This window comes from Gymnoscopelus braueri (genome assembly GCF_963280865.1).
Source record: "Gymnoscopelus braueri genome assembly, chromosome: 24".
NCBI lineage: Eukaryota > Metazoa > Chordata > Actinopteri > Myctophiformes > Myctophidae > Gymnoscopelus > Gymnoscopelus braueri.
The window spans coordinates 23582382-23654147 of NC_137626.1; the positions used below are offsets into that span (position 1 = coordinate 23582382).

Genomic DNA, 71766 nt, shown 5'->3' on the forward strand with positions numbered 1-71766 from the left:
GCTTGCCAGCAGCCATTGTGCTGAGGCAGCCTGTGCCAGGGATCACTGAGAAAAACACAGTGCTTATTTTTTAGGGAAGCAGCCCACTACACATCGCTGTCCTAGATTATGACCTTTGTTCCCTCAGCCCTTTTCCCTCAACCTTAACCCTAAACCTAGCCACAACCCTAACCACAACCCCGACACCTACCCTAACGCCAAACCCAACCCTAAACTGAGGAAACATAGGGCTGACCATTATGTCAAATTTCAGGCAAATAAAGTGATGCAATGTTTGGCATAGGCCTATTGTGCTCAACTCCAGTCATAAAACCAAAGAGTATCCTACTGATGGTTTTCGTTCTAGTCATCTTATCAAGTACATATTTATGACTAGAAAAAGAAAAAAAAACTTTGAATAAAATGTGTTGGAGGTGCATGTACATTGACATGTCCAGCAGAGGACAGTGTTGTACACAGTTTTTTTATTCTCCCAACAGAGCAACTGTGTGTGGATGTTGGCACCTAAATCCATGGTTGGTTGGTTTCAAGTCTTCAAGGCATGCACGCACATTACTCACTGTAACTAGAAGCCTTGTCATATTCCGTAATAATATGAGGTTTGTATATTACATAGAGATGTTATTCCTTCTACAAATAATTATACATGTGAAACCATTTGGCTCTGTAGCAAAGAATCTATGTGGGTTTTGGTGTAAAGGGGCCATGTAAAATGGCTCGATAGTTTTTTTCAGATGTGATATGAAATTAAATGATAGAGTGACAAATAAAACTTTGGGTTGCTCTGCTCTGCCAATGAGTGTAGTTGGTATTCCCTTCACCAGTTCCAAACCAAATTATCCAGTCCTCAGTGTGAGAAGGTAGGCTACCACTACTCAATCATTTGTTTTAGTAGCAACAATCCATCAATCTTTCAGTGGATACTGGATAGTCATGAGACTCTGAATAAAGCTGAGCTGAATATAGCAGCCTGGTTTGAGGCAGTTTGTGGGGGTAGGCAAAAACTGAAACACTTCTCCACAATGCTTAATTTATGCACTGTTGTACAGTACATCTGAGTCACTCAAACACTAGCCTACACTAGCCTACTTACATAAGCTTATGTATTATTAGGAGTTAAGATGGCATGTCATATTTGATATTTGGCACCACACACTGGTTCAGTCAGTGTCATTAAAGGCTAAATAGGTAGCGTTTCTGATCTGTGTGTACACACATACTCTCCCTTCCCCTCTCTGACAGGCTGTCTTTGATGCATTAATTCATTAGAGAGAGCACTAACGAGCACAGAGCGAGTTTGGCACTTTTATGGCCCAATCAATCAACTCGGTGCACAACCCCTTTGAACTTCAAAGGGATTAAATAAGAGCTCCGGCCGAGCCCCCCCCCCAGACAGAGGCAGGGATGCACGCCTCTGTCTGTGGGGGATGAATGTCACATAAACAGTGGAATGTCAACATAAACAGTGGAACAAAACCAAAATACAGCCAGAGGGATGTGTCTTTCTGCAGGAAAACACCCCAGCATAATTTTATAGTGGCTGATAGAGGGGAAAAAAACTATTTTATCATATATTTATATATATATATAAAAATATATAAATATATATTTAATTTAGGCTCAAAGTTACCTAGTTATCCTTTGAGTTCAAACAAATGTAATTTGTTCCATTACAGACAGAGAACAGAGATATCAGGACAAACTCTCTGTCCTGAGGATATCTGACAGCCCACGCTCATCCTTGTTCACTTAAAGTCATCATTGTTGTATCAAACCAGAGGGAGAGAAAGAAAGAAAGAAATGAAGTCCACGTGTATGGAGTGTGACTGCATTGCACATAAAGAGAGGTAATTAAATAATTGTAGGCTACTTGTACTTGGTATTCTCTGATGGAAATGACAGCATTGTCACCTGTTTTTAATTACTTTCAACCTGGTGTGTATTTGGGCTTTTGACGTCATTATTGTCTGTAAGTAGTAAGTAAATCTCTTCAAGAATGTTCTTTTTTTTTATTTTCAATTTTTTTCCAGAAATAGTGAGTACATGTGGTTCTTGTGCTTATCATAACTGGGTTGAATTTTTGGACATTTTCTTAGAATTTTTCTGCCAATTAAGCAGTTCTTACCCATTTACACACACTAGTCAGGTCAGTCATTCACAGGAGGAAAGCGTCTTATTAAAGATTTAGTTGCACATTCACATCTACTATTATACTTTGACTGGGGTCCCCCAGGGGTCTGTGCTTGGTGTACTCCTTTTTTCTTTTCTTTTTTTTTACATCTACACCAAACCTCTTCACCAAAACTAGCAGATGACATAAGCTTGTAGATCTGCTATTTTTTGCCAAATGTTCTATTATGACATGCCCAGAATAGGGACCCTAGAGGTCCAGGTGATTAAGTCAGAGTAGTCTGCATTCCATGCAGACATACATCTGCACTTAGAGTCTCTCAATCACATGAACCAGTAGATAGACTCGAAAGCACACAATTAGGCTTGGACACTCAGGGTTCTATTGTGCTAGAATATCTATATTAATAGAATATCTATATTAATTACGTTTTTTGTATCCATTTCGTGGGACAATATCATAATTTCACTACTAGGCTGTTATTCATCTTAGAAGCAATGAAACTTTAATCATTATATGTCTAAATAGGCAACAAGTACTGATACAAAGACATAAGGAGTATTGTTGGAGTCTATAGAAGTGAATTTTCAGACTGCAGAAATCAGAAGTGAGTCTGCAGTCCATAAGTGGGGGGGGGGGGGTCATTCCACAGCCTGGGAGCTGGTAGGGAGAAGAGTCTGGATGCTTCCAACAGGCAGACCAGCATGGAGGGCGTTGCAATAGTAAAGTCTGCAAAGACTGAGGTTTTGGATAAGGAACTGAATCAAGCATCAAGATTGTTTTATTTGTCACTCACTCATACAGGTACAACTAGCGAAATGTTGGTGAGGGATGTTCTAAAAAATATATAATAACACTGGGTTTCAAGAAACAAATAACAACAAAAACAAAACAAGCTAAAGATAGTACAGTACAGTACAGTACAGTACACTACAGTGAGGACCCACCCACACACAAAGGAACTCGAGCAGCAGATAACCTTGTCAGCAGTGGGCAATGAGCGGGGGAGTGGAAGGTGTAAAATCAAATCTAGGATTTGCGATAATATACAAACATGTCTGATCCATTGATGTGCAGAAAGGCCATATACAGTACGTATGTCGAAGGAGTAGGAATTTACATCTATAGAGAAGGCATACATCTTTACATTCACTCCAAAAACTCATACTATCTGTAGATGTGTTTGGTTGTTTGTCTACACTGGGAACTGGGCAGACTCCTTGGTGAGGAGATCAGTTTCCCCCAACTCCACCCCAATGAGCATGCAGTACATGTGAAACTTCGGCCCACATCAGCACCCACAGACGGCCTTCTCTCAGCTTATCCATAGTCATTCTGAGCATGTTAGGTGCATAGCAATCTGGGAACCCATACAGAGCTAGGCTACTACCTTTGTAGATAAATGGATATAAATAGTGTGTGTGTGTGTGTGTGTGTGTGTGTGTGTGTGTGTGTGTGTGTGTGTGTGTGTGTGTGTGTGTGTGTGTGTGTGTGTGTGTGTGTGTGTGTGTGTGTGTGTGTGTGTGTGTGTGTGTGTGTGTGTGTGTATGCACAGGTAAGCACAGCAATATTGATAACAGCTGACTGCTGTTTTTATATCCATAACAGGGCAAGATGGATGCTGTTAATCAGTTAATCATTGGTCATCCAGGAACTTGCGAGGCCATAGACCTGAGAGACTTAAGGCAAGGACATGACTCATTCTGCTGTGGAGGCCAGGAAATATTTTATCTTGGACTTTGTTACAGCTGCAACCAGAGCTGGTCCTGGATTAGTTACTGATTGTTCTCACTCAAGTTTCCCTCTAGTCTTAAGTATCCCAAATCTACTGCAAGTGGTTGCTTATTGCATCCGTTGAACATTGAAGAGTGGGTTCAGAGAGAGGACTGGGTTAGATTATAAGAATAACAAGGAGACAGATGGTCAATTATGTAACCATGCATGGGAATCTCCTTTATACAGTCTGTGGTGACAAATGCTCCCTTAAAATATAGTAACTGAAATCAATCAGTTAAGCTTAATTTATATTATTATTAATATTATTTGTATACTTACATTTATATAAAAAGTGGAAATAAAAGTGGGTCACGCCCTCTGGCAAGCTGTTCCACAAGTCGGGCCCATAGTTGCTAAAAGTGGCCTCGCCATTGGTCTTCAAACTTGTATTTCCAGCATCGAAAATATATTTTCAACCACACTTTTGTGCAAAGTTTATTTGTAAACCTGTATTATATTATGTCAATGTCATTGTTGTGGGTCACAACAAAACAGGCTACGAAAATACAGCAGCAATTACGTGACTGGTCCTGTCCAAATTTTCAGTACAGGATGTGTGTTAGTAGATAATAAAAGTCCTCATTTATTTGGCCCCACACCAAAAGCAGGAAGTGTAAGAAAGATAACGGTGACAGCATCATGGTTGTTGACACCTGAGGGCAGGATAAGAAGAACTTCTGTAGCAGATCAATAACAGAACCATGTTACTCACACACACTGCTAATAGTTCGCTGGGCCGGAAATTATCGTTATTATTAGTGGTTGATGGAGCCAAATTGTACATGGCCAAGTTTTGGCCATATACTGTAACACTTTTCCTCATGGGGGCCAGAAAAATATCCCCATTAGGTGACACACACACACACACACACACACACACACACACACACACACACACACACACACACACACACACACACACACACACACACACACACACACACACACACACACACACACACACACACACACACACACACACACACACACACACACACACACACACACACACACACACACACACACAGGGCTATTTCTTCCAGGCAGCCACACACCCATTCGCAAACACACGCACACATACAGACAATTATCTGGTTACAAGCTGTGTTCATCATATAAGTTCTATGAGCTCTTCAAACTGATTATCCACAGCTTTTGAGGGACCCTAACAGTGGTCTTAGCATGTTTAGTCCATTGACTATGACATTACTGACAAATAAAATAAAGGCATTAATGGGAAATAATAATTTAAAATATATTGCCTAAACCTGAATAGATATTGACATTGCCGGTATGGTCCTTTGATGATAACCTGGAGTGGAATTGACTTTAAACCGATACATTTCAGTTTCCCTTTTTCCCCCCTTTTTTTATTTATTTTTTAACATAGAATTAATCTATTTTTGGGAGTGCTTCCCCACAAAGGCACAAACAAAACTAGAAAAAGTGCTCCTCGGAGCACAAGCCTCCGCCAGGTCAGGTAGGTTATTGTGGGCCAATCAGGATGGAATAGGAACAATCAGATGGATCTGTCTTGATCACTTGAATATAGAGATAATGTGTACTGATCGATAATGTGTACCGATTTGCATGATGTTTGGACAACATTTGTAGGAGTAATATAAAAAAAATGTTTAGCAAAAATCTGCCTCCTGATGGCGCTATAAAAGGGCAATGTTAAAAGGGTGGCATTTGCCCCTCAACGTAGTGCGAATCTGCGTGCAAAGTTTTACCACAATTGGACGGCGCATTCATGATTTGCGGCATTTTGTTCAAAAGGGGCCACTCCTGCAAACTTTAGATGTCAATCTTAGCTAATCAGGATCGAATATGAACCGTTCGGTTTAATGACTATAGAGATACTGTGTACCTGCGTGATGTTTGGACAAAATCTGTAGGAGTAATATCAAAACATTTGTTTTGCAAAAATCGGCCTCCTGATGGCGCTATAACAGGCCCATGTGAAAGATTTGGGGCAGAGGTTCTGCTCTGGCATCCAGGGAGTGTGTGTGTGCAGTTTCACGTCGATCGGGCCAACGGTGCCGGAGATTAGCTGACCATGGACGGACGGACGGACGGACGGACGGACCGACAGACAGACAGACAGGGTGCAAAACATAGTCTCGGCCATGCCTTCAGCCTGCCAAGACAATAAAGGTTTCAAAGGTATGCAGTGTGGAACTGTTCTGCTATGTTAAACACTGGTTTAACACCGAAACAGCTGACATTATCAGGCCTTGAGGTAGTACCTCAACAGAGACATTTTATAGATCTCTTCAAAGCAGTATTGTTTAACAACCTCGCTTACAACCTCATGTCCTCCTTATTTTATGCATGTCATAATAGATAAGACACCGAAATCTTTTAAAAATAGCACTGCTACAAGCTCACAGAAAGGTCTCACACTGATGTGAAATTGTTATGTTTAATGCAGTTCACTGCATTTTGATATATATTATTTTATTTTTTGGTTTATTTTTGTCATGGACATTACAAAGGTATTGTTACACTTTAAAGCACTTCATAGAACTTTGGTAGAATGTTGTGTTGTGTAGCTACCTGGTCATGATAGAAGTCAAACTATTGTCGATCATCTTGATCTGTTGCATCTGCACTTTGTGAGTGAGGAACTGGAAGTCATATGGAGAAACAGGTCTAAAAATCACACCTTAAACATAAATATGTGTGCAAGTATGAAGTTACTGCTGCCACACAGAAACACATAAAATTAAACACACCCACAATTCATTTTATTACCTTCAGCTGTGTTTACCTGTCAATATGGCCTCTATGAAAAGGCTGTATTTGTCAGGAACAGAAGGTGTGGTAGCCAGGATCCAAGTGCAGGAACTTGTGCAGGAGATGAGGATCACAAACTTAACTTTACTAATAAAGACAGTAAGACACAGATGAACAATTATACAACTTACACTAACAATAACTGAACTCATAACATAACACATAACTTATGACCCAGCACTGAACACACAGAAAAACAGGAGCTTGTCACCCAACCAGGCTCAGCTGGTCCTCACAGGTGACAGCACTCAGGGTAATCAGAATCTTTGGTTGGCAGTGGCTCAGGGGTAGAGTGGCCGGGGAGTTCGATCCCGGGTTGGGGGGCTCCCCCAGAGTTAGTATTGAAGTGTCCTTTGAGCAAGATGCTGAACCCCTAATTGCTCCCGATGAGCTGGTTGGTGCCTTGCATGGTTTCCTCCGCCATCGGTGTATGAATGTGTGTGTGAATGTAATGCACATTCTATGAAAAGGAAGTGCTTTGGATGAAAGCGCTATATAAATGCACCATTTACCATTTTTGGTCTCAAGCAGTGTGATCTAATATGAGAGTGATGACACTAGCGTTGACTCCCATTGTAAGAATAGAATGCGGAAATGCTCGTTCTATCTCAATGAGATAGTTCCAATGTTTGGAACTACAGCCCATAGCGGCCTGCTTTCCGGCGAGATCAGAGCGTGTCGTAACTCTCTCTCTCTATGGGTCTGGTCTCAAGTAGAAGGGAGAGTAGGAGATTGGCTGAGGGGAAATAGTAGCAGGGCAAGGGAGGGGCAGAGGCACACTCAGTGGTTAAATAGTCACATCAGGGACACAGCAGAGGCCGTGATCATGTTGGTGGGTAGGAAGGCCCCAGGGGGACTTTGTCACTGCACTCCTACAGGTTAAATTCCTTGGGTTCTGTTTGTGTTATAGTTTCAGTCGTTCTTTTCAATTGTCTACCTTCGATTGAAAAAGATTACCAAAAGTTGTTCTACTGCGTGCGTAGTGTCAGTGAACAGCAAATGATTAAGTCATTAATAATGATTATTACTGGGACTGGGTTTATTTACATATTTAAAGATCCACTTTATACAGGAGAAATTGATCAAACTGTTAAAGCTGATTAAGTTATACTTTAGTACAATTATGCTTTAACACCATTTAACTGAATTACTATATATTATTTTCACGTATTTGTGCTGTTTATCTTGATTTGTTTCAATCTCAAAGAAAGAGACAATTATAAACCACGTTAAGCACAGAATTAAAATCTCACAGTCATTAGTGAGTGTAGGATTCCGAGCTATACTGTACATGTCTGTACATGGCTGCCTTGCTCTTCAGATAAGACCCCCCAACCACACACACACACACACACACACACACACACACACACACACACACACGCACGCACACGCACACGCACACGCACACACACACACACATACATACATTGAGTATGCAGGCTCAATCATGAAGCATGTGGCCCAAGCGTTTGTCTATTTTTAGTGTAGTCTGACAGAGAGACTGTTCTGTGCACAAATATAATGATAGCAAGCAGAGCATTGTATTTATATTGGTTCCAGTGTATGATTAACTTGACGTGGGGAGCCCATTTAGTTGAATGAACATGAAAGCTAGTTATTAGACTAACAATATGCTGTGTGCACATGGTTTGATGGCTTTTTTATAACTTACAGCGGATTCAGCAATGAATCCTCTTGCTATTTCTTTGATATAATGTTGATCTGAACATCTATACACGCACACGCACACGCACACACACACACACACACACACACACACACACACACACACACACACACACACACACACACACACACACACACACACACACACACACACACACACATACCTACAAAGGGTAGGTGTGTTAGGATCAGCACACCCCTTAGCTAACAAGAAAATACATCTCAAAACCTGAATACTGGCCTAGAAGACCAGAAAGGCAAATACCAGTGCATAATCAGGTGGCAAACCCCGGCTTCCTCTGTGAAACATCTGGCAATTGAAGTGGATTAAGTTCAAAGTGGGATTAAAAGTGGAAAAATGGAGCACCAAATCCCTGGACCCAAACACCCCCCCCCCTGCTGATTTGAATGGTCTTTGAAGCAATCATGTGCGATATGGCTGGGCGAGTACTATCAAAGGGCTACGACAAGAACTGTTACATGACTGTAAAGATGTCTGTTTGCACTACTAGGCTTTGAACGGGGCTCAGACAGGGCAAGAGAGAGGGGGGGGGGGTCAACTACAGCCAGCAGTATTCCATAGTTCGACAATAATAATGTAGGTTCTTGATGTGTTTAGTAATGTATAATTTCAATCCCCCCCATGGAACTTCACATACTAGTGTGGGTGGGAATCAGCAAGTAAAGAAGTGTGTGCAGGCTGCAGCAATAATGTTTTTTTCCGTATTATTTCAATGAACAAACCTATTTTTCCCCACTTTTTTCCTACAATTGCTTGACTCTTTCACAGAGGACATTTAGACTGGCAGACATTAAGAACGCCTAAATGAAACAGACCCACAGTTAATATTGTTACCTTCAACTGCATTTACCATGAGTCTACAGTACACCAGTCAACTCCATCTAATGATGGTGAGTAGACTACCATGTGCATCCTTTGAGACACATGGAGTGTCCATTTCCTCCTGACAGCTAAGAGTTTCAGTGGGTGAGTGTAACATATGCGTTGTCTGGCTAAGACCCTTTCCCAGATGAACAGGCGCCCGATCAACCAGCCGGTATGTGCAATGGTGGGTAGAACTGTACATCATTATGTTTATGTTTTAAAAGGCTTAAAGGCTGAGATATTTTCATCCCATGTGTGTGTGTGTGTGTGTGTGTGTGTGTGTGTGTGTGTGTGTGTGTGTGTGTGTGTGTGTGTGTGTGTGTGTGTGTGTGTGTGTGTGTGTGTGTGTGTGTGTGTGTGTGTGTGTGTGTGTGTGTGTGTGTGTGCAGCTAATCTCACAAACCATCAAAATCCCATCAAAATCCCATGAATCTAATTTCACCTTTCTTAGACTAATATCCTTTGAACACCAAGTGTTCAAAGGATATTACTACGTAGTAGAAAGGGTAAATTCCAGCCCCTTTGAAGAACGCCTATATGAATAATGAATTATACAAAGATAAGGAGCACTCTCACGAAACAGGTCCCCAGTTCACAGATCATACATAATACATTGCATGCTGAGCATAGACAAGCCATCAAGCATCAAAAGTCTTGTAGCTAGGAATGCAGCACGCATCCTTGAATACAGGATTATGCAAGACAATTGAGACAAGAGGAGATCTTTCACAGATTAAATATTATATTTTCAACATGAATTACAGTTTTTGTTGCTGAAAATTGTGGAAATGATCTAAAAGACAAAAAAATTAAATAAATAGGCAAATTATTGTATTAAACTTAGTACTTTCACATCTCAGTCTCACGGCTTATTCATTCATTAATTACTTAATTCCAGCGACAGAAGATAACACATCCTCATCAATACAAGAATGCTCGGCCCAAAACACGCTCACCCCGGGTCAAATCCGGAGACCTCGGAACGGTCGCCACCAGGTATTCCTAAACGTAACCTCAGTAAAACTATGCCTAAACCTAACCTTATTCCTAAATGTAACCTCAGTAAAACTATGCCTAAACCTAACCTTATTCCTAATCTTAACCTCAGTAAAACTATGCCTTAACCTTAACCTCAGTAAAACAAATACAAGAACCGCTGGGGGGCGAGCGGTCTGCAAAAAAATGGGGGCGACGGGCGCCTGCTGGCCTAGCGGTCCAGGCACATAGCGACATACTAAAGCCTATACATAGTGACATACTAAAGCCTATACCACTTGTGCTATAACCATATCCCCCTTCTGTGGCCAACGCGGAAGTGCCTCTGCCTACAACTACTGCAGGTTATTTTTTTAGCCCGTATAGTTTTGGACGGCGACGGAGGCGCACCGTCTTGACCCGGGTCAAACCAAGCGAACTTCGCAAAGTTCGGCACGGCAACTCGCTCGCTTTAGCTCGCTCGGTGGTGCCTCACGTGGCTCAAGTTCGCTTGGGCCGAGTCAGCGCCGTTCGAGTTATGTACCGATAGAGACAGAATAGTAAATCATGTTTTGGTGAGAGCGTTTGCCCCAACTGCCACTCAAAGTGGCTACTGGCCAATCACAGCGCGTCCTTGCACAAGTGGTATAGGTTTTGGGATGACGCAGGCGCATACCACATATGCTGGTAGTCCAGCTTGACAGCGTGTCGTGGGTTCGACTCCCGATCCCGACGACCTTTGCTGTGTGTCACCCCCCCATCTTTCTCCCCATTTCCTGTCAGCCAACTACCCTATCAATAAAGGCAGAAAAAGGCCCAAAAAATACCCTTTAAAAAAATGGGGGCGAGTGTGTTTTGGAGCAAGCCTTCCGGTTACCATCCAAACCTGTGAATGCCCTCTTACATCATGTGTAGAGTAGACACAGAGGTAACTGGAAGACTCGCCCTAAAACATGCTCGCCCCCATTTTTTTGGCAGACGGCTCGCCCCCAGCGGTTCTTGGATTCTTGTATTTGTTTTACTGAGGATAAGGTTAGAAATAAGTTTAAGGTTAGGCATAGTTTTACTGAGGTTAAATTTAGGAATAAGGTTAGGTTTTGGCACCGTTTTTCTGAGGTTACGTTTAGGAATACCTGGTGGCAACCGTTCCGAGATCACCAGATTTGCCCCGGGGCGACTGTGTTTTGGGCGAGCGTTTTGGTATTCGACACAGAGCCTGGGACACCAATAGACTACTAGAACTCCCACAACGTCTGAAATAGACGCCTCAGGCATGTGCTGTGATGAAGGAATGCAGACTATAGACTCAACATTGAACAAAGGCCAATGATGCCAATAAAAACATTGAAAACAGGTCAACAGTCAAAACTGACAAGAAGGCATGTGTGACACATGATGTGTGCATGATCCGTGTTTGGTCTAAGGAGGTTCATGATCAATTCATAATGTCCATCACACTTTTTTTTTGGGTCATATAGGCAGTCCTGGCTATATCTACCTCCCCGGACGGTACTTATCTATCTGGCTACTATACTGCCAGACTAAACTTCGTTTAATGTATTATTACTATTCACTACACATTAATTCATAGTCTGTAATGTAGCCTACATCATACACTTTGTAACTGAAATGGGAGACTCTTGCTAAGCTGAGTAGGTAAACTGAGTAAATTCATTGTGTGTTGTTTACCTTGCCCGAACAACACCCCTAAACATTTGGCGCCGTTTCATAAATAATGGAAGCACATTTTGTTTTCAATTTTCAAACAAAAGTGAAAACAAACTGTACCTTGTCCCTTTAAGAGAGCTCTCCAGAGACATGAATGAAACGGGGCAGCCATTCATAAAAAAACATCAGGGGGGGCTTAAGGGCATTCTTGATGGGGATTGGCTATACGCTTGAATGGCAATGCGTACTAGCCAATGGGTGCGAACTACAGGGAGCTGTTTGTGCAGTAAGGGACCGCAGACAGACAGACCATCATTCCATTGAGAAAATCCACAGTCAAGTTGCGTGAAAAGGAGGAGCAGGGAATGTAGAGAGAGAAAAGGTTGCTGCCTGCGAGAATATTTGTTTTGATTTTTTTTTTACTACTACTGCCAAGAAAACTCCACATTGCCAGAGTGAGTTGTGCACTATTATTATTATATTGCTGTGATGAAGCGTGAATGTGTTTTACTGGGACTGGAGACCGTGGTTTGTTGTAATTGCTGTAAAAGCACACGCTGGTGTTATGTGTGGAGTGCTCGCGAGGAGAGAGAGAGGGACTGAACGCCATTTTATGGGAATGAAATGTTACAGAAGAGGCTGTTTGTGCGTCCATTTCCCCCCCATTTCCGATGTATGTGTTTTGTTTGCAGTAGTTCTTCTGTTGCGTGTGTTGATCTGTGTCCGCTTGGAAATTTTATGAATGGCGAGCGCGTCGCGCAATCCCCCCTCCCCCCTTGGTGCGCACACGTAGGGATCAAATTTCACTTCATTGAGAAAAACAAAGTCCTAGGAGGAGGAGGAGGAGGAGGCCCCATGGGTGAGACTAGAGGGTGATTGTACAGTTTGGTAACTTCACAAAGCGATCATCACCCCCCCCCCCCACCTCCTCTCATAGACGGCAACACTGCATTTATTTTAAAACTTTTTCTTAGCTGTGTATAGTTGACCATTGATCTGAATTCATTTCAATGTTTTTTTTTAAATCTTTTTTTCCTTCTTGCAAATCTCTTGCCTGCTCTCAGAGATTGGTTCAAATATACAGTGCGTTACAAATAAAATGTATTATAGCGTTTAATTTTTGTATTAGCCTATTATTCTTAAATGTAACATGAGACCCTAAACCTTAAAGGACTTGCTGTGTTCAATGAGTGATTACATAATTATTTCAAGTTATGCATCTGATCCGTTACATCGCCGTTCGTGTCTTTTTGCAAACGGTCGGATCCCATTCCCCTAGTTAGGTTATGCAACCATATGACACACATTAACTGCGTCTGAATGGAGTTTAAGGTGCGTTGCCAGGTTTTGGGAGGGAAATGAGCAACCAGCTCTAGGAAAACAAGCCCAAAAGAAGCGACTACAGGCCACTGAGCACTCTAACCCTATACATTGGCTATTTTTTTTAAATATTTTTTAAAATATTGGAAGACATTTTCAAAAGATGTGGAATATATTTTTGAAACATTTTAACAACACAAATCTCACAAATACATATTAATTTGGGGGTTCTTGACATGAATATATTTGAGAAACACTGGTTTAAACAACATTTATGAAGCAAGCCCAAATAAGTAACTACACTTTAGAAACAAGCCCAACAACATTTTACAAGCAACTTTACAGAAAAACAAGCCCAAAGTTGCTTATAATGAGCAGACATGGCAACACTCTTTAAGCCTCAGGGAAGTTGATCAACACACTTTCAGCCAAGCTTGTCAACAGCTTGTTGGATGTTTTTGTTGGAACACATTATGCAACGTACCACTGTAGCCTACACATGCACGAGGTAGGCGGTAGGCCTACATACTGTGGTGGGAAAAGTTCTCGCATGTTTTACTTACTTAAGTAAAAGTATCAATACTGTAGAAATACTCTGTTACAAGTAATCTGGAATTCAAAATGTACTTGAGTACAAAAGTATTGGTATCAAAATGTACTTAAAGTACCAAAAGTAGAAAGTACTCATTATGCAGAATGTCCCCATTTCACAAGTTTTTAAATGTATACAAATCTTTTGAAGATGGCAGATCTACAAGCTCGAGCTTGTAGTTTTTCTTTGTAAAAAAAAAAAAAGACATGGGTTTCCGAGGCTAGTTAAGTTGTAGTAACTAAAGTTTGCAAATAATTGTAGTGGAGTGAAAGAAAATATTTGCCTCTGAGTTGTAGTGGCTGTGGAGTAGAAGTACTGAACATTGGAAATACTCCAGTAAAAATACATCAAAATTGTACTTAAGTACAGTACTTGAGTAAATGTACTTAGTTACTTTACACCACTGCTACTACCTATTTGTCATCGCCTGACCATACGGAATGCAATTTTTTTTTCATAAAGGCTACTCAATCTTGATTTTGTGTTTTGTTATTTAAAGCAACAATCAGTAAGTTTTCAATTAGGCCTAATTGTGGGGAAATCTATCGTTGAGTCTAGAGGGAATCCCTGTTTGGCCATGGGAGAGATTGGGTTTATTATGAGCTTTGGGCAGGCCTCTTGCCAGTCAACCGATATCTGTCCTACCTGACAAATAACATTTTTCAATGGAAGAGTAGGAAGGAAGACCAACCCCTGTCAGTCCTATAGTTATATTGTACTAAATACTTTACCATACAAATGGGTTACGGTTAGTAAGTAGAAAGGGTAGTGATAATGTAGCTGGAGCTACAGACCATAAATAAATGGGCACGGTAGCCCTACTTCCAGTGGTGGAATAAGTACTCGAATGTTGTACTTACTTACCTATATGGCAATGCAAAATGTACTTGACTAAAAGTACAAAAGTACTGAAAGTAAAAGTATTCATTATGCAGTGAATAATAAAAACTGAACTGAACGCATCGCTTTTTTGCAACGCGTTGTGAGCTTTTAGATCTGCTATTCTCAAATAGTCAAAGTATTATATAGGGCTGAAGTGGTTAATGCATGTCTTGTAATAATAATCAAAATCTACAAAGTAACTAGTAACTAAAGTTTCAAATACTTGTAGTGGAGTAAAAGTACAATATTTGCCTCTGCGATGTAGTGGAGTAGGAGAAAAAGTACCTCAAAATTGTATTTATGTACAGTACTTGAGTAAATGTACTTAGTTACTTTACACCACTGGGTTGAGGTTAATCAGAATGAACTGTCAGCTCAAAATGGCAAGAGAGCACATGTCACAGCAAAACAAATATATTATAATCTCTGTATGTGAGAAAGAGACTGTTTTAGTATGGTGTGCTTTCAAAAGTCATAAACTGCATTTTGAAAGAGACTCTCATATCGCTACCTACTCACCTAGGAGAGTGGTGACTGCATTTTTATCAACTCATGTGGCCTGGTTTCTTCACTGGTCCATCCCAGCTGACATACGTGATGGTCTTAGGGAAGACTAGCTCCAATATTCAGAACCTCTCCCTCCGCTGTATATCGCTCTGAGATGAGGTTCCACAGCGTAGGGTGCCGGCAGATTGCGACCCTGGCGAAAATTGGCCAATAATGTTGTTTTTTTCACACATTGTATCCAAAAAGTAAAGGTATTCCCCCCTGCTCTCAGATGTTTTACATTTTAGCGGTCAACTAATGTAACCGATGGGTTGAAACAAGCGCTTAAATTAGTCAGCCTGTGGTTAGTCAACCTCCGTCCGCATGCGCAGTTCTGCTCCCGTTAAGGTTGCATTGGGAAAACATGGCACAGGCTGACTAAAAAAAGCGATTTAAACGCTTGTTTCAACCCGTTGCTTAGATTTTCTTGACCGCTAAAATGTAAAACATCTGAGAGCAGGGGGGACGACCTTTACTTTTTGGATACGATGTGCGGAAAAAGGTAAGAATCACCAATATTGTCCGGTGTCGCAATCTGCCGGCACCCTATGCTGTGGAACCGCATCTCGGAGCTATACAGCTGGGGGGAAAGTTCCAAATGGGGCTAACGTAAGACCTGCACTCCCGGCGCTTTGCCGACAAGGTTTTACGAGCTCCACTGGTTGTTAAACAAACACAAACCAAACGCACTGATAAAGGGGAGCGATTGTGTCTAATAATAGATGGGCAGTGAGTGTGAGATGGCTGTCGTTGATGCCAGGTAACGGGTGATTATATTTTGTCGCCTCTCCCACAGCAGCTCGGTGTCGGTGAGGGATCTCCCGTTGGACGGCCGTTGGTTCCCCGCAGAGACGCTGCAACATGGACGGCTTTTACGACCAGCAAGTCCCTTACATGGTACCACAGAGTGTGAGTGTTTATTTATCAAATTGTTAAATTAATAAATAATGTACTTAATTGTCAATTTAGCTTAATTCCCTGAATAAAATGGCATAATGAATGTTATGCATTAGGCTATGTTTGGGACCCCCCTCTCACTGCCCCCATTGTCATTCCAGAAATCTCAGGTAGAGGAGCAGTTGAACAGACCACTCAATGACAGGAAGAGGAAGTTTGTGGACACAGAGCTGGCTCTGGACACAGAAGGTAGGCTACAATCATTATGGGTGGAACACTCTTCAGATATGAGATGGCATGGCTTGATATCAAAGTCATAGTGGAACATTGGACTTTTGCTCCTTTACAAGAGTATAGTGCCCCTCTGTCCCCAGGGTCACTCAACTGTTGGTGCTTAAGTGAAAAGGGGTGCAGCAGCATTCCTTGGCACCAGCATAGTCTATAGTTAACAACCTGTAAACACAATTTTATTAACTGCACTAGTGTCAACATAAACAAAAAGTAGTGTCAGCATATTGTGAATTTATGGATAATATGATTTCTTCCTCCTTTGCAGAGCTCTTTCAAGATCTGAGCCAACTCCAGGAAATATGGATTGCAGAAGGTGAGAAGGATTAAATGAATGAGAATAATCATTTTGAACATTTGGCAGTTTCATTAGAATGTCCCCTTGTAAAAAATAAATCTCCCAAATCCCCTTCTACAGCCCAGGTTCCCGACGACGAGCAGTTTGTCCCAGATTTCCAGTCCGACAACTGTAAGTACAGACACCACTCCTGTAATATTTATGATGGGGCGGAAAGAAAAGAGTGCTGCGACAAGGAGTCACATTATGCATAATTACATGCATTGTTTATTTATACGTCCATTTCCCAAGGACTACAATGTTACTGAGCACGAAAGAATGGAAACGAAAAGATCATTCTGTGTCTCCAAAATAAGTGACCATCTTTCTTGACTTGACTGTCAGGATTAAGTCAACGCCTGTGTTTTGAGTTTTTCGGGTTGGTTTACCCATGCATAGTGCAGAATGAGCGGGTGTTGTGCTTGTGGGTCTGTCCAATTGGCTGTTAGGCCTCCACCAATATATCCAGTTGCTTCCAGAACTGAATCTGATTTGGAGCGGTAATTTAAGCCAGCCACGTCCCTAACCACCACTGATGGACCACTGGAGAAGGTCTTGTTGTTGAGTCCCAAGCAGTTGGCAGCCGGAGCGTAGCTGCTGGGCAGAGCTCCAAACCCAACCATGCTGTGTTGGCTTTGTTATACTTCTCTCTATTTGCAACTCCTCCACAGCCACTGCTTTTGCCTGGGAACTATGGACCTCTGCATTAGCAACTTAGAGGCTAGTTTAGACTCCGTCGTATGCCTGTGTCACATCTCTTACTGTTGTTGAAAATCTGTTATTTTGGGCTCTTTGGTGAAGGACTTTCACAGTTACAGCAGGAGGTTGGTTGTGCTGGTAATGCCACTACGCACAGTGACAAAAGCACAATCTAGTGTTGCAGTTGGCTGCTGTGGTTCGTGCACTTTAACACTGGGAAGCTTTTACTCCTCCTGAATAGAGCATGTGCATGCGAGAGTGTAGTATTGGCGTGGTGCCAGCCATTATTACAGGCAGTTGCTTCATTTACGAACCTCAGGAGAGCAGTATGGCTGTGTAGAGGAGCATTTAAGTGACAGGCTGACTGAGTCACTCAGTGTTTTTCTACCACTGGTGACTGAAGATGTCAACTGTTGAGAAATAAAAAATGTATTAGCTGAAACGTAATGCATCACTTTTTATACAAGCTAATTTCCTAAACCAACATTCACATGACGTTGCATTAATGATTACAAACGGAATAGTAATTTATCATGGTCCTCAGGTGGTCTCAGTAATGGGCCCTCAGCTGGCTTTGTGACTTTCTGACGCAAACGCCTCAGTGACGCAGGGAGGCTTTGTGCGTCAGTCATGGTCTTAAAATGGCAATTTTGCTTTTTTTTTTTGCTTTTGGGTGTGTAGTGTACAAGTACCTTACATTAACAGCGGCTCAGTTGCAACAAGTTCCTGCAAACTTTATCTTTCGTGTTGTGATTTGGGATGTGGTCTGGATGCAGTAGGCGTGTGACCAGAAGGTCACTAGTTGAGTAATTCAAATCTGAGTGATGGAAATGAATGACTAATGCCCTCTGTTCTGCAAGACCGGAGTACAACATGGGTATTCCCCAGTTGCCAATGTATGAATGAGTAACCCCCACCACAGCCTATGCCTGATGCCTGAGGCATTATTGTAAATAAGAATGTTGTTGTTATCTTGCCCTGTTGACTATGGGTTAAAAAAAGAAAGAAGCTAGCCGTGGCATAGTACCATCTGAATGATGGCAGTTAATATGGCACAGGAAACAGCGGGGGCTGTTAGAGCAGGCAAGGACCCAACCTCCGACTTCCTACCGTACCCCGCTGTGCCCTTACAATACTCATGTCATAGATAAGGGAGGAAGTGGGGAAATATTTGCATGTTTGGCCTTCTATTCAAGCAGCACACAAAGATGTCTCTGTGTGTGCATGTCTGTGTATCGCTGCTTAATAGCTGCCTCAATGAAATGACTCTGTGTGGAAAAATCAAGCTGTTTACACATCTGTGGTCGACCATACTGCCATTGTGTACACAGTTATTCCCAACAGGACAGACATATTGAAGGAAATTATGCTTTTGTTTCTAAATTGCCACAAAGTCCATTTTTCTGAACATGGAATTCCTTTTTTCATTTGAAATTGGCTCATGCTTTTTCTTTTTACACAATTGGCTCTTTTGCTTAATGAGCCATATGAAGAAACAAAAAGAATAAATAAAAATCTAATTGCCATTTATAATAAAAAAAAACGTTGCATCTCTCCATTTGTTAAAAGGGTTAGGGTTAAGTATTATTTACCATTGTTTGTACATTATTTGATAGGTTACTCTGCATGGGGTGGGCCAACACTCTCTTTTAAACTAATATCTCACTCCTATGCAAAGTGCTTTTAATTGTTATATGCATATTAAATTCTTAATGTCGTTTCTTTTACACCAGAATATAATTTGTCATATATTTCAATAGTAAACATAAGTGTGTGTGTTGCAGTGATGTTCCATGGACCACCGGTCAGTAAAGTGAAACGGGAATCCAGCCCATCCAAAGAGCTGTCACCCTGCAGCCAGGAGCAGAGACTCACACCGTACACTGACAAGTGCCTTTACAGCTACAGGTATGTGTACAGTACACACCACTACACAACCCAGACAAATATATCTTATTCATTTATCTCTCTCAAATTCCACCCTTTTCCATGACACACACAAGTGGTCTCTATTCTCAAAATAAGACATCTTCTTGTTTCTCTCCTCGTAACCTGGTCTCCATCCCTTCTGCTTCCCCAGTGCCTATGACGGCAAGCAAGTCGGGGTCAAACCGATGACTCCGCCTGCTGCACCTGCCCTGCTGTGCAGCTCTGCCCACCCGGCAGGGACACCCCCCTTACAGAGGCAGGTCCCTGGCCCACAGCTAGGTCACGGCTGTCCTCCTAACCATGCCCTCTCCTCACGCCAACACCACAACCAACAACATGGCCATCACCCCCCGCAGGCCTGCCAAAGTCAGCGTTTTGCGTTGCCACGGCCCCCTGTCAGTCGGCCAGACGGCTCGTATAGCTCCGAGCACCGGTGAGTTGGGGTGGACACACCCTCTTGGGTTTGGGCTGTACCAAAAGTGGACTGTATATATAAAGATGGGTGACAGTATGCACCCTAAAACCTTTGTGACTAGTACGTCATTAGGAACTTGACATGCACACTTAGTTTCAACTAAAGACCTGACAAATGTGTGTGATTTTAAAGGGCTGAGTTGTGAGCAGTGATCATGTGCATCAATGAGACCTCAGAGACTCTTGCATAACAAATGTGCCAAGTTGTCTTGAGTGAATCACATACTGTCTGAAGTAATCCACTGACTTGTTGGCGTCACGCCTGTGCATGATATGTTAGCCTGAAATAATCTATAATTATAACGCTCCCCCCCCCCCCCCCCCCCAGGTTCCATCGGCAGATGTCAGAGCCCTGCTTACCACTCCCCCCTCCAAAGAATGCAGCCAGGCCGGCCTACCCTTCTCAGTCCCACCACCACCAGCCACCCACCCAGGACGGCCGTCCCATGTACCAGCGCCACCTCTCGGAGCCTGTTGTCCCCCTGTCCCCGCATGGGTTCAAACAGGAGATGGTGGACCCACGCTACCCAGAGCAAGGGGCCCCTGGTATGGGTCCTCTGCCCCCTCGTACGGCCCCCTTCCACCCCGTCAACATCAAACAAGAGCCCAGAGACTATGGCTTTGACTCAGGTGTGTGTGTTAGACGTAGAGATTGAGCTCTTGTAGTTTAGAGATCCCCCGGAATTTCGGTGCCAAAACACTGCTTGCTTTTTTGCATTTTACAGCAAGTTCGCACTATAATTCAGTGTTTGTAAAATGAGGGTAAGAAAGGCTGAAACTTTATAGCTATAACGTAACCAAATCATACTGATATGACAATTATTATAAAAATAAGTTGCAGTTAACACAAACAAAATAATTTGAATTAATCTCGTTTTTCCTTTAGGCGGCTATTAATTATTATTTATTTATTGGAGGATAATGTATATCGGCCGGTGATCGCAACTTCCATTCATTCCAATATATTGTTGGTTCTTCCCAAAAAGAAGTTGCGTTTAGTTTCCTTTTACAGTGCAGAATTCTTATGTCTAGTATCCATGAGATTACCAAGTGACAGTTGAACTCTGTGATCTGTGTTCTTCTGTGAACCACTTTCTATAAGCCAGCCAGGGTCAATCCTATTAACATCTTTTAACTAGCTGCTAGCTAAATGACGTTAATGGTGTGTGGTGCAAAATTATTCATTTTAATCTTAAAAGGACCATACATTGCCTAGAACTCACATTATTGTGAGTTGTAGTAGGCATTATTGCCTAATGCCTACAACATTATTGGCAATCGTCTTCCAAAGCATACCATGGTTAGTTTGATTTTCAAGGAAGCCATTGGATTCCATTTGTTTCTGTACAGTATGAAACTTGCTGGGATTTGAAACCTGCTTGAGATATGTACATTACTGTAGGTAATCCAACTAGTGGTTGTTTGCTTTTTGTGAAAATATAATTTATCATAGTGCTTCAAGGCATTTTAATAGCGGACTCATTAAACCCAAAATGATGTTTAGCCAATATTGACTCAATTATTCGGATAAGTTCTGTAACGTTTTAATGACTTTGGAGAAAATGTACACACATACTGTACTAAATCCAATTTAGCTAATTAACGCCATCAACAGGAAAACGTTCTATTTTTACAATATATGGCTGAAGCTGTGAATAGACATGTATTGTTGTATGTATAACCGAATGATCTTAGTAAGCTCCGTCTTGCAAGACTGCTTAACTGCTATAAATGAGTAGATGTCTTGTAATTTCCTTCAGCTCAATCCAGACAAAACAAAAATCCTTGTCATAGGTCCTGAGAGCATCTATGAAATAATTCAGCACTATATTGGTCCCTTAGCAGTTAATGTGAAACAGGCCTCCAAAAACCTAGGAGTCTTTGACCATCACCTTCACATGCGAAGAAAGTGGTTCGGTCTTGTTTCTTAGAATTATGAAATAAATCGAATGCATATAAAGAAATAAAAACGCATACTAAATGTTCAAGATCTCACACTTTTCATCCTGTTTCGATTATTGCAATGCACTGTTTACAACCCGGTGCCTCTGTTCCAGTTAGTACAAAATGTGTCCGCCAGACTATTAACTAATTGGTAGACGTAAGTCACCTATTACACCAGTGTTTGGCTGCTCTTCAATGGTTGCCCATTGAATGCAGAATTGATTTAAAAATCCTTTTACTCAATCTACAAAGCACCACAGGGGCTGGCCCCAGTTTCCATCTCTAAAATACTGCATCCGCTTTAAAGTGTGATATCTCTCAGATCTTCTGACCATGGCCTTCTGGCTGTCTCAAAGATTAGACTCAAAAGAAAGGGTGACTGAACTGTTGCAATGGCTGGTAAAAACAATGGCTGGTAAAAACAAAAAAGTGTTTTAAGATGTTGTTGAGAACACAGTTGTTCCATAAGTTTTGGGATGTTTGTTTTTGCCTTTTTGTATAGAGGTATTTAGTATTTTTGTTTTGAAAGGCGCTTTTTAAAATGAAGTTAACTTACTTACTATTGACACCTATGATCCTTTTTATGTTGGTAAAAACCTTTTACCAGCTGGGGAATTACAATTGAGGAGGTGATGTTGTCTTGAGTGTGTCTGGTATAGGTGTGTGAACAGACATGTATTGACGGCAGTATGGTCCTTTAAAATCGCAACCCTCTAAGTGCTTGCCATTCTTGTGTCTTACAGAGGTACAAAACTGTCAGTCATCATTTGGCAAATCTTCAGCATTCTACCAGAATAACAATGATGGTGAGTTCCCAAAGTGAAATTTCATGTACTACTTATCTATCCATTGAAATAGATTTTTCATGTTTGTTAAGACTTTGATACATGTAGTGTCATTGCTATAAAAAAAACACTCGACTTGAACTGTCTTAATTTGTTAGGTTTCGTTTATGATGGTGAGCTGTACTACGATGACACATGTGTTGTACCAGAAAGACTGGAAGGTAAGTTACTGTTTTTTTGCTTTTGCCGCTCGGTTAAACTGGGCAGTTGTTGCCAAACTTAACTGTGTGAAAAAAAACATACATGTTTTTGTGGATGTTGAATGTCCTGTTCATTCATTGTAACCTCGCTACTTTGTCCAGGTAAAGTGAAGCAGGAGGGGCTGGTCTTCCGTGATGGCCCGCCTTACCAGCGCCGGGGCTCCCTGCAGCTCTGGCAGTTCCTGGTCACCCTGCTGGACAATCCAGCCAACAGCCACTTTATCGCCTGGACTGGACGCAACATGGAGTTCAAACTCATTGAGCCTGAGGAGGTAAGTTGGGCTTTGTTTTTGGACATATGAAGTGTGCAAAGATTTTCAGGGATTAACTGACACATAGTTCCATAACTCATTGATGTCTATCAGTATAGGACACCAACTCAGAACTGGAATTGTTTTTCAAATGTCTTACTGCTTTCAGGATTAAGTTTGTTCATTATCCAAAGACTACTTGTGAACAATATGAATAATTATTTAACACACAACCTTGATTTACCAATTATGTTTACATTATGTTTATGTTTACACTACAAAATATAGAACATGGTTGAATACCTGACCAATCAGAGTTGAGTATTCAACAAAGCCCCCCCCCCCCACTGTTTCACAGGTGGCCCGGCGATGGGGAATGCAGAAGAATCGTCCCGCCATGAACTACGACAAGCTGAGTCGCTCCCTGCGTTACTACTATGAGAAGGGCATCATGCAGAAGGTAAAGGCAGGTCACGTTCCAATCTTATTTTCATTTCATATCAACATCACACTTTTATAGTGCGTTAGTAGAATAGGAAAGGCATTTTCCGAGTGGGATTACATAGATCAGCGGTTCTTGAGGATCCCAAATTGATGCGTATTAAGCCGTAAAAGCCTCATTTGATAAGATTTCGTGCCAAGGAAGATCTTAATTGTTAGATTAAATTAATTACAGAATTCTACAACTGTGTCTCTATACTTTAGGTGGGGAGAAATCTATGATCTGAATAGTCATTCTTATACAGTTGGTTATACATTGGATTACCTTCTAGCCGGTGAAATTATAGTGAAATTAACAATTTTTCATCCTGGGGGTCCTGACCCACAGGTTGAGTATTTACATTATTAAAGTTTTTTTTTTAATGTCATTAATTCATTCCAGTCTTTCTTTGATTACATCTATCTGCCTGAGTTGTCCTTTAATCCTCTGGCTCTTTTTTGGCAGGTGGCCGGCGAGAGGTACGTGTACAAGTTTGTATGTGACCCTGAGGCGCTTTTCACCATGGCCTTCCCAGACAACCAGAGGCCCAGCTTGAAGGGGGATCCAGATGTGCTCATTCCTGCCAGCGCAGAGGACGGCCTCCCCATGCCTCTCTATGAGGATGGGGGCCCCTACCTGGCTGACGGAGGGGAGCAGTGTGTCACCGGTCTGGGCTTCCCTGACAGCTACCCATATTAATCTCTCCATGCCTCGGGGCTGGTTTTGAATATATAAATATATATAATTAGCCTTTTCCCTAACTTGGCCATTTGTCATGCTGGCAAGACACAGGACTCACTCGTTGAGACTGAGAAGGGTAAAGCTATTTCACGCGCTAGCAGGAACATTGAGCAGCCCCCTATATCGTGTACACCTGCGTTTACCCAACCTCTCACCAATGGCCACCTCTAAGCTGATTCGTCAATTTACCATGGACAGAATAAAACATTACTAACCTTTCAAACTGCATGCCACAGAGCGTGAACAAGTTCCCTCAGACAACCCTACTGCACTGTAGGCCGCCTCGAACCAGGTTTAACCGTTCCAACTTTCACTTGAAGTGGACAGGATTAGGATGCATGCCACGGTCACATAAAAAAGCCACGGGGCGTAGAGCCGTCCCCATGCCCAGTTTCCAGTATTTGCCAAGGGATCACATGGTCCGGTTTTACCTCGTTCGAACCGCAACAGCATGATGGCACCCGCTAAAAACCCAATGTTGGCGAACACATCGCATCAGACGACTACAGACTATTGGTTTGGATACCATATCTTCTGTTTGATAATTGTCTGTTTTATTTTATAGGAGCTGGATAAGAATGCCATCATTGTGTTGCATATTTGCAGGGCTTACTCAAAAAGCCCTTAACATAATTTGTAGAAGTCCTCGATATTGTTCTAATCTTTGTCTATGTGAAAACTGGATTTTGCGCCAAAAATTCTACATAACTTGCCACGACTTTTCACTTTTTACTGACATACTTCAAAAGTGATGTTTTGTTTTTGTAATGTTGTACCTCCTGAAAGAAGGGATATGCATCTGTACTTTCTGGACGATCCTGTGTTTCTATAAAGATGTAGGCTTCTGCACCCGTTTGACTTGCTCTTTCTGAAGCAGCCAGGTCAACCAAATTCAGGTGAGACACGGTAATGGCGCCTTCAGCGTTTTCATCAATGATGGGTCACTATTTTCTCTGCTCTCCAAAATAGTGTGATCGACTGCTCCGCTGGTTAATTTGTCTGCTCATAATGCATGTTTTCCCCCCCTCCTTTCCTAATCCAGGCAAGGCTTGAGTAGGGGTTATCACTAGTTCCTCAGTCAGATCAGCCACATACACGGTTTTAAGGGTGCCCTCACGGACTGCCAACGGCTTCCACTTCCACTTATCGACTAGCAAATCAGCTACTGTCTCATTATAGATCTCCATATAAGACACCCTGAGAAGGAACTCCTTCTTAGGATACTTTTTGATCTTCTGGAAGACATCCATGTCCAGGGGTATCGCTCCTTGAGTACCATCACTGCCCATCATGGTGAATGTCTTGCCAGACGGAAGTCTGCCCATACGCAAATATGGTTCCATTGTATCTTTCAACAGCAGATGCGACCAGTGGCTTTACTATGTCATTGTAGAGCTGAGCTGAGTTGTTTCCTTAATACGGAGCCCTGGAGTGGCCATTGAGGGGACTTTTTTTTAAATGCGTACCCTCAAATTACTAATCCATGGCTATGGACTAGTAATTTGAGGGCACGCATTAAAAAAAGATTCCCCTCAAAGGCCACTCTGTACCTTGACACTAAACGCACGATAAAAATTAAAACACTTGGTCGCATTCCCATCATCAATACATTGCTGAACGGATTTCTCGTCAGTCTTCCAATACAGCACCGGCTTAGCACCTTCTTTAGCTGTTTCATCTACCCTTTCGATGAGTGGATGGACACGGATGTAATGTTGTACCTCCTGAAAGAAGGGATATGCATCTGTACTTTCTGGAGGCTCCTGTCTTTCTATAAAGATGTATATGGAAATATGTTTTTATGTATGCTTTTTTCCTTCTTTAAAGCTAATATTTTTGGCACTATATGGACTTTTCTTTTTCTATGACCGGTTTATGACAAAGGTACTGCCACTATCTTTCTCTAATGCTATAATACTGCCAATTAAGCTAACAGTTTGACTTGACACCATGTTGCATGGATGTTCTTACAATTGACTGTACCAATCTATTGTACTTTCCTGCTTTTTTGTATAGTGTATTAGCTTCAGTGGCTGGAAAAGGTAAAATTATATATGAATATATTTTTGCAACAGGCTGCATTTGTTCAACATTGCATAAACTGCAAAGCTTAGCCCGTTACTATATTGTATGCTACCCTCTTTCCCTAAAGAATGGGATAGAGTCAGACACTCCCCTATTTTCTGACATAGGCCTACTGTTAATGGTGCATATATAAAATTTGTGTACTGCTATATTTTGCTATATGATGATCACAATGTGGTATGAATGTGGAATGGATGGGTGTCTATTTTGACAAAGATCACTGGTACTGATGTGACATCTGCCCCCAAATATGTGTGCCTTCTGTTGCTTTTGGTCGATCTTTTACTTGATATAATAAACAATCTGCTTTACTTTGTCTTGTATGAAATTTGTTTACAGTAGATAATCGTTGTACTGCAATAACTGCTGGTGCCCTGAAAGTTAAGGGAAGCCTGGAGAAGCAGGCTTGACCAGGCTGATTAGAATCTTCACAATTTTGACAACTCCCTCAACTACCATCATGCCCATAAACAAGGCATAAAGTGACATGTTTGCATCTTTTTCTCCAATTCTGTCAGCTAAGGAGGCAACCCATTTGGAGCCCTGACATGTATAGTTGGCTGCTAAAATGGAAACATCCGAAGGGGAATGCAAAGGCAGTCGGTAGCATTAAAACCGGTTTTGACATCTCAATGTAGATTCCTGCCAACAGTCATTCAGTCAAGTTCGCCTGGTTTTCCCCAATTTCAATCTAAAGAAACAGACGTGGGACAATGGCAGTCCTTTCATTGATACACTTACTAAACACTGGTCTAAACAAGGCCATTGAAGGACACCGATCGCTCAGTGGCTTGGATAAAACTACGTAACTAAAGACGAATTTGTCTCTGTGGCATAGATATGTCAGCAGTGGTGGCAAATGTTTTACTTAAGTAAAAGTATCAATACTGCAATGTAGAAATACTGTAACAAGTAAAAGTCTGGAATTCAAATGTACTTGAGTATAAGTACAAAAGTATTGGCATCAAAATGTACTTAAAGTACCAAAAGTAAAAGTACTCATTATGCAGAATGTCCAGTTTCAATTACCATTAAGTAATAATGTATACCATTTTTGAAAATGGCATATCTACAAGCTCACACACTGTTGTGAGCTTGTAGATCGGCTATTTTCAAATAGCCAAAGTTTAAATAGGGCTGAAGTGGTTAATGTATGTTTTGTAATAATCAAAACCTACAAAGTAACTAGTAACTTAATTAAATTAAATTACTGTAGTGGAGTAAAAAGTACAATATTTGTCTCTGAGATGTAGTGGAGTAGAAGTAAAAGCAAAGAAATTTGGAAATACTCCAGTAAAGTAAAAATACATAAATGTACTTAAGTACAGTACTTGAGTACATGTACTTACCTACTTTACACCACTGTCGATATAAATTATTATGTACAGTGTACGTTATTTCATTTTTTACAAAATATGCTTTTTTGCCCTGTGAAGCAGGCTGTGGACGTCACGTGACCATAGTGACACAGAGTGACGTCACGTCAAAACAGTCCTCAGCAGGGTTGCCATGTCAGTTTATTATAAGCGACTTTGGGCTTGTTTTTCTGTAAAGTTGCTTGTAAATATTGGTTAGTTGCGGGCTGCGGTTTTTTTGGGCTTGTTTCTAAAGTCTACTTGCTTATTTAGGCTTGCTTCCAAAATGTTTGATTATTATTTAAACCAGTGGTTCTCAAATATTTTCATGAAAGTGTTTTGTGCCACTGGGAGCATTTGTGTTCTTTAATGAATGTTTTTTTTTAAATATCAAATCTACAAGCTCACAACGCGTCCCGATGCGACGCGTTGTGAGATTGTAGATCAGCTATCAAATACACTCTAGGTTACTTTATAAAGTGCTCATGGCCTTGTTTTCATAGACCTGGTTGCTTATTTCTCTTTCAAAATCTGGCAACACTGGTCCTCTGACAGTGTTGTTAGCAGCAGGTTCAACAGTGTGGTGGTGAAGCTGTGGTTTGGATATTTGTGCCATCAAACTCTGGGACTTTATCTACATAGTGAGTGAATGTCTTTATTATCGGCTCACATTGAAATGAATTATCCCTGCGTAGCGCGTTAAAGTGAAATAGCCGATTAGCTAGCTGTACCAAGCAGTGTTGCCATGTCTGCTTATTATACGCAACTTTGGGCTCGTTTTTTGTAAAGTTGCTTGTAAAATTGGTGGTTGCGTTTTTTGGGGGCTTTTTTCTAAAGTGTAGTTGCTTATTTGGGCTTGTTTCTAAATGTTGTTTAAATCAGTGGTTATAAAACATTTTCATGTAGAGGACCCCCAAATTAATATGTACGTGTCCACAGACTGAAAACATTTTGAAGCAGAGACCCATACCAAATTTGTAAATGGTGTTGTTAAAATCTCTTTTGAAAATAGCCGATCTACAAGGTTTTAAGTGCTCATGTGGCCTAAGAAGATGCTTATTTTGGGCTTGTTCTCATAGAGCTGGTTGCTCGTTTCTCTCGCAAGATATGGCAACACTGGCACCAAGCTAACGTTAGCAGCTCGTCATCCGTGTTCGGGGTTTTAATGACGGTCACACCCATTGTTTACCTCTCGAGTTTCATTTAGTTGTCTTGCGTGTGTGTCTTGTCTGTCTGTTGTCTTCTCCCAGCCAAGCTGATCGATCCACCGACCGTATCATGAGGCCATGGAGGAGCGGAAGCTGAAGAGAAAGAGCCCCAGGCCCTCCTCCACCACCGCCCCGGCGGCGGGTGCGACGACCACCGGCTCTGGCCGCAAGAGCGGCACCTCCACCGGGGGCCGACATGTCGGCTACAGCCACAACACGGGGACCAACACGAGGACCAAGAGCAGGAGGTGTTTCACACAAAACACACTGCTCTGTTTATTATATTATACTTTAAAGGGAATCAAACTTAACACAAACTGGGGTAGACAATTAATGAACACATAAGGCTGTAGTTCTCAAACTTTTACATTTCAAGGACCCACCTTAACTCTGACAGTATACAAATGGAACCAAATGGACCCTAACGGTTCCATTTGTACACTGTCAGAGTTACAGACTTAAGGGTCAATTTAGACCCCCTCTAAAGGAGCCTAGAGAGTCCCTGGACCCCACTTTGAGAACCACTGACCCAAGGGTACACTTCGTAACAGGATGGGTGGCCACCAGGGACATCTGGGCACCTCGATGTAAAATTGTCTATTTTGTCCAAAATGTTTAAAAATAAAATATTTTGAAAATGTTTTAAAGTATACATGATTAGAACATTCTTAAACAATTCGACAATTAAGGTCTAATATTTCTACAATTGCTACAAATTGCTACAAAACCTGTATATCCAGTCATTTTGGGGCATAAACAAGAAGTTGAAGGATCAAATTAATTTAATTCTTATAATGATGTACTGTGCATTTTCACATCATGTGTACTTACTCATCATGTGTGCATTACTTTTGACCATTTTTCTAATATTAAATGTTTTAACATTTTGGACAAAATATCAAATTTTACATCGAGGTGCCCGGATGTCCCTAGTGCCCACCTATCCTGTATCCGTACACGTAGCACCTTCTCCTCCAGACAGCCAGGCTGCATATGACAGCTGAAACAGAGCAGTATTATTACACACACGCACACCACCCAACACCCTCCCTCCCTCACTCACTGATTGACCTGTATCATTTCTTCAGGGGAGTCCGAGATAAAGCCAGGTCCCAAGCGGGTTCTGGTCGTAGGGCGAACCAGAACCCGGCAGCACCCGCCCCCATCCAGCACTCCTTTCTGACGGACGTGTCCGATGTGCAGGAGATGGAGAATGGTCTGCTGGGTCTCCTCGAAGACTTCCACTCAGGGAAATTGCAGGCCTTTGGTGAGCTGTGCATTTATATGGGACCATGGATTACTTAACCACGAAGCAAAACGGCTTAATACTTATTTCATAAAGGATCAGTCAGTCATGCGAACAACAGCCATGATTGTTTGAATGCTATCAGTTTGCTCTTAGATGTGAAATTGTATGCTGGCTACTGACAGAACCCTTCATGTGTTACTTAAGCCCTGGTGGTCGTCCTGGTTTTTTATCCAATCAATCAATCTATCAATCTTATTTGGTGCCAAATCACAACAAGTCACTACTCCAGTCTACAGAGACCCAACAGTTCCCCCATGAGAAAGCGATTGTTGACGGTATCAAGGAGAACAGGAAGAAACCTTGAGCAAATCTCTTGCAAAACCTGCAAAATCTCTTGCAAAACCCTTCAACAAGGCCTGCAGTATCCACTGGAAAAATATGTGTGTGACATAACTATTTCAACAAACAAATGTTTATCTCAAGAAAGGGGGAGAAAAAGCATCTAATAGCAATCAACAACGCCGTTAGCCATTTTATCACTGACTGGGCAGGAGTGTCCGTGTACCGCAGACTCCGTAAGTAAGACTACAAATAGTAACAATTAATAAATAGACAAATAAATTAATAAACACTTTAACGAGCAGTACGTAGCTCCATGATTCTGTTGTGTTGAACTTGAAACCAACCGCAAGACTCCTTTTGGAAGTCACTGTCTCCATCACAAATACACATCTGCTATCAAAAATATAAACGGCTTAAACTGCACATGTGCGTACATGATCGGCATGATTATTTGAATAATCGATAGAATAATTGATTAGAAAATAATTGATAGTTGCAGCCCTAGTGGGAAGCCAGGAAGTGAGTGGGTGGGACACAAGCACAGCAACAATATCCATAATAGTCCGCAGCCATACTTCATGTAAACCCTCGATCCGTAGTCGAATCCTTGGAAGCCTGCGAGATGGAATGCACACAGATGGAGAGGAGAAGAGAGACCAGGTTAACTACATTTCATCTTGTGTCATAGTCTAGCCTAATAACTTTCCTTCCTTTCAATAGGTAACGAGTGCTCCATTGACCAGATGGAGCAGGTCAGAGAGATGCAGGAGAAACTGGCACGTTTGCACTTTGACATGTACGGTGAGGTGGACGAACTGCCCGAGGATCAGAGGAAACCAGCCTGTGACACCAACATGGACAAACTGTTGTCTAACGTAAGACTCCCTGCAGGGGCCTCCTGCCTATTGCGATGTCTCTTCTAGTAGTAGAGAATGATAATTTTATCCACGCACAAGGGGGGGTTCTCACTTCTCACATGCTATCAGTGTTAAATGCTGTTTCTTTAACGCTGTTAACACTTGTGGGAAACGGCAAATTTTCATTCATGTGGCGTCATACAGTATGTGAACTTGCGCCAATTCGCAATGCTGTTATATTTGGTACCGGCAAGAGGCCAGTACCAAACGTCACCCTACCTAGTCTAAATGCCTGCATTATTATCACGGCACGTTAAGTTTGAACGCAGACCGTCACTATTCCAGACAGTGTGTCATGACGGTCCTTACACTTGTTAATGTTTGCTTCAACCAGCCCCCCCCTGGCAATTTATGTCATTTCTTTAGCGGCAATATACTGGTATTGTAGAGTAAATTAACACAGCTTTTGTTGGCATCGTATATTATTGTTTAAGTGATTAAAAAATATATGTATTTTCTCTTCACAGCTGGAGGAGCTGAGTACTTCAATGTATCCTTTTATTAACATTTTGATTTGTGTTTAAACCATCGTATTGTGTGCTCACCATATAAGAATGAAATACATTACATTACATTACATTACAGTCATTTAGCAGACGCTTTTATCCAAAGCGACTTACAATAAGTGCATTCAACATAGGTAGGGAACGAAAACTACTAATCACCAGAAGTCTTTAGTGCATTTTCTGCAAAAACAAGCAACCAAGAGTATACCTAGCGCTAAGGTAAAAGTGCAATATATCAGCTACTGATTATTTCCTTAAACAGATGAGACAAAATAGCTAAATCCAATGAGCATGAGCTAAAACAAATATACGTTGTACGTATACACACACACACACACACACACACACACACACACACACACGTGTAACTACTCTGTCACCGATGATTCCTTGACTGTTGTTCCTTTATAGCCAGAAACTGAACTTAGCAGACAGCCAAGAGAGGACTGCCAGTGTGTGATTCCTTTTTTCTTTCTCTCTCTCTCTCTCTCACCTGTTTTCTCCTCCTTTCTTGGAGCATTTGTTTTCCCTACCTCGAGGGCTTTGTGGGGTTAGAACAATAATGACAACATTCTCCAGTATTGTACCACTTTCTCACTGCCAGCACCACTTAAAAGAAATTAGATATTACTGATCTGATGCACAAATTCTGACATTTAAAAGGATCTCTGGCTAATTTCCCAAATATGCCTTAATACATTATAATTGCCCTCTTTAACTAAAATGAAAAACACCTTTAATATTTTTTTTTATTTTAGAAATAGTTCATCTTTTATTGAAGGGGTTGATGATGATGTCATTTATCCATGTGTGGTCCAGCCCTATGGAATACATATGCTAATAAAACATATCTAAAATATTGTTTTGATGTTCATATTAACCGTAGGAAGTGTTACGTTGTTTTTATTAGGACATGCCAATAACATTCCATAGAACTGGACCACACGTGGACAAATGACATCATTGTGACGGGCGTTGTCCCCCTTGACTAAAAGTGTTTTTAATTTAACCTTTTAGTTATAGAGGGCAATTATGATGCATTAAGGCATATTTAGCTTATTAATCAGGGATCCTTTTAACTACATGGATTTGAACCTTACGTACATCTTGTGCCATGACAGAAATTAATCAGATAAATAGAGTTTTCTCCATTACAGAGACCATTCAGTGTAAACCAACAGAAAATCTATTTACTTTGTTTTGGTATCAACTTACAGTATTGTGGAAGTTCTCCGACACAGGAAACGTGTCAGCCTTGTAATGGCTGATTACCTGATACCAGTATTGATGCATCTCTGTTGTGTGGTTGGTTAATTGATTTGATAAATTTAAATACAATACACACACATTGCATATAGTACCTAATCTATCAGGATATCGCAATAAAGTCACATTACTTATTTCCATTGTGGTCCTGTAGACTTGGCTGGGAGGCAGTCAGAAATAGGGTGTAGCCTGTAAGCAAATCATAGCACATTATAAAATCAAAACATGTTCCATAGATTACACAAAAACTTTCTCAGATATTTTACTTGAGAGCCAATTTTTCAAATGTTTTTTAAGACCATTCAGAATGAACAGATTTAATTTAATTTGGGATTTTATTCCATTATTCCCCACCTGAGTGGGAAAGAAAGAAATGGTCACATTTTAACGTTTACATTTGAGACAGAAAAACACCAAAGGACAATCTCATCTCAGTTCTAGGTTTTGCCATATCAGACTAATTTCTTAAGCGCTTGGTTGTAAGTAAATTAACCACAAACTTACTCCGTGTATTATTTTCCGAAGATGTAAACTCATGGAGTTGCACTTTGTTTTGTCTAGATCACAACGTAATGAACGTATTAATCAAAAATGAAAATAACACCAACCTCTGTTTATATAGTGCAAAGTTAGAGTTATGGATCAAGTTATGTGCCTGGTCTCAAGTATAGCCTTATGTCGATGTAGAAACCGCATGTAAAACATCTGTTAGGGTTCCTACAATCATGAACAAAAGTGGAGGTTGTATAATCTGAGAATTGTGCTCTCTAGGCCAGGAATTGATCAAAAAAGGTGCTGTGAATGTTAAAGTGTCAGTGTGTAATGTAGTTTGATTTACTACATCTAGAAACCTTTTCGAAAGACTCAGAATTAATTTCCTGATGACATGATTTCATATGCTTATCATAGCTAGTCAAAATAAGACCTATGGTGATCACAAAAGCTAGGGGAAAGTCCCACTCAAACACCTTTGATGGTAAGCAGATTTGAAATTGTGCATGTAATTCCCTGTCAGTGGCCTGATTGTGATATCACCTGCAAGACTGTGTTTGTCTAGTGTTGAATGTATTTGCACATGTCCATGCAAGCTGTGTAACACACTGCACATATCCTGTGTGTCCCTTTTGCCATGGAAGACTTAATCATCCAAATGTTGACATCACAACCATGCCTTACCTTTGATTTTGGATGCATTGTTTGAGACTTTATCTTAAAAGACTTTGTGTATATTTTAAAATGTTACCTTTAATGACTTACGTTTTGTATGGCAATAATCATGTTTGACGCTGCTTTGATTATGAATCAGCCCGTCCCCCCCTCCTTTTTTTTCTTTTCTTTTTATCTGTGTAATTGTTTTGATTGCAGAATACTAGTGTTTCATGGGGGTTTTGTTGTAATTGGGATGTTTGGTGATTTTAATTTGATTTACTTGAAAATAACACAATAAATGTGTTTTTGTGTGAATCTCAGTGTCTATTCTTTTGTTTTGTATTAGTCGGTCACAGACAGTGGGCCTACATATTGAAATTAGTAGAGACAGCCAGTGGTGTAAAGTAGCTAAGTACATTTACTCAAGTACTCTACAGGACTTGAGTACAATTTTGAGGTAATTTCACTTTACTGGAGTATTTCCAATTTTCAGTACTTTTACTGTTGATACTTTTACTTAAGTAAAACATTTTTGTACTTTTTCCACCACTGGAGACAGGTGTTTGCGTGTGAGAAGACTGAAGGAATGTCAATGTGTGCGCCTCTGTTGATGTGTTTCCAAGGTTACATGGAGACGAGCAGACCGCATTCCGTTACATACAGTGCTATGCCATTAGAACCCTTACCTGGCTATTAGGCTAAACCTTATAGGTGATCAGCTGACAGACAACAGCTCATTACATGGAAACATTTGGCAGAGTTTTCTGAAACTAGGCCACTTTACGTTCACACCCAAATTGGAGATGGAGACGAGCCTGAATTCTGCGGACAGCACGTCAACTCCGCATTCCGTGAAGCGATGGCAGCTTCACGGGACAGACTACGAACCCCGGTCACCGAGGTCCCAAGGGACCGCAGACACCCGCTTCAGCGCCTGGACGCCTCTGGTTAACAAACCGTCCAACCAACAGGTAATCAATTCATCAATGAATGCCAGACAAGTGATGGCGGGAGAAGTAGCATGTTTGTTTTACTTAAGTATCAAAACTGTAATGTAGAAATACTTGTAATACTGTTACAAGTAGAAATCCAGTATTCAAAATGTACAAGTGCAAAAGTATCTGCATAATTAGTTACTTTCCACCACTCACTCACACTCACCATGGAATAACCCCTGTAGTTTTGATTGCTCACATTTCATTAAAAGCCACAAGATGGCGCTATTGCTCAAACCACAACCTACATCAGTTGTAGGACCCCCCAGACTCCACAGATTTGATTCCATTTGTACTGTTTCTGTCTCAGTGTTACAGACCCACTTTGAGAACCACGGCAGAGATATGTTTGATCTTGATCCCCCGTGTTTGTACTTGTTTGTAGCCTATTGTTTGTTTGTTTGATTGTTTGCTAGTTGTTTGAGGAGCGGGTGAACCTGCTGCTCCATTGGTTCGACCTGTGGACTGACAGACAGAGGAAACATCTTATGCACACTTTGCTCACACGATGCACCAAGTCACAGCTCAGGTAATGAATGACCTTCTCTTTTTCTTCATCAGGAGAAGAACATAGGGTGTCATTTATTTACAGTAGCCTACAGTGAATGGACAGAGGATAAACAAAGTGACTTCAACCACTTTTAAGATAATTCATGCAATAAAAATAATCTCTGACTCCCCTTATTGTGGCAATAAATTATATGATGGCCTGCCAAACAAATGGATTTAAAGTAGGTAGGGTAAGATTTTCCACTGGCTGTTCTGATAGTAATCAGTGCTATAGAGCAGGGGTCTTCAACGTTTTTCAGGCCAAGGACCCCTTAGCTGAGAGAGAGATGAAGCAGGGATCCCCCCTCTACATATTGTATAAAATTGTGTTGCAGATTAGAATTCTTAATAGATTTAAAATTTAGCATCATAGACTTGTAAAAAAAATAGCCGATCTACAAGCTCACAATGCCTCACTCTGCAAGGCGTTGTGAGCTTGTAGATCTGCTATTTTTGGCTGAAGTTCTTCTCAAAATAGCGATGCTAGGGTTCAAGTTGTTTATGTACGAAAAAAATCCAACCACACAAAGATTTGGCGGACCCCCCGTAGTAACTCTGAGGACACCCTAGGGGATCCCGGACCCCCTGTTGAAGACTCCTGCTATAGAGTGTTTGTTCAGTAACAGGGGTCTCCCTGTCTCTCCAGCTCTTAAGGAAACAGAAAACGCATTTTCAGGCCGGGATATCAAATGTATCCAATCAGGTGATTTTTTTTAAAATATGTTTGTTCAAACACGAGTTTGATTTTAAAATGTTTTATGTTCGACCTCCTGAACAGGTATTGCAGGGACAGGCTCATGGAGACGGTTCCAGTGACGCATGTCGACTTCACGACCTTGCTGCCACGCTTTCTCTCTTTGTATGTGATGTCATTCCTGACCCCACGTGACCTCTGCTCTGTAGCCCAGGTCAGCTGGCACTGGAGAGTCCTGGGCGAGCAGGTAAGAGGCCAATGGTCACATCCTTGGGCCAAAACAAAAACATTAGCTTCAATTAGGAACTTGAGGTTCATGTTTTTGGACACTGATCAGGCTTGAAACGGGATATCACTGGCAGAATGAGGTAAAATCTACCTGTGGTATCCTGCATGGGAAATTAAACATTATCTAATCAGCCTATTAAGCTTCTGGGATTCAGGAGCGGATACTCTGCTACTGGATTTCCCCTTTTCTCTCCCCTTGACCCTTTCTCTGTCTTTGCCAAATGGTGCTAGTGTTGTGTTTGATATCAAGTGTAGTAGGGGTGCAACAGTTAATCGAATTAATTGAATCAATTATAAAACAAGTTGCAGTGCTATGTGTTGTGAGCTTGTAGATTGGCTATTTTTGTGCGACACCTTGCACGACTGTATTCCTTTTAACAGGACGTTCATGAAAGTCCTTGCGGGCTTGTTTCCAATGAGGGCCTGTGAGCCTTGCTCTGGGACAAATTTCATTTCATCGACACATATGCTGGCGTGGCCTGGAATCGTACCTGCGGCAACCAGGGCCTCTGGCTCCCTAGGCGGGCTCACTAACCACTCAGCTATGGCCGCCCCTATGAAATAAAGTGGCATTCCGTAACTAAGTTAATCAGACTAATCGATTTAGTTGATTAAAAGAAAAATTCATCAATTCATTGAAAAACATGCTTGATTATCTTCTCAATGTTGCAATAATGGCTCAAGAAGATCATTAGTTGCAGCCCTAAAGTGTAACCTCCAGCGTTTATTATTGAATCTTTCTCTCTGTGTGACATTGTTCTCAACCTTCTTTCCTATCCCTCTCTTCAATCCCTGCCTGGAGGACTGTCTGTGGGACGGCCGCTGTGTCCGTAGGGGCTGGTTCTTGCCCTACAGCCCGGGAGACAAGGAGCGAGGAGCCTGGAAAACGCACTATGTCTCCTGCGTGTCCACCCTGGACTGGCTCACTCCCCGAGAGGCCGCGGAGCAGTACGGGACCCTTAACCAACCCAGCGTGAGCGTGAGCGAGGAGGAAGGGGAGAGGAGGAAGGAGAGGATGATCAGACAGTGCATCCGAGAGAGACTGCAGGAGGAGAAAAGTGAGATGGCAAGGGAGGGACAGTGAGATCAGAGTCTAGCTCTACTCTAATATATGAGTTGATTTGACCTGCATTTCACTGGAATTAAGTCTCCCGACATTAAGCCATTAAGCCCGGGAACGCATCTGTGTGATTTTAAGATTTCTTTAGCTATTCAAAAAATTGCCGCACTACGAGCTTGTAGATCTGCAAAAAAAATGAATATCGTGAAAATGTGTGCAAATCTTTGAATATGTTTTTTAAAGCGAACATTTTTAACTCAAATCTTTGCTTCTGGGGATTCTACAGATGTCTTCTAAATCATATAGCTATAATATCAGTGGTTCTCAAACTTCTTTCATGTCAAGGAACCCCAAAATTATATGTATTTGGCCGCCGACCCTCATCTCAGAATATTGTGTTACAGGGACCCCCCCAGAAGCAAATATGAGTAAGAAATGTTTGCTTAAAAAAATTATAATATATATATTCAAAGATTTGCACACATTTTCAAGGTCGTTAAAAAATAGCAGATCTACGAGCTCATAGCACGGCACAAAGTGACGCGCTATGAGCTTGTAGATCTGCTATTTTTGAATAGCCAAAGTATAACAATAATGGTTAAAGTGGTTACAGAGATGCGTTCCCGGTTTGAATGGGTTAAGTGCTGTTTTCCTGTAGAAATGTAGCATACTCAGGGCCGATGTTTATTTTTGTTCATCTTCCAGGACTGTCTCTGAGAACGAGGAGAGCCTGGGGTAGCAACAGCCAACTAGGAGCAACAAGGAGCGGCTGTACCCAGAGACAGGCGTCTGAATCTAGGGAGACCTTTAGCTTCAAACCTTCCCTCTCCTGGCCTCCAGGGGACGGTCTCTTCTCTTCAAGTCTCTGTCTGAACCAGGAGCAGACCGGTCCTGCTCTGGCCTTGCAGAAAGCCAGGCCCTCCAGTTCAGCCAGGTCATTGTCTGACCAGACACACAGCTCCTCTGTTTTGATCATAAACGAATTTGATGTCCTATATACTATATGAGTGTTTGCCATGTTGTTTATATCATACTCCTTTAAAGGAATTTACACACAAAAACCATGCACTGAGCATCTTGCCCTCTAAAGCCTGTTCACGTGTTCTGTTCTAGTGAGCGAGGGAGAACGGATGTCAGCACGCCGGTGGCCTTCACTCACAGGCTGTCACCCCTAGGTGACACCCACCCCGCGCCTCGTTCCCGTTGCACCCTCCTACTGCTACTCTCGAACAGAATTCCCGCCTATGAGGTGAGAGAAAAGTGGACGGTGTGGTCTACAGTTGACCATCTTTGTTATGGGCGCCGTTTGTACTTGCAGTACCGGAAAAGTGTTCTGAAATGGGACCATAATCAACAACAGGGTGGGCAAGGGAGAGAGAGGACTGGTCAGGTTGGAAATGAGTACAAATGGAAACCACTTGTGACCTATCTTATACTTTGGCATTTGATGGTGTCCCGCAGCGACAATAGCTGATCTACAAGCTCGCATTGCGCTTGTAGATCTTCTATTTTTGAAAACGTTTAAAACACTTTGCCTTTAATGACGTGCTCAACACCAGGTTGAAAGTGGTTAATATTCTGGAAGTTATAAATCCTGCATATTCTAACAAAATATCAATTAACAGTCTGTGTGTGTGTGTGTGTGTGTGTGTGTGTGTGTGTGTGTGTGTGTGTGTGTGTGTGTGTGTGTGTGTGTGTGTGTGTGTGTGTGTGTGTGTGTGTGTGTGTGTGTGTGTGTGTGTGTGTGTGTGTGTGTGTGTGTGCGTGCGTGCGTGCGTGCGTGCGTGCGTGCGTGCGTGCGTGCGTGCGTGCGTGCGTGCGTGCGTGCGTGCCACTCACTCACTCACTCACTCACTCACTCACTCACTCACTCTGTAGTTGGTGTTGAGTGGCGTGAAAGTGGAGGTGTTGGTGATTCTGTATGACCACAGAGGAACTCTGCCAGCTCTGTTAGGCCAGGTGGAGAGGGCTCTCGGTGGGCAGAGGATCCGGAGGCTGGGCCTTCTGGCTCCAGGTGGAACAGAAGAGGTCCGACTGCTTCAGAGTAAGAAATACTTACATAAATGTGTACTTAAATAGTTAAAACGGTGCCATAACACTTTTATTTTTATTTGTTTTATTTGAAAAGCAATAACACATTTTGAGGAAGTGACACAATTCAGTTCAGGACTTATTTCCCTTATGGTCCTCATATACATAACAAAAAACATGACTGATCATCCCAATGAAAGTGTTCCATTCCCTATATTGCTCAATGGCACTAAAACAGCAAGGGTAGAGTGCTCATGCCATTTCCCTATATTCCTGTATTTATGTGTGTCTGAAGTATGGGTTGGCCAAAGGGGGCAGTGGGTGCACATCAAATTATTGTGTGCGGCTGCAACAAGGGACTATGCATGGCAGGGCCGTTCTCTTCTCTTCCCTGAGCCAAACCTAAACCTGACCACATACCTCAACATCTGGATGTGGTGGATCAGTGGCAGGGACGATTCCCTACCGCCCTCTGCAACCAGCCCTAAGATCCTTGCTTTCTCCACGTCTTGTCCTCTTTTCGGAGCCAGGGCCCGAAGCTCCCTTGTTCTGCCTCCTCCACCAGGTCTTTGAGGGCTTTCCCCAGCTTGGAGACTGTGATCGCAAGAGACTTCAGGAACTGCTGAGTGGGTGTTCCAGTGGAACCTCTCTAACCACCTTCCTGAATAGGTGAATTAGGTGCTTAAGAGTACTCAGCTGCCAGCTCTGTACTTTTCCTTCTTCCTCGAAGGCAGCCTTCATTGCCTCTTCCCACAGAACAGTCAATTCAGCCATAATGACCATCTTAGTAGAGGTTGACCAGAGCGTGATATCTAGCAGTTGGGAGGTTGTGGTAATCTCTTGTGGGAACTTCAGCTGGCAGTCGAGGTAAGCTCTCATGTTCCACTCGCCTCCGGGTGACAGGAGGGACCACGCCGTCATGCAATTGCTGCTCTGCGCCACGCCCCGTTGCCTGACAAACTGCATCAGCCGCCGACCCGCCGTGCTGTTCATGGGCTGGCCCTGTTTGCTTCCAGTCTGCGTGCCTCCAGGATTTTGGCTAGCTTGTACAGGACCCCGATGGCGCCATCCGTCCTGGCCCTGCGTCAGTGCTGCCCTGAAGCCAGAAAAGATGTGCTTCAAGCTTGGGTTCTGGGAGTCGCAGAGTTGGCAGGTCTCCTCTGAGGCGTACATGGCCCTGATAAGGAAACTCAGCCTGGCTCGGGGCATCCTCCACCTACTCCCATGTTTAGCAGGAAAATAATTGCTGAAACGGTTCTACTCTTTGTTTTGGATTATGGTGACCACAGCTGTTGGCTCACAGCCTTGATCTCATAACTCTTAAAACACCTCATCCTCTCCCCTTCCACCTGACAGGATGCAGCCTATCAGAGACGACTGCATTGAACCCTGACTTCAGGGAATTCTGGGAAAACCTCTGCGGCTGGATCATACCATCTGAGGAGGGAGGAGGGGTGGACATTTTTTCCCCTCTGTCTGCTTCTGGTCAGTAGGCATGCAAAGGCTCATTCATGTGTTTCACGTGTCTCTTATGGGAATCCTTTGATAAACATGCACAAGATGTAACATTAATGAAACCGTGAACCTTGAACCTTGACTCTCTTTCTGTTGTTCTCTCTTGCTTCCTCCTCCAGCATCAGGAGTGGCACTCATTCAGACACTGTCTACTCTAAGTGGACTAGAAGTGTGTTCTCCCATGGCGCTGGCCACTGGAAGCTTCCAGAACAGTGAGTCCTTCATGCAGTATCCATTGCACTCAAGCCTTGGTCAAACCTGAATTTGAAACCAAAGTGAAATAGCCATTTCTCACTCAAATCTAGCTAAAGCCTGAAAAGTCATTATAATTGACTACTACTACAAACTTAGTACAGTAGTAACAGCCTTTCTGTACACTGCAAACTCCTGAGTGTCAATTTCACCATTACGGGTTCATTTTCTAAAATGAACACAATATTGCAGTGTGCTGTATTCTCAAACATGATCCTGACCCCAAACCACAAAAAGCACAACTCGATCCTCAAGCCCGTGGCATATTGGGACATAAATGTCTTCCGTTTAAGAAGGGTTGGGACGAAAGATTTAGTTTCACATGCATGCTTGCATGAGCTTCCCTGCTTTTCTCATTAACTTCGAGAGTGTAAAAATGAACCCATGCGGGTCCATTTGGATTCATTTTTACACGTTGAGTTAAATGAACACTGAGGATTTTACTATGCAACCTCTCCCCTGGCCCAGTCCTGAGTGAGTGGTCGAATGGCAGTGTGTGCGGTGGGACGCTGAGTCGGCGTGTGGACGAGGCCCTGCCCTCTGCTGTGCGGTATGTGTGTGAGAGCGTGTTGCAGGGCTGGTGCCGACAGGCCCACTGGATGGAAGAGGCTCTGGGGGACATGAGGTGCTTCCTGGGGTCGCGGCTACACAGACTGAGCCTCGAGGCCAGGGGCCGTGCTCTGGGTGGGTTGCACGCACGCACGCACGCACGCACGCACGCACGCACGCACGCACGCACGCACGCACGCACGCACGCACGCACGCACGCACGCACGCACGCACTCACATACGCACATTCAAATAAATATATGCAAATAAATACACGCATATGTAAACACACAGACACATCAGGTACATAATGAGTTGAATTCCAGCAAGCATACGATTTGTATATAATATTATAGATAATTCAAATTGACACATGCAGGCTTACATACTCTTGAGTAAAAGGTTGCACACTCAGCCACTTGCTGTCTCTCCATATCCCTTATTAGGTCACTTCCTGTGGGACCAGATGTGTCTAGAGGAGCTGTGTTTGTCTAAAGAGCTGACAGAAACTCTGGTTGAAGGTCTGACAGTCATCACCACGCAGGGAGAGGTAAGCAATAGACCAATCACAGCAGGCCTCCCGCAGTTAGAGACCAGTATCAGCATTTGGTGATGATACTCTGAAGAAGATGATGAATTTTGTATTGGTGTGATGTGGCCAACAATGCTTTAAAAGTATTATTATTTTAAGTCCTGGAATGCTACCATTTCTGCATTCTTTGTGGATTTTCTTATAGCAGTGTTTCCCAACCAGTAGGGCTCAACCCCTGGGTGGGGACAGTGGTATTGTACAAGAAAATCAGGCAGAAAAACTAAAAAGGTAGACTTTTATTGATCTTGTGGGGGAAATTCAGTTTCAGTTTCACCCAGCTGATGGCTGCTCTGATGGCCCAGATGAGTGCACGCCACTGCACGGTGGGGAGCAGTTAGGGGTTAAGTGTCTTGCTGCAGGGACACCTCGACACATAGACTGGTCAGAAAGGGCCAGTGACCTGATTCCCAGGTGGCTTTTCTACCCACTCATCTACTGCTGCCCCAAACAATTGCTTAGACATAACTGGGACTTGGGTAATCTCTCTCTGTCCTTCTGGCTTTCTATCTCTTCCCCCCCGATACGGTCAAGGCAGATGGCTGCCCACCTTAGTCTGGTTCTGCTCGAGGTTTCTTCCATTAAAGGGGACTTGTTCCTTGCCAATGTTGCCAAATGCTTGGGGGAAAACCATGGGTCTCTGCTGTATGTGTATTATGATGTATTATCTTGTGTCCTTGCTTACTGTAAATCGCTCTGGATTAAGAGCGTCTGCTAAATGCCTAAACTGTAAACTGTAAACTGTATTTGTAAAATGTCTTGCCAAATCAATTGTGATTTGGTGCTATAATAAAATGTGTTTGATTTGAATTGAATTGAAATGGTGGAGAACCACTGTTTTCCAGTATACTTCAGCACTGGTTTTCCATTGGTTTGCCTAACCTAAACCAGCTGCAAGGTATAACCATGTGACGGCCCCCGACCAATTGTGCGACAGCTTAACCACTTAAATCCTACAACATACTTAATTGACTGGGGTCCCCCAGGGGTCTATACTTGCTCTGCCCTTTTTTTCTTCAATACCAATTATCTTTGCTGGAAATAGCCAATATACAAGCTTACAACGCTAGGCAGTGCAATGCATTGTGAGCTTCTAGATCTGCTATTTTTGCAGAATGTTTGCCTATTATGACATTCCCAGAATAGGAAGGTAAGGTCAATAACCTTTCATAGTTCTTGTGTTCTCATGCCTCCTCAGACGAGACCGTTGGAGTTCCTCTCTGTCTTCCTGAAAAGACAGAGTGAGGAGAAGGAGGAACGAGTGACCGATGCGAGGGAGAAGAAGGGAGCAGATGAAGAAAAAGGGCTTGGGTTTCTGATGGAGAGTCGCAGACACCTCTGCCCCATACCCGAAGTACCGCAAGTTTGTACTTAAACACACTCATGTTTTTTATTTTTGAGCATCACTCTGCTTTACCCTCTCAACGTCAGTACCCTAACCCTCACAGAATTTATACCTGGGAAGCTGCCTGTTACAGCCACTGTCTACCACTGTCACTGTCCCTAACGGACTCGAGTGGAGCAGATGGGGATAAAGTGTCTTGGTAAAAGGACTCCTCAAAAATAGCTGACCGTGGTGGTAATGGACCATGTGACTCATTCCCCTTTCTGCCCAGATGTGCGCCGCTGGGATTCGACTAAAAAGGTCCATTCATGAAACCTGGTGGAAATGGCCAGTAGGCTGCCCCTAAAGATGAATAAAGCTGCAATCCAGAACTTATTTTAAGGAATAAAACTTTATTTTAACCAATCTGTATGTATGCTGGAGTATGTTAATACAGAATAAGAATAACTTAACACAACTGCAGTGTTTGGAGGTGGTCTCCTTGCTCTTCTATTGAGGAATTTTGACCCTGTGTTTGGGTAAGAACAATGCTGGTCAGCAGTAGATATTTTGCATTTGTTTTTATTTTGTATTGTCACGTCTAACTTCTTAGCATCTTTCTTTCTCACCAGGGTGACTAAAAGACTTGATTAAATTTGATAGATAAAAACAAAAACTACATTGATAAAACCTGGTATACCGTATTTGAATATCTGAACTAATTCTCTCCTCTCCAGGCAGTATTAGACTGGCGTGGTGCAGTAGCCAGAGAGCTGTACTACAGTGAGAGCCTGTATCTGGGCAGACTGGGTGCTGTAGTAAAGGTATTGTCCACCAGGGTATTTTCACTACAATTCTGTGTACTGTAGCACTGGTTCTCAGCGTGAGGTCCTTGATAAATTGTTGATAGTTAGGAGCTAAACTGACCCTTATGTGTCTGAGTGTACAAATGGAACTGATTAATTAACACCAATTAATTAACAAATGAACACGCATATGGATAAACATATACAGTATGTACATATATATGTCAAAATTGTAAAATGCAGTAAAGCTCAATTGGGGTCCGAGGGGTCCTTGAAATTAAACACTTACTGTATAAGGGAGACCCTATATACTTCAATGAAGTATACAAGGTCCCCCAGGGGTCTGTACTTGGTCCCCTCCTTTTTCCCTCTTCACCAAATGTTTTAGCCAAAAACAGCCGATCTTAAGGCCAGACCACACCAATGCAACTCCTTGCAAGTACTTGCAACCTTTATCCTCAATGGCAGTTGCAAGGAGATGCATTTGTGCGGTCTGGCCTTAAAAGCTCACAACGCGTCACCTCCGCCTAATGTTCACCTATTTTTGCCAAATGTTTTTCATTTATAACCTATTATGTCCAAAAAAGGGTTACTAGGGTTCATGTGATTAAAAAGGTGGAGAATCACTGCAGTATGGCATGAAGAATAGTGTGTGAACCTATGTGACCTGTGTGTTGCGTCAACACGTGTCCGTCCTTTGTGTCCAAGGTGTACCACCAGCCTCTGACTGCAGCACTCAACTCCAACAGAGCTATCCTCAGCTCTGCACACATCCACATGGTCCTGAGCCCCCTCACGCACATACTGGAGCTCAACAGGTACACACGCACGCACGCACACACGCACACGCACACGCACACGCACACGCGCACACGCACACGCACACGCACACACACACACACACACACACACACACACACACACACACACACACACACACACACACACACACACACACACACACACACTGGATCCTCTGGACCCCCAGGCTCCAGAGGGTGGTTGAATGTTTTCTAGGCTTACGGTTCAAGCTGATTTATCGTCACATGCACAACGATACAGCTGGTAGCGACATTGCAGGCAGTGAATTTCTACTGTGTGTGTGTGTGTGTGTGTGTGTGTGTGTGTGTGTGTGTGTGTGTGTGTGTGTGTGTGTGTGTGTGTGTGTGTGTGTGTGTGTGTGTGTGTGTGTGTGTGTGTGTGTGTGTGTGTGTGTGTGTGTGTGTGTGTGTGTGTGTGGCTTAAAGGCAGTTTCAGGTGGAGCTGGAAGCCAGACTGCAGTGCTGGGGGGCAGAGCAGTGTATTGGAGATGTGTGCGTGAAACTATGCTCTAAACTTAGGGTGTACACTAACTACCTCAACAACTACCCCACTGCCCTCCGCACCATAGACCAGGTCCTCTTCTCTCCTCTCCTCAGTTTGTGTGTATTGTAATTTTTTAGCAGGCTCATGTCTTCAGCAACGCAAAATATGTTTTTAAAACCACTTTCAACCTGGTGTCCCTATTTTGGGCATGTCACTATAGGCTTAAAATAAATATGCAGATCTGGGCGCTAGGCTAGCGGTCCAGGAGCATACCACATATACAGTAGGCTCTAATGCAAGCCTGACAGCGTGTCACGGGTTCGAATCTCGATCCCGGTGACCTTTGCTGCGTGTCACTCCCTGTTTCTCTCTCCCTGTTTCCTGTCAATCTCCACTGGTACTGTCAATAAAGGCAGAAAAGAAAGAAAAAAAATCTTTAAAAAAAACAACCTTGTATGTCTGCCATTTTGCCCTATTTTGTAATCAGGTTTAAGTGGTTAATGTGTGTATGTGTATGTGTGTGTCTGTGTCTGTGAGACAGTGCCGGGAGATGAACCCTTCATTCCGGGCGTTCCTTAAGAGAGCAGACAGAACTCTTGCGACACACATGCTGAGGTAATTGCCATGTCACTTACACCCGCTGGTTGCAAGTTCAAATTACCCCCCGCACCCCCCAACCCCAAGCCTTCCTCCTATTTGTCCACTGCACTGTCTCAATGAATAAATAGAAGGGACTGCAAACTTGTATTATTTAACAAATTGATGTGTCATGTGATTTATTTTGTGGTAACAGACAAGTTTGTATGTGTGGGTGTGTGGGTGTGGGTGTGTGTAATGTGCATATTGCATGTACAGCCTACAGGAGCTCTTACTGTGTCCAGTGTGGCGAGTTAAGGAGTACGTGACTCTGCTCCAGGCGTTGTCTCTACACACGCACCCAGGTCACCCTGACCACACGCATCTGTCATCTGCTCTCAACACGCTGCAGCGCTACAGGGAATTCATCCACAAGGTTAGGACACACAGAGACGCGTGTATGTACCATGAATAAAAAAGTGTTGACAGAACAAGGCAGAGCTGCAACCGTCAATGGTCAAGTGGTTTATATATGGCTCCTTTAATCACCCCCTTATCCACAAGTACCCCTAATAAAGGCTGGGTGCTGTTGTTTCATATATCCATGCCACGTTAACCACGCGCATAAAACTGTGATCTTTATATTCCTGCTGCTATTTTATATGCTGGATATGTTTCCCACCTGCATGAGAAGCATGTCTGCCTTCCGTGGTACTGCCACCTAACCACTGCAAAGGAAATGTAGCATGTTCCTTATGTATAGGACTTTGTATTATTTGATTTTGTATTTTTATCTTCCTGTTATTTGACCTGTTCTGTGTTGTGTCTTCCTTGTGGTATATTGCATTGCTCTCTCTTCTTGTGTCTCAGCTGAAGAGGAACTCAGAGAGAGACACATTAATGGAGGAAACACAGAAGATGATTCAATGCTGCCCGGTAAAACATCTTGAAAGAGTTCTTTCTTTATTTTTTTCTGGCACGCACACGCACGCACGCACACACACACACACACACACACACACACACACACACACACACACACACACACACACACACACACACACACACACACACACACACACACACACACACACACACACACACACACACACACACACACACATGTTTATGTGTCAGACTGTGTTATGTCTTTATTTGTAATTTGTGTGTAGAACCTGTGTGAAGGGAACAGACAGCTGATTGTGACCCAAGACGCTGCTCTGCTCAAAAGCACTGATGAGGACATTCCAGACTCTCTCAGGTAACCAACGCAACCGCACCTCACGTAATGGTTCCAGAACATTCTCTGCATTTGTTTTGCATTGCAAGGTGTACAAAACGGGTAGATAGATGGATACCTTTTTGAGAAATTCAGGCGCCAGAGACAGCACAGCAGTAAAGCAGCAGTCAGGGTTTGTACATAACATTGTGTGTGATTATTAGAACGTATGAGCAGGTGTCTGATGTGGGTCTGTTCCTGTTCAACGATGCGCTGGTCCTGACCAAGCGGAGTGTGGGTCACGTGCCTTTCGCCCTCTCCTGCCGCTGCACGCACACCTTCCTGGCTTCGGTGGCGCTTGCCAGCCTGGCGTTCAGAGAAATCATTCACACGCGCTGTGAGTCTACACGGCCGTGGTCTCTCATGCACACAGCTTGTTGAGGCACGGAATAACACGTACAGCATACGCTCCTACACAACAAAGTTGACCTATTATTTTCCCCGATCTCTCTCTCTCTCTCTCTCTCTCTCTCTCTCTCGCTCTCTCGCTCTCTTGCTCTGTCTCTCTCTTCCATCCTCTGATTTCTCAAGATGTGAGTCACGCCTTCGTCCTCCAGGGCCCCAGTCGTTCCTGGGTATGTGCCACAGACACAGGGGAGGAGAGGGAGATGTTCCTCTCAGCGCTGCGTTTGGCCATAAACAATGCTGTGACAGATCACCGCTGACAGTACTGCACTGACCTTAGAGCCCCAGCGTCCTATTCACCTTTCTGTCGGCGATAAGCACAGCTGATAAACGTTTTTTTTAACCCATTCAATCCGGGAACGCATCTGTGTCATTTTAGATTTTAGCTATAACCAATAATTTTGAGTGGTCCTTGACATGAAAAAGTTTGAGAACCACTGATATAGAGACATACGTTTTTCAGAAACCTGTTAGGATTTAGAAGACATTGTGGATGCGTTCCCGGATTGAATGGGTTTACAATGTGCACCCTTTTCACCTACACATTCACACACCGACAGCAAAAGCAACGATGCAAGGCACCAACCTGCTCACCGGGAGCAATTAGGGGTTCAGTGTATGAGGACTCAACATGAAGCCAGCAGTTATGGACTCCCACCGGGAACCTTATGGTTACCAGGCGGGTGCTCTGCCTCCTGAGCCTACTGCCGGTATGAACCAAAAGGAAACATCCACAGTTCACACCCTGGTCTGCCTGAGAAGTGGTCAACATTGCTGATTTCCGTTAAGCAAAAACAGCGGCCCCAGACTTCGCCTGACTTTGTGTTGAAGTGCCCTTGAGCAACTGAAGTTGGTGTATCGAATGGATTCCTCCGCCATCGTTGTGTGAATGGCTGAATGTAACGCACATCGTGAAGCCCTTTGGATAAAGGTGCTATAGCTCCTGTATGGCCTACTATACAGAAATCAGCCTCATCACCCTATATGCATGGCTTCAATAAACCACTTGGTGGCAATATTGTCCTCTTTCAGAAAATGTAAGTTGTTTGGTAGCCCAAATTCTGTGAGTGAATATATTAGGGATAAATAAACACAGATTCTGGCAGGGGGACATTTTTTTGATAAATAAATCATCTCTTTATAACTTAGAAATGCCAAATCAACACAAGTCAATTGGAAATATGTTATTTGGGTGTAGTTGGGTTCAGATAAGAAAAGAGTTGGAAGATCTTTACATCACTATACTTTTCTCATTGGCTCTTTAAAAGTCTGCTCTTTCTGCTCTTTCCTCTCTATTTACAAAAATGTGTTTTACATTGTTTCCCGTTATGCTGCCTTTCACATGCTGTCATGTTGGAATTTTTATTTTGCTCATAGCACTCCCAAATACAAAATCATACTGGTTGTCTTTGTCAATATTATTGATGTAAAGTTTTAACAGAGTACCATTGTAGTATTCAAAAGATAAACATTACTTTTATTTTCACTGCGTTAAATCAACTTGTTTCTGAGCATTTATGTATGTCTTTCCACAGTCAGGTTTTCCCAAAGGAATATTGTAGGCTTCATCACCTGGGGCATATCAAAAATCTGTGTAAGTCCATCAGGAAATGATCTGTACCCTGTTCTAAAAAGTGGGGAGTTGTCATGGCTTCTATGATAATGCGCTTACAACAACACAACATACTGTACGGTATTCAGACAGTGTTCATAATTTTGGTGGTATGGATTCCTGTAGCATTTTCAACACATATTTCAACATGATCAAACACTGAGAGAGAGAGAGAGTGTAAAACGTTGTCTGTAACCTACAATATAAGCATGTATGTGATATGGCGGTTGCAAGTGTCAATGTTTGTCCTTAAGTGGCAAGGTAAAACAACAAATAGTTACAATGTTACCACGTTTACTAAAACTAAATTATTCTAGAGTCTAGACCATCATAATTATGAGAAACACCATCCCTAGGCAAGGTATAAAAAAAAACTTTATTGATAACCAAAAATAACAGATGTTACATTCGAGAGATTATCACTAAAGAAGCTGCATTACAACACAGATATTACACATTTATTTACATTGTTGTCATTTAAAAAAAGGAAAAAAAAAACTTACCTCCATTCATAGAATTGGATGAAATAAGTACATTTACAGTTACACACAGCAGTACAAATGACAATACAGATCCATTTGAAACAATATCACTATTTAGCCTTAGTGTTCTTTATTATAACTATGTTTATTGTTTATTAATTTACCTAGATTATGGTGCCTACAGTAGGCTACATACAAACAAATCACTAACTGAGTATGACATCTCAGTCTAGACAGCATCTAAATTATAACTAAAATGTTTGGGATTGTAATTTGGATTTAGAATCAGTATACAGTGTCTACGTTAAAGTATGAAAAAGCATATGAACATGAAGAGGTTTCATTAATTTTGGAGAACATGTTCCATCTTGAAAGATGCAAAGAGTCTTTAAGGGAATCCATTGTCTCTTAGAATTTTTTGTTTCATTCACCAGTTAAACAAAAATGATGGCTTGCTTGCGGTTATAATTCCTCAGTTATTTATGCGTTGCATGGTTGACAAAGTCTTATTGGAGGCAATGCTTGCTTTATGCTTTACAAACTATTTCAGGCTCAGGTTAGCTCAATGTTTTGTGCCATTAAAGGAGGAGTTCACCCAAAAAATGACTTATTTTCTATCAATTGCACACCCCATGAAGCCTTGAATCCATGGATTCTTTTTTGTTTTTGTCACATTCTTAAGCTAATAATTTGATTCCCGTCTCCTACCGGCTAATGTATCCGGTAGGAGACACAAAGTAGATTATTTGTGTCTCCTACCGGAAATACACACGGTCATCAAATTATTGTCTTAGGAATGCCACAAAAACAAAAATAAATCCATGAAATCAAGGCTTCATGGGGTGTGTAATTGATAGAAAATAAGTAATTTTTTGGGTGAACTCCTCCTTTAAGCGACATCGCCATGGTGCAGGAAAAATAAACAATACAAACGGTCAAAGAACCCCTTTAATAATAGCAGTGGCGGCCATTTTGTGATGCCACAGATAGAAAACCTATAGATTTTTCCCATAGAGATTTCCTAAACTATTTATATTAATTATTTTAAGCCTGGAACCAAGCCATCCAGGCTCCTGGTGAACCATGACCATAAAACATTTGATTCTGTGTTAAAAAAAACATTTTAATATTTCATTATATATTATAATACTATATTTAATAAATACCCTTTATTTTTTATTTTTTGCAGTTTTCAAATATGTCTTTGACACAGAATCAAATGGTTTATGGTCATGATTCACCAGGAGCATGCATGGCTTGCTTCCAGGCTTAAAATAATGTATATAAATATTTTCAGAAATCTCAATGGGAAAAATGAATGGGTTTTCTATCTGGCACCGCAAAATGGCCGCCACTGCTATGCCCTATTACTGTAGCCTACTGTGATCACAATCTGCGATGAGCTAGGTTCAGGTTGTTGTTAGCTGCAGCTGGAGGAGTGGTGGGTAGGGGGGGCGACCCCTGACCCGGGTTGGTTCCTTTCAGGGGGCTGCTGCAGCCTTTAGGTTTGGGGATTCTGGTGGGCCCAGGTCGTCGGAATGCTTCAAGAGGGATCTGAGGAAAGAAGGAAGGAAGGAAGGAAGGTAGGGAGCACATGATGAGTAAGAAAGTAAAAGTGCGCCATTGGCCCGTGGCCATATAAGTCTAAAAACATTTAACACTATAATGAATTAGCCATGGTTCACATGACGCTCGTCTGTGACAGTCATGTTACAGGGCTAATCATTAATTAGACTGAATTTATCTCAGCTGGCACCTGGTGAAGATGTGAAAAGTAGACTATTACAAAAAAAACTTGTATTGAGGGAATCATGAAGTAGCTTACACATTTGGTGGGTATTTGATAACACTGTAGACCTAGTAAAAGTACCAAGTAAAAGTAGCAATACCACAATATAAAAATACTCTGTACTAAAAAGGCCTGTGTTCAACATTTTTTTTATTTTTTTTTAGTTTACTTGAGTAAAAGTATGAAATTATTGGCATAAAAATATATATACATAAGTACCAAAAGTAAAAGTTCTAAAATGTTTGTAAATAGCAGTATGCAAAGCGTTGTGAGCTTGTAGGTCAGATATGTCCAAATAGCCTATGTATAGAATAGGGATAAAGTGTAAGTGGTTAATGTATGTTTTATAATAATTTATATCTGCAAATTAACTAGTAACTAAAGTTTTTCAAATAATTCTAGTGGAGTAAAAGTACAATATTTGCCTAGGCTCTGAGATGTAGTGGAGTAGAAGTAAAAGTTTTTAAAATTGGAAATATTTCAGTAAAATAAAAATACCTAAAAATGTTATTTAAGTACAGTACTTGAGTAAATGTACTTAATTACTTTACACCACTGAAAAATGGATTCGGCAGCACTCCACAGTGACAGGAGCGAGCTGTCAGTAGCCTACCACCAGAATTGAGTACAAACAATGGCTTAAAAAGTACAGCGAGTGAGTACATAATTAATATGAAGCAGGTTATAAATGAGTATTAGACTTATTAACTCTATGGTATTAGAAGGTTTGTTAGAAATTGGTTTATTGAGTAGTCCACGTTTTTGAGGCTGAATAGAATGCAGTACTATTTATGACCACTAGAGCATGCCATTGCATACCAATACCATATTTGCCATGCAAACATAATAACTTATTGGAATGCATATAAATGTAGTATTGTTGCCTATTTCATATACTAAATATTTGCTGTATCTCATGGCGCACATGAAGACAAAATACTGCAACAAACATCACACTCGCATTAAATATTTTTTAAAACTTTCTTTTCTTTTTTTAAAACAAAGTTAAAGCAATTTTCTCACTTATGGTTATGGCTAACCTGATGGACAGTGGATATAAAACTTCTATTTGCTGGGGGGTATTTAGGAAGGTAAACCCCTCATAAAATGTATTGTTGGTTTATGTGACTGAACTCATTTGACATGGAGATATTCATAATGTTCTTACACACATGCAAGTTGAAAGCTTATCCCAAATAAGAGCTAAACTGGTGTATGGCGTTACTATCAGTAGTAGTGTTGTGCATATAAACACGCATTCTTACTATCAAATGTAACAGATTATATGTTCTAGACTAGAGTTTAACCTCACTATTTTTTCTCTTTGTCTGCCTGCTCTCCTTTCATTCTGTCTCTTTATAGGATAGAGTTTTGTTGGCCTAGATGTTCATATAACACGTCATCAAATACATCTCTTCTTGGTCAAAGCTACCACAATTCTTCTTGGATGTCAGGTATGTTTATTCTTACAATGTATTGTTCAGGAACTTGTTATTGGGAGCGGGTGATCAGTCATGAATCTTTATACTCAGTTTGCAGCAACCGTGATGCAAATAGGAGCTCAGTGTATTTTTCAAGGTCACTATACGACCACCCTTCAAGCTTGTGTAGCGACAATCTGGTTACAATCTCTTTTTAAGCATCACGTTTAAAAAACTGTCATTGGGTTTTGTAAACTCAAAACATAAACCTTCCATTAGTGGAGGAAAGCACTGTGATAAGGACATCTTTGATCACTGAGATTTTGTTTGGAACCTTTTTTAGTGTCAGAGATTAAAGACGGCTGCATTGCAGGGTGATGCACTGAGGTGATGTGCACCTCTCCTGTGAAGTTACTTGTGAAAATATCCTTTGGGGTGATCGAAAATCACACTTTTGGTCACGAAGGAAACATCTTTAAAATGAAAGTGCAGGCAATGCCAAAGTGAGCATTTTATCAGTGATCCTCTGCAGATCTGAGCTCCATACTCTGAGAAATTTAAGGTCACAAGTATTGCAGTTGGTTTCATCACATCTGCCTTTATTCCCTAAACCCATACTGAACCCCGCTCTCAGTCTAGACTGAGAAAAGTAGTCCTGGAAGAAACCACAATGCTATAATGTCATGAGTTGCTTGTGATTTTGGAGAATTAATTTTAAAACCTCCAGTGAACCGTGACCTAAAGTTCCTACGCGGGCACACATTTCAGAATATCTACAGCAGGCAACAGACATAATGGCCCAGGAAATCGGTGCAGGCTAACGTCATGGAGGCAGTGTTGACTTTACATGCACCAAGCCTTAATGTAATGCTTTGTTCTCTCGTATATCAGCAGGAGCAGCGGGAGTTGAAGTAAGAACTTCCTCCGTCGTGCACACTGCAATGCCGGCGCCATTGTCCCCATGGCAACCAAACACAAGGTTTGTTTTGGGGCTTGGGTTGCGGTTAGAGAGAGAGGCTACTCTCACAGTGCATATCCTCTCACACTCAATATGAAGCCCTTTGTTTAGAGTAAGCCTAGGCCTTGCCACCCCCCCCCCCCCCCTTTTATTGTCCTATCCCTTTGTTTTATTGTGCCTGACGGTCAAGGTGGTAGGAATTCCTTTGTGATTATTATCATTGTAGACTAAGACAGGGAAATCCGCTTTAGCCTGCAGTCAGACACTTGATACACAGCTTATCTTTTTGGCAGGGATAATGTGTGGTTATTTTACTTTCAATGCATGACCTTGGGTGTGATATGTTTAAATATCACAAAGGGGGTATTGTTGAGCGGGTAAATAGACATTCTTCTTCCTATCTTCCCCTAAAGTACACAATTAAAAACGGTAATACTCGACATTGAGTATAGCTATCAATTTGACTCAAGTAGCACGATGAAATGGGCCTTGGCCTACGGTGTGTCACTGGATAACCGTCTTATCCTGGTGGTGGAGATACAGTATGCTTATCTTGGCTGTAGTGTAGGAGGTTGGCTCTCACTGAACTTAAGTCAGTATGAGTCAGCGGCTAATTGAGGTCACAGACAGCGACCCCAGCTGCTGTGCGGTTATCTCGTTGACGTCTAATGAATAGCATCTTGTTTGCACCCTGTGTCGTTTTACTGCACCCTGACCGATTTGGATCAGGTTTAGCTGGCCGCATTCCTTCCTCTGTATCAATTTAATGCTTGATTCGGTCACCTCATTGCACTGACAGTGATTTATGTTCTTGTGATTGTGCTTGAGAGAATGCAACACCATTTTATGGAGACAGTTGTCTTGCTTTATCAGAGAACTGATATCAAGAAGGTTGTAATGATTTGCTAAGTTAATCAGCTCCTTACATCACTGGTATATTAAGATATTTTGTGCCTGTTTTGTATCAATGAACTTTTCCTGTGTGGTATAGGGAGGAACATAGTTAACCACATGAACCCTAGCATCCCTATTCTGGGATGAACATTCGGCGAATATAGCTCATCTACAAGCTTACAACGTGGCGCATTGCAACGCGCTGTGAGCTTCTAAACCGTCTTTTTCCGCAAAGAGCCTTGGTGTAGAGGGAAAAAAGAAGGGGGCCTTGTACCCACAAGTTTCCTAGGGTGTTGTGGGCATCACTCCCTGTCGATTTGATCCCTGATGCCCGATCAAATCAACAGGAAGTGATGCCCACAATGCCCTAGGAAACTTGTGGATAGATCCCTGGGAGACTCTGGTCAAAGTATATAGTGTTTAAGTGGTTAAATATTGGCTTCTTAATCACCCTGAAAATGGGGCTAGATTTAGATTAGTTCGCTTTTGGAGAGAGCTGATCCATTTTGACCACAGCTTGCTATGATGCAAGTAATGTAACAATTGCTAAATGCTGTGATATACAGTAACACAATGGATGTTTTGCTTGCAATATTTCGTTGTGGTTGGATCTGTCCCAAACTAAAGTCATGAGATTTATTGCATATCCAAACCTTACAGTGGCTTCAAGATATCTCCTATTAACTTACATATCTTATTTTTTTTGCACATTACGTATAATTAATTACATTCCTGGAGCGACCAAATTATAGCCCTGCTGTCAAATTAAAATCTCCAGTTTAGCTGGGGTTTTCCCCTGTCTTTCCAAACACATTTTATTAGCTCAGTCATGGAGGTGACATCAGTGACATATGATTTACCTGGCAGGGAAATACACTGCAACTTCCAGATTTCCCATCTCCTTTCTACGCTGTCCCCTCTACCCTGCCTCACCTTCATTCCATGTCTTCCTCCCCCGGTTCCCTCGTGCTGACCTTCAGTACAGACTCAATTTAAACACGAAAAAAAGCATCTCTGTGTGCCAACATTTTCCCCTGCGGTCGCGTACGACCACATTTCAAATGCAAATGCATAGAGAAACACACCCATAATTGGGATGGATGAGTCATGTGAAAAGAGATGATTTGTGGGAGAAAGCAAAATAAAAGGAGAGGATTATGTTACCAACCAAGTGAACTGAGAGCCAGGAGACTCCTGTAGTCGGTCTACCAAATAATGTCATAAAGGAATTCAAATACTTGTGTTGAACGTCCCCCCCCCTCCCCCCTAGATGCACACACACAATATATTTGGGTCCCTCAAATGTATGCATTGGGCAATGCCTCTGAGGTTGCTTGTATACCATAATACAATTTATTTAGCTCTGTGTCAATTGGAAACATTTCCATCAGTGGATAACATAAAGTGATACATTGTCAAACATCCCTGGTAGATTTTTCCTCACTGAATGTGTTCCTAATGTGACCAAAGCAAGAGTGCTGAGTCAGCTTCTTGGATACTTGTGCCCATCTGGTAACTTTAGTATTGTACCCATATAGTTGCCCTGCCTATTACCAGTTTAAACCAGTGGGGGTAAAAAAAAGAGAACCATCTGGACACTTGCTTAATTTGATCCAGTCATTTAAATGGTTTCTGTTTGGCCATCTATGTGAATTATCTGACAGAGTTCTTGAGTGCTATTCCAGTATAATGCAGCTTGAATCACTCCTGATTTATAGAGAACAATTCACTCATGCAGGTTTAGTTTATGGGTAAGAATAGTTAAAACAGTCTACCATTGACCATATTCACACGCTGGGAATTTTTGTCTTACGTCATATTCAGGGGGGTGGGGTTGGTCTGTTTTATCTAAGGGTAACACGAGTGAGAGCAAAATGGCCGCCGTGTGATATAGTCAATGGCGACAATTCTTTCTTTAATCGCAGAAGAGCTTGCAGGGTTTTCACCCAACAGCAATGGGTGATTCTCTGCATGGAGCACCACTCCATAGTTTTAAAGGATCTAAGTGGAGTTTCCATTATGTCATTAAAAAGAACTCAAAGTTCACCCATGTTGCTTTTCACTCTAGGTCACTGGGTTTCTGTGCTCTGGATGTAGGGAAGAAACTATGATGTCAGCCTATGATTTTAACTCAAGCAAGCAAACACATGTCAGTACCCCTCATTTTTTCCCGTTCTCCCTTTCTTGTTAATCTTAAAGGCTGTAAGTAAGCAAAGCACATATTTTTTTCCAGATATCTCTAGTTGAGAAATGTATAATTGTTTTATCTAGAAATGTATTATCTTTAACCACAGGAACCCTTGTGTCCCTATTCTTGGCGAATATTTAGCAGATGTACAAGCTCACAACGTGTCGCGTAAAGACGCATTGTGAGCTTGTAGATTGGCTATTTTTGGCAAAGAGATTTGGTGTAGGTAGGGGGAAATACTAGCAGACCTAGTATAGACCCCTGGAGGACTCGGATCAACTAAGTATATAGGGTTTCTGTGGTTAATTGTCTTTTGATATGAAAAACTGAACAGTCAATAAGTGAGTATATTTTGTGCACTCAACAGCAGCTGGTTAAAACTAATAAAATAGAAAGTGTGACTGAACTCAGTGTTTAGATGTTAGAGAACATGCTATGACTTCAAATCAAATGAATATGATCTTCTGATTATCTTTAATATTAAACATTCAAAACATGCCGAATTGAGTGAGTAAATTAAGTATGCAAGCATAGATGACAAACTAAAACATAATGCCTCTTTTTTGCACACTTTAATATTGATAAAATGAAAACAACTTAAAGAAAATGCAAGATGAGTAATATGAAGTATAAACAGCATTGAAATGATACATCAGTGTAAATAGCCTGTCCTACATGGTAACTTTACCATTGAGTATAATACAGTAAGTGCACACAAGTTAAAACCTGGTGTAGAGTGAAATCATCTAGTGCTTTCAAATGGTTATTTTTTTTCATGCACGCAAACCATTGCTTTATCTAATCAAACAGAACTAATGAAATCAACCAAAGTAAAAACCATCTAGCTTTCTATTCACAGATCAATGAAACAGACGTTTAAAGACATCAGCGGTATAATCTCTGTCGAGACACTGAGGACAGTTAAATGGAGGGGGTGTTGTGGGTCTAATGGGCAAGGATCATTAACAGGATGGTATGAAGGGTTTTGGTGAGGGGTGGATATTAGGTCAGTCATAGGCATTACTTACTGTAATTTGTGCTGGCCTTTGGATTGGGGTGGAGGTGGGCTTTATCATGATGCTACTTGTGATTTTGCTGTTGACTTTGGCAGCAGGGGGGCTGCCATTGGTCGAGACCTGAGTCCTCTGCTCCTGAAATCCAGGCATGTGGCATGGACTCAGGGTCTGTGGCGGACTGCTGATGGTCTGAATAAAGGGGTTCCCTAAGTGAATGTGGATTTTGTTGTCCTCTGTGGTGATGACACTCGGCCCCGAGCTGTTGGATCTCTGGACCTGCCAGTTGCTCTGCCTCTCCGGGGTCACTCGGAAGACGGCGTGACCCCCCACAACCTCCACTGGCTCTGTGGAAATGGTCCGCTCAGGGGTGCCTGTTGTCACAGAGACAATTTGTATTGGCGATATAGCTCTGTCCGGGGTCACAGAGCCAGAGGAATCAGGGGTCATGGTTCTGGAGTAAGTAGCCATTGTGAAAGGTGACAGGGCCCTATCAGGGGAACATGGTCCATCAGACACTGGGGAGCCCTTTGATTTTGCTGTGGGGGAAATGGATTTTGTGGTGGGGGAAAGGGATGCATTCTGGATGATTGTAATTCTTTGTTTGGGTGGGCCTCCGCTTGTGGGTATAACGGCAGTGCTGGTGTATGACTGGACATTCTCTGTGGTCGGGCTGGTGATCTCTAGCATGGCTGTATTGTGTCCATGGTCAGGAGTCACTTTGATGTGCAGAGGCTGCCCGGGACTGTGGGTCAACACCACATCGCCATGCTGGACATTGTTGGCATGTTGCCGTGGTTGCACTTTACCATTGACCACCTGGGGGCTTTCTTTGTTCTTGAGTGGCACTCGGGCCCTTCTCATGTTGTTGTTTAAGTTGTTGACGTTATTGATGATCGAGGGGCTGCATTTTGTTAGTTGAAGCTCGTTGTAATTTGCATCATCCTCCGGTTCACTCTCGTCATAAAGTTTTCCGTTCACAACAGCACGTTCTAGTGGCGCCATGGTCATGCAGTTGGGAGGCAGGAGGTCGGGCGGTTCAGTCTGGACTTCCTTGGATGAAACGTGCAGGTCTGAAAATCGCCTTCCATTCATACCAGGACGGAGACTTTTGCTGAAGCGCCTGTACCTCTCAAGCTCCCGGGTAAGGGTCTCCATCTCTCTGGCCAGTTCTTTGTTCCGGACCTCCTGCTGGGTCAGTTTCCTCTGCAGTGTGGAGTGATCATTTTTCACACGGCAGATGGAGTCTTCAGTGCCCATATACTCGTGGACCTTCTCTTTCAGAGCTGCTACCTCTCTGGTCAAATGGCTGGACTTTGCCTCCTCCTCCTTTAACCGCTTGTAAAGGACATGCTCTTGGTTGCACTCTTTCTTTTCGGCCAGCTGGTACTTTGCAAGCTCGTTCCTGGATATCTCCAGCTCCTCCATCAAAGCCTTCGCCCTCTCCTGCTCGTCTGAGAATTTCTTTTCCAGTGACTCCAACTCCTCTGTTTTCAGCAGGTCGCCCTCAGCCACCTTCATGTCCTTGAGTTTGCGCCTCAGCCGCTCGACCTCCTGCGTCAGGTCCTTGACTTTGTTGTCTTCCTGTTGAAAGCGGCTGCTGACGGGCGTCTTGATGTGCTCCTCTTTAGCCTTGATCCTCAGGTATTCTCTCTCAATGGCCTCCAGCGACTGCAGCCTGTTCTTCATCACACCAACCTTAGACTCCAGGTCTTTGCTCTGTTCTTCCTCAGCCCTCAGCTTGGCTCTCAGATGGTCAATGTCCTTAGTATTACTGCACATTTTCTCTTCCAGCTCCGCCTTTGATTTCAACACTTTCTTGCTCTCGTCAATGAGCTTCTCCGTGACAGACGTGACTTTGTCCTGTTCCGCCTGCAGCTTACCCGTACTGTTATGGACCTTGTTCTCCATCTGCCTAAGCTTCTCCGCCATAGCCTTTCTCTCATCCACCAACATCACCGTCAGCGTCTTGAGCTTGGTAAGGTCTTCCTTAAGCGTCATTTCAGTCTTCCCCAGTTGGCTCTCCGCAGTTTCCAGTTCCTTGACTCTGACTTTCAAGACGTCCAGCTCGCTGGAGAGAACCTTGGAGACAGTCTTCTCTTTCTCCAGGTTGCACTTGAGAGAGCCACATTCTTGCTTGCTTTTGCTGAAAGCGTCCTCTAGCCTATCTAGGTCAATGATCCTGTGGTTCAGTTTGTCAACCTCAGCCTTCAGGCTCTGGCTTTGGCCAGCCTCTTTCTCCAGCTTCCTGTTGAGGTCCCTACACTGGTCCTCCATTCTGATCAGCTCTTCATCCTTGCCCTCCATCTCCAGCACTCTCTTCCTCAGCTCTTCCACCTCAGACATGAGGACAGAGTCTCCACACTCACCGCGGCTTATTTTGTCCCTCAACTCTTGCAGCTCTTCCTCTGCCCTGCGCAGCGTCTTGTTGGTCTCCCCCAGCTCGTCCAACTGCCTGCTGAGAGTGGACAGCTTCTGACGGAGCTGTCTGTTCTGGGCATCTTCGCTGGTCAGCTTGGCGGTCATGGCCTCCTGCTCCTGGTGGTTGCGACTGGCCTGGTCGCGAAGTTCAGTCTCCAGGCGAAAGACCTTGCTTTCCTCCTCCTGCAGACAGGTGTTTGCAGTGCTCAGCTCCTCCTGGGTCTTGGACGCACTGGCACTCAGCTCCTGGACTTTGGCCTTCTGCTGGCTTAGCTGCTCAGTGAGGCGTTGCTGCTCATCCACAACCGTCAACGCAAACGACTTGAGCTTGGTCAGCTCCTCCTTCAGGCCTGTGACTTTCTTGTTGTTCTCCTCCTCTTTTCGCTCTTGGTAGGCCTTCTCCTGGTCAATTAGCACCTTCAGCCTGTAAGAAGGAAGACAAAAAGCAAATGAGTAAGTGTCATAAGTTCAAAAGTCAAAGTTTTTGAATGAAGACAGATGATTGTCATTTTCATTGAATATGAAAACATCACAGAGCTGAGCATTGCAAATATTCACCTTCAAACATTTTTGAATAATTTTGAGATCTCTGTGTTCAAATATGTTTCTCGCTCATGTTAGATGAAAGGTGCATAAGAATACAACAACCAGACCTCACTGCCATTGCCCACTGGCCCCACAACTCAAAGCACAGTCAAACTATAAACACTCATATCTGCCCTTTATTTCAAACAGGACTCAACAGTTTATGTCATGGAAAATGTAACACGTCATAAACATTGCTGCATTTTAACTCACGGTTGGTCGCCTGCAATGCTCGGGGTCAGCTTTTTATTTTTATTTTTTTCAGTTCCCTTCCCATGTTGCCAGTTAATTCTCACATCGTTTGGAAACCTGACTTATGGCTATAAATATAGAGCCTCGAGTTTAAAGCCCAATAGTAAGTGAAGCTGAAAATGTTTCCAGGGTATTTTAGGGTGCACCATTGATGCATCTCATATGACCTACTATATATCCTCTGTGAAACGTTACCACCGTTGATATATTACTAACAGAGATGAGAGGAATGGCTATGAATTCCTCTTGATCCCTGTTGTTGCTTAAATGCTTATGTTCACCTCTATTTGGTAATAGTATATTCACTACATGCACATATTTTGGGGGTTGTACGCTCTTTGATTAATTATGTTTTGTTAATGTTATTCTTCTATCTGTCCAGTATTTAGCGTGCTATCTGCCTGCTAACACTTTTGAAATTGAGCTATGTACAGGTATAATATGGTAAATATATTATGTTTACATGCAATGGTAGCTTGCATTGTATAGACACTATTAGACAGAGAACAGCTAAGCGTTGTATGCCAGTGTTGTGCAGTGAAAATAGCTGATCTACAAGCTCACAACGGGCCGCAATGCGACACATTGTGAGCTTGTAGATTAGCTATTTTCTGTGCATGACAGTGTCAAGCTACAGTGGTTAACAAAAACTTTCAGATGGAACAAAAATCAGTCAAACCGTGTCAAGGTATTACTATTACGTGAACACACCCAATGGACCCGTTTACAATTACAGTGCATAAGGCGCCGTGCGTAGCCAGGGTCACTGTGTCTGGCTCATACGTATATATCAGTGCCGCCCGCATCGCATAGGGGGCGCGGGGATGTTATGACTGCTGCGTATGCAGCTGCCAGGCATTTCCACACAGATGTCCCGCTGGCATGGAACAATCCCTTAATGAAGGGCTTTCTCGGGTACCCCCGCACGCTCTCCCCCGCCTTACCAAAACCACCATGACTTACTACCCTGCCTGCTAAAAAAAAAAGTTATTAAAGGAATTCCCCCTGTTTCTTACAGCAATTACAGTCCCACAGTGTATATACACAGCACTAAAACACTATTTTCTTTCTTTATCTCTCTACCCCAAAGATCACTACTCTGCCCCAAAGATCACCAACTGTGTGTGTGTGTGTGTGTGTGTGTGTGTGTGTGTGTGTGTGTGTGTGTGTGTGTGTGTGTGTGTGTGTGTGTGTGTGTGTGTGTGTGTGTGTGTGTGTGTGTGTGTGTGTGTGTGTGTGTGTGTGTGTGTGTGTGTGTGTGTGTGTGGGGAGGTCATCTCTCTCCTCAGGGTGGGTGGAGGACTCATGTAAATGTCTCCATGTGTTCCAGTTGGGTACTGTACTGACTTCAAAAGGTGACTGTCAAAGCATACGTCAGCACTGTAGACTATTCCATCACGTTTGCTGTTATTTCTAAGTTATTTTATGTGTGGTTAGTGTGCAGGGTTGAGACGTGAAGCTGTACCTAGTGACCGTTACTTTTCATGTCATATATCAATATCGACATATATCACATTTGAACAAAAATGACACTGTTCTCTATCACCAATAGCTTCAACTGGGGACACCATATGTTGCAGTACTTTGCAGCGCAGCTCGTGTTCATTGCAACATATGCTGGCAGTTTTTATTAATACCCTCTGTTACCCATTAACAATTAGCAAATATTAGAAGTAACAGAAGTGTACCTGGTACTTTATCCTCTTTGCTACTTGTTTTAAAAACACTCGTAAGGGAGGCAGGCGTTTTCCCCGCAATTGTTCCCGTGTAATCGCTGTTTGCTCTGCCTCTTATCTCCAGCCCCAATGTTATTCTAGTGATGTCATCGAGCCAGAATAGAATAAGAAATGGACTTTGGACTCTCCTAGGACTAGCAAGACCAGCCTTTCCCCCTCTCCCCCCAATTAAAATACACAAAGTACTTCCAAGTAGTGCTAATGGATATATACCCTATACACCTCATGTAAGGGCACTTTATATCAACAGAGAAAGGTCCTCTGAGAGGAAACGACATACACTGTATCCCTAACGCCCCCCTACCAACACACACTAATCACTCCACATTAGAGTTCACCCCCCAAAGAGGACTGCAATTTGTTTTCATCAGCCATTTACTGTGCTCATGGAAGACAGGAGAAGACACTTTAGTGAGGGGGAGGGGGGGCAGCGTTTAAATCGGGTCATTCTGGTACATTGACGTTACGTACACTATCTTCATACAGTATGTCTTCTCATCATGCCAAATTCACCCAGCCTATTCTGGGGTGGGGGAACATTCTGCGAAAATAGCCGATCTACAAGTGAGATTTAGTGTGGAGTGGGAAAAAGGAGGAGGCCTAGGATAGACCCCTGGGGGACTCCGGTAAATCAGATTATTATGAAACTATATAACTATTACTCATTTCCCCATTGGGAAACTGTGGAGCTCACAGACAAATTTGAGTCTGTGCTGCTGTCTAGTGCAGGGGTTCTCAAACTTTTTCATGTCAAGGACCCCCAAATTGACACTTATTACCCTGCGGACCCCCATTTGAAAATATTTTGTTCCAGGGACCCCCAGAGGCAAATATTTGAGTTAAAAATGTTGTCTTAAAAAATATATATATATCCCAAGGTTTGCACAAATGTTCACGATAAAAAAAAAAAATAGCAGATCTACAAGCTCATAGCGCGGCACTCGGTGCCGCGCTATGAGCTTGTATATCTGCTATTTTTGAATAGCCAAAGTATGAAAGGTTAAAATTATTGTGACGCTATATTCACACATTTTGCTGGGGACCCCCTGAAACCCCCTCAAGTACCCCTGGGGGTCCCCGGACGCCCACTTTGAGAACCACTGGTCTAGTGAGCCAGCTACCCTCCACTGAGATTGAGTGAGCGGAGGAGTGCAGTAACCCCCCTTGTGTTCAGGAAGTGCACACCAACTACAGCGCAGCCCAGTGACGCATCGTCGTTGCATGCATCTTTATGTATCATCGATGAATCTGTATTCATCATCGATGTATCATTGACATATCATTTGACTACATCTCCTCTTGATGATTTCATTTCATTTTTATGCTTTAACCACTTACAGTAAGCCCACTTACGACAAATAGCTAAAATAGTCTGCTATTATAACTATGTTAGTGACATGCATGCCCGAACCGGGGACTCGCTATCAGGCCTTAGGGCCCATAAGGGTATGCACCCTAACCATCGGGTCTCCCCATATTTAACAATTTGTTTTTACAATGTTTGCTTATAATGACGTACGGATGCCAGGTTGAAGGCACTTTAAGTACAGTATTTTATCCATTGGCCTTACTAAAAGGAAGCGCGGGGGGCAAAGTTACACACGTTCTGTACGGCAGTGGTGTAAAGTAACTAAGTACATTTACTCAAGTACTGTACTTTAAGTACAATTTTGAGGTACTCTTACTTTATTGGAGTACTTCCAATTGTCTATACTTTTACTTCTACTCCACTGCACCTCAGAGGCAAATATTGTACTTTTGCTCCACTACAATTATTTGAAAACTTTAGTTACTAGTTACTTTGCAGATATAAATTATTACATTATAAGACATACATTAACCACTTTAGCCCTATTTTATACCTAGGCTATTTGAAAATAGCCGATCTACAAGCTCACAACACGTCGCATCGTGGCACGTTGTGAGCTTGTAGATCTGCTATTTTCAAACATTCTAGTACTTTTACTTTGGGTACTTTAAGTACATTTTGATACCAAAACTTTTGTACTTTTACTCAAGTAAATTTAGAATTCCGGACTTTTGCTTAACAGAGTACTTCTACATTGCAGTATTGATACTTTTACTTAAGTAAAACATTTGAGTACTTTATCCACCACTGCTGTACGGTGAGTGACGTAATGATTTCGCTGGTAATCTCTAATTGCACGACGTCATGCAGCCCACACTGGTTACACAACTTTTGACGATGGCTGCCAATTCTAGGCTGTGCTCACCTCAAAACGGATGCTCTACCTCCTCCACCACAAGTAATTAACATGTCATGCTGCACTGTCAGCAGGAAAAAGGGTGTTGGCACAGATGGCAACTAACCCCATAACCAGACCTTTACTATTTAATATGACCTTTAAGCCCATTAACCTTCTATATGGGGAGGCACAATCTGTGGAATCTTTTTCATCTAACACTTAAGTTGGTGGTCCAATGTCTACTCCTATCTTTGTTAAAAATCTCTGTTGTCATCTTCTCTGTCTTCTTCTGGTTGCATATTACCAAATAAAATAGAAATATTAGGGGGAAAAAATTGAAATGTGCAGGGAGTCGCCGGGCAAACTGTCAGTGGAGTCCCAACCACCAACAGGCATTGTGGTTTCACAGAGGGTTCCCCCTCTCTTTACGTGACTCCTGAAGTTGGAAACTGTGGCTCACATGCTTCTTAAAGGCTGTGTTACACGTTCCATATGTCAGGGGCCCCGCTATGTCATTTCCTAACCACGCGTGATTAAGTCATGTATACACAGACCAATATAACCCTTTGTGTAGGCTACACCGTACACACTGACCGTCAATACTGTGTCACTTGCATATATACATTCTAACTGACTATAATGCACCCTGTGCCATTGTTTCGAGTCTTTAAATGAGTGAGGCTGACCGTTACAGGAGCAGACTTCTTTCAAAGTGTGCACAAGCTAGTCAATGTGCCCCAAGAGGGCACTCAGCTTGTATAGAGGTCTAAAAATGATTAACTTTCCAGTGCTGGTACTTATACACAGAATTGCCCATGAGAGCCCTAGATTTGTAGGAACTACATAAAAGTGCTCGAGTTCTGGAAAAGCATTAAAGTACTTAAGAGGGAGCAGCCAGATAACGTTGTCGATGTAAACGGTGAAACAGGATGTTAATTAAGATCATTCATCATTTTGTCAACAGAATTACATTTTCACCTTCAAACACCCAAGTATTTTTGGACATCATGATGTTAAATTGTGCAGTGTCCATAGATGTGGAATGTATTTATGTTGCATCATATGTGTTGTGCTATGTTATATGCATGATCATTTTGGATTGTACAATATGTGTAATCATGTTACTTTATATCATGCCTGCCAATATACCCCATAAAGTTACAGTACACTACTTAATCCACACCAGCATCTCTAATGCAGATTTGTCAAATTGTACAATGTACAGTGACAATTAACTTTTCTTCTTTCTGTTCATGTTTGATGCCTCAGTGATGAATGGTTTATCTCTTCACTAACAGTACAGTTCAACACATACTGTGATAGATAATTTGTTGAATTGCTTGTCTGTAACCTCTGCCCCTCTCAAGTTTATGAATAAAACCTAAGGAATTATCTACTTTGATGTCTCTTCAGGTGTAATTAAATGTAAGTTGAGTTGGTCAGAAGTAAATACTTTTTTTGTGTTTTTAAAAGATCACAAGCCTGTGCTGCTTCATTTCTAAACCACCTTTCCTTGAGCATAAGACTGTAAATGAATTAATCCAACAAATGAATTGAATCAAAAGATTTCCGCTCAGCAGCTACCTATTTGTCTGTCTTACAAAAAAAGTTAGACTGCCATTGGCTTAAAGGACACAACCACTTTTTAACATTTGATACAGCTCAGCAAGTTATTTCAAAAGATGTCTGTAACTACACAATGATAACTCCAAACAGCAGGATAAAATTGAAGCCATACATCTCAGAACATCTTAGCTCAACAGCAAAACCAGGACCCCAGCAAAGCCACAAGTGATTACTGCACTTGTACTTGACCAAAAAAAGTAACTGTAAAAGTTCCTTTCCCCTCAATTCAAAAGTTATGTTCCATTAATATTATTCCCTTTTTTGCTGTTGCCTACCTGTGGCAAAGTCCTCCGGCTTCACTGCGGTAAACTCATTATCTGACTTGTCCCACACTCAAAGCCCGCTACTCTCTCTCTCTCAGTGTCTGTGATGTGGACATTCCGGCAGTACGACCAAACAATAAGGAATATGCTCACTGCATGCTCCCTGCCTATGGAGCATTACATCATCAGCATGCCCTAATATGGAGCTATGCATCGCAGAGGCTCGCAAAAAAGGGGGTGTGTGCTTGCTTGTGTGTGTCTCAGAAGCTGTTTTATAACAAGACGTTGTAGGAAAGGGTGGTGGGGCGTGTGTGGGGGGGGGTGTTTCTTGACATGCGTGCCGTGTGAAATATCTGCTAGTCTGTCAAGCCACCAGAGGCAGGGCAGTAGGTGAGGAGAGACATGCAGTTCGAGTTACAGTGTTTCCTTCTGGCTCTTGTCAGCGTTAGTCATTAATTGGAGAGAAGGGGGTGTAAAATAGGAAAAAAAAGAGAAAAGAATGAACTTGTCTGTACCAAGTTCGCTTAGTAAGAATATCTGTTTGAGTGAAGAGTTGAAATCAGGAGTCCAACGGAGCTGACATTTTATATTATCTTTACACTATAAAATTTAACTCAAGCCTAAAGGCAAACATTGAGATTTAGAATTTCCTGTAAAATTTCATCCATGAGCCACTTATCATATCATCGTCTTTTAGGTTCCCACAAATATCATGTTAGTATTGTTTTCTCAACTGGTGCTGGTGTTGCCCTTACGCTCTTAAGACAAATATATGCACCGCAAAATCCTGTGTCCATTTAGTACTCAGGATTTAGCAGTGAGTAAGGGAAAAAGAACCTAAGCCTTTTTATGAGAGACGCGTTGTCGTCAATTTGCTTCAGTTTTCAGACCCATCCGACTTAACTCAAGTGTTTCTCATTCACAACAGAATGAAGATTATCATCACTAAATCCATCCATTGAAAGTCACCTACCCTTACGGGTCGGTCCATTTGTACACTTTCAGAGGCACATTAATGCTGGGTTTCACTGTGTATTTGTCACAATGACTGCTGGGATTGCACTTGACAGAGATTCATTAGGGTTACTGGGTTAATTGCCTTTCAGCACGTCAATGCCTCTATTGTCCAGAGCAAAGAACACTGTTTGTTCAAATAGTGAGCAGGGCATATGAATGGATTCAACCGGCTATGTCATCAGTCACGTTCAAGTATACGGAAAGAGTGAGACTCTTCCTGTCTCCTGCCCTTTTAAATCCAACGGGTCATGGACCCACAATGACTGACGTCTGCCTTGCCAGACAGTGCCAGTTCGGCCAACCAACATGAACAACAGACATTTCCTGAGGTTGGCCACTTTGATGGCCTACATTAGTGGTTTCTGTCATACTGAAATATTATGAAGACAAAAGTCGTGAAGTCATGATTGTACAATATTACAGTGCTAATGTTAAATGTCTCCTTCACTGTGGAAATACATTGGAACAGGATGGAGAGGATGTTGAAAGAGAAATTAAAAGGAGTTGGATGGATGTACAGTACAGCAAAGATTTGATGTCCAGTATGCATCTGAGCCAGGCTGAGACATCATGGTTACAAATCCAAAGGAAATACAAGAAAGTGATACTCTTGTTTTCATCTGCTGTTATTATAATACATAATAGTAAAGCACTCATGAAAAAACAAAGTGACAAAATGCTTTACATCAAAGTGAAGAAATCATGAAATAAATTATTTTGAGCGGAGGGGGCCCTATTAATACTGAAGTACAGTGGTAGTCAGTGACAGAGAGGGAGAGACAGAAAACTGGGAGAAAGAGTAGGAGAATGACATGCAGCAAATGGTCCAATGGGCCCGGGAATTGTACCGGGGACTTGCTGCCAGGCATAGAACCATTGTAGTATGCGCAGTAACCATTCGACTATCAGGTCACCTAGAACCCCCCTATCAAATCAGGTATAAATGGTCTTGTGAGTCATGTGACAAGGACCGTCAAACCGATTTTTGATATTCCATACAGTTTGCCTGTAATTTCCTTAAAACATTTGAGCAAAAGACACGTGAACGCACGTTCATGAACGCAACACCACACATACTCAAACTGAAATCACATGTTTAGGGGCCTTTATAGAGAGCACGCTTTTCTAGTTTAAGGGGCCGTGTCCACCAAGACGTTTTTTCCTGAGCGCAGTGTATGTTTTGAATTGTTTACAATGGGATTGCCGCCTTTGTGGAAACCCCAGCAGCATGACGAGGCGCTGAGCATTCATTTTGCACTTGCGCGTTCACGTGTGTTGTTTTTCTATGCTTGCTGAGAGTTCAAATATTTTCAACTTGGGCTTTTGGAAGTGTTTTTAGGCGAGCGCCTTGGCGATTTCAGTCGGGAAAAAATGTCCCAGCACACACAGCCCCTAAATCTCTGAATAGTTCACACCCTGTTTTAGCCCCTATATTGAATTTGATGTCACTAGACATATAATTATAAAGTCTGGCTACACGAGACACGAGACTCCTTACTGCGCACAGGCTTGCAAGGAGTTAATGACTATAAAATGTCATTAGGAGCTAGGCCACAACAAAGTGCCTTTAAAGTAATCAGTAACATCTTAAAATCAATCCTAAAACAGATAGGCAACCAGTGTAGGGAAGATAAAATAGGAATAATAATATCATGTTCTCTTCTCCTGGTTTTAGTTAAGAGTCTGCTCAGTGTTCTGTACAAATAGTTCCTATTTAGTGTTTTGCTTATTATTATCAGGGCCTGATAACACAAATAAATAACACAACTTTCCTGTATAAAGATTTCACAACTCACGTATTAAAAGAACACCAAGGAATGGTATGAAGAAATAATGTTACGATTATAAATGAAGGATTCACTTTTCATACTTTTCAAATCAAGGAAATCACATGTCAGTGATGTTCTCCGTAAAACCAGACACTTGGCAGGATCGACTCCATTTACTGCTTCTTAATGTGACTGTCACATGTGAAATCGAGAGTGGCAGTGATAATAGTCTGATGAGGGAGGCTGCAGAACTCTTGTTCGAATGAATTCTGAAACCGGGTGAAGGGGAGATCAATTTGGGAACGTTGTCTTCTGTCTCTCTCTCATACCCTCTCTCACTCATATTAACCACTCAACCACATATTAACCCTATATACTGTACTTCAGTTGAACAGTGTCCCACAGGGGTCTATAGATAGATAGATAGATTTCTTTATTTTTGTGTCATGCACCAAAGGTGCCCAGCCCACATGGACTTGCAGGACACAACATATAAATCATTGCATAGGTGTGCAATATAAAATAAAATAAAAACTCTGTTTTTCAAACTCTGCCCATTTCAAACATACAGAATATTCTGTATTTTTTCCACAGCCTTAATAGAGCACCGAAGTCGGACGTAATTTACACATCCTACCTGGTTCGCGGTTTTCCACCCCCATTCTAAATTCCCATAGACGTCTTTAATATCGCGTCAAATAAGAACTGTGTTCCAAAAATAAACAAATGATTCCGGCGGTTTGACTCATATGGATATGAAGCATCAACTGACGGTGAGAAAACGCTGAAGTTACTTCTGCCGAATTAGTTAAATTTTCGCCAGAAACAGACTGTATCAAATATAAGTGACTGACTATCATAAACGATACAGAGCCTCCTCCCTGACAAT

General features: G+C 42.2%; 4 protein-coding genes across 11 annotated transcripts in view; 3 read left to right on the plus strand and 1 right to left on the minus strand.

Annotated features, from left to right (window-relative positions):
• The first annotated feature begins 12252 nt into the window (after window positions 1-12252).
• LOC308080871 (ETS translocation variant 5-like) lies at window positions 12253-26746 on the plus strand. Of its 3 annotated transcripts, none has more exons than XM_080422918.1 (13): window positions 12253-12379; window positions 16061-16173; window positions 16323-16410; window positions 16718-16765; window positions 16868-16918; window positions 19270-19393; window positions 19566-19847; window positions 20217-20518; window positions 22576-22638; window positions 22776-22838; window positions 22980-23149; window positions 23487-23594; window positions 24075-26746. In XM_080422918.1, the coding sequence occupies exons 2-13, from the start codon at window positions 16126-16128 to the stop codon at window positions 24306-24308; spliced, it is 1581 nt and encodes a 526-aa protein (XP_080279044.1). In that variant the 5' UTR covers window positions 12253-12379; window positions 16061-16125; the 3' UTR covers window positions 24309-26746. The 3 variants fall into 3 exon arrangements, with proteins under 3 accessions (XP_080279044.1, XP_080279046.1, XP_080279045.1); XM_080422920.1 differs by having other exon boundaries at window positions 23487-23588; XM_080422919.1 differs by having other exon boundaries at window positions 12254-12379; window positions 16064-16173.
• A 1584-nt stretch (window positions 26747-28330) lies between these two features.
• ccdc28a (coiled-coil domain containing 28A) lies at window positions 28331-34742 on the plus strand. 3 transcript variants are annotated; one of them, XM_080423017.1, is made up of 6 exons: window positions 28331-28431; window positions 29041-29246; window positions 30087-30265; window positions 31310-31464; window positions 31974-31996; window positions 32424-34742. In XM_080423017.1, the coding sequence occupies exons 2-6, from the start codon at window positions 29077-29079 to the stop codon at window positions 32470-32472; spliced, it is 576 nt and encodes a 191-aa protein (XP_080279143.1). In that variant the 5' UTR covers window positions 28331-28431; window positions 29041-29076; the 3' UTR covers window positions 32473-34742. The 3 variants fall into 3 exon arrangements, with proteins under 3 accessions (XP_080279143.1, XP_080279142.1, XP_080279144.1); XM_080423016.1 differs by lacking the exon at window positions 28331-28431 and having other exon boundaries at window positions 28921-29246; XM_080423018.1 differs by lacking the exon at window positions 28331-28431 and having other exon boundaries at window positions 28921-29246; window positions 32428-34742.
• Window positions 34743-35230: 488 nt separating this feature from the next.
• ect2l (epithelial cell transforming 2 like) lies at window positions 35231-48904 on the plus strand (the record flags this gene model as incomplete). The annotated part of the gene is made up of 21 exons (XM_080422426.1): window positions 35231-35398; window positions 35839-35951; window positions 36750-36912; window positions 37756-38011; window positions 38719-38947; window positions 39127-39262; window positions 39892-40057; window positions 41401-41529; window positions 41679-41771; window positions 42280-42495; window positions 42807-42910; window positions 44148-44312; window positions 45011-45097; window positions 45788-45897; window positions 46327-46474; window positions 46926-46999; window positions 47240-47396; window positions 47831-47896; window positions 48133-48221; window positions 48404-48576; window positions 48771-48904. 21 exons carry the CDS (start codon window positions 35231-35233, stop codon window positions 48902-48904), a joined length of 2976 nt encoding a protein of 991 aa, XP_080278552.1.
• Window positions 48905-51870: 2966 nt separating this feature from the next.
• The window catches only part of filip1l (filamin A interacting protein 1-like), a 92123-nt gene continuing 72227 nt past the window's right edge, over window positions 51871-71766 (minus strand). For all 4 annotated transcript variants that reach the window (XM_080422330.1, XM_080422327.1, XM_080422328.1 and 1 more), the window contains 2 exons: window positions 59017-61846; window positions 51871-52292 (listed from right to left, as the gene is read on the minus strand). In XM_080422330.1, coding sequence (XP_080278456.1) covers window positions 52125-52292; window positions 59017-61846 — 2998 coding nt within the window. In that variant the 3' untranslated portion in view covers window positions 51871-52124. The remainder of the gene's footprint in view (window positions 52293-59016; window positions 61847-71766) is intronic.

Coding starts and splice junctions, on each gene's coding strand:
- LOC308080871 (XM_080422918.1), top strand. CDS start 16,126: ATGGACGGCTTTTACGACCAGCAAGTCCCTTACATGGTACCACAGAGT. Junction 16,174..16,322: donor CTTACATGGTACCACAGAGT/GTGAGTGTTTAT, acceptor TTGTCATTCCAG/AAATCTCAGGTAGAGGAGCA. Junction 23,595..24,074: donor GCATCATGCAGAAGGTAAAG/GCAGGTCACGTT, acceptor CTTTTTTGGCAG/GTGGCCGGCGAGAGGTACGT.
- ccdc28a (XM_080423017.1), top strand. CDS start 29,077: ATGGAGGAGCGGAAGCTGAAGAGAAAGAGCCCCAGGCCCTCCTCCACC. Junction 30,266..31,309: donor AGGGAAATTGCAGGCCTTTG/GTGAGCTGTGCA, acceptor TCCTTTCAATAG/GTAACGAGTGCTCCATTGAC. Junction 31,465..31,973: donor TGGACAAACTGTTGTCTAAC/GTAAGACTCCCT, acceptor TTCTCTTCACAG/CTGGAGGAGCTGAGTACTTC.